This window comes from Ursus arctos, unplaced genomic scaffold (assembly GCF_023065955.2).
Source record: "Ursus arctos isolate Adak ecotype North America unplaced genomic scaffold, UrsArc2.0 scaffold_13, whole genome shotgun sequence".
Taxonomy (NCBI): domain Eukaryota; kingdom Metazoa; phylum Chordata; class Mammalia; order Carnivora; family Ursidae; genus Ursus; species Ursus arctos.
Genome location: NW_026622797.1, coordinates 32,674,977 through 32,747,065, shown reverse-complemented (window position 1 = coordinate 32,747,065; position 72,089 = coordinate 32,674,977). Strand labels below are relative to the sequence as shown.

Sequence of the window (72,089 nt, the reverse complement as noted above, 5' to 3'; positions counted from 1 at the left end):
GTAAAACAGGCTACATATACAATATATAACTATCACAGCATCCCTACAAAGTAGATAAATGACCTTCCTTGCAGCAGAATGCAAATACTTAATCCATTCTGCATCTTGAGTCTTATTACAGTCTCTGCTTCCATATAACTAAATTGCTGTTCGTTCTGTAGCTTTGTCCCTGTGTTTCTCAGTCAGTTTCATCTCTTCGGACTCAAAATCTTGGCACACCTTTACATGTTGGTTTCATAATTATGTCTTGACTTATTTGTAGGCTCCCCTCAGTTACCCCTCCCAGTTCAGGCTAGCCCTTTGCTGTATTTTTCCAAATCACAAGTAGTGTTTGTTCATTCAGTAAACTGGAGGACCAGTCCACCATCTGTTTAAGAAAAGTCAGATCTTCTCCTCCATTCCATGTGGCTAGGCAGCTGTCTCTCACCTATCCTGGAGAAAGATTGGAGGCTTGGTCCCTGGAGATAAGGTTTCTGGACTGGAGACACCCAGGCACAGCTAAGAAGAAGGGGTGATGGAGCCCCACGTCTGGCTCCACACTCAGCAGAGAGTCTGCTTGTCTCTCTCCCACTCCCTTAGTCCTCCACCCTACTAATCACAAGTAGTATTTGTAAACTGGTCCTCCTGTTTACTGAATTGGCCCTAAAACCAGGCCAATTAGAAGATATAAGCACACTGGATACCGAGACCTGGTTATTTTATTCTCCACTCCTAGAGTGCTGAAAGCCAGGCCTTTGTTCATAATGCAGGAGGTGCAATGGCCTCCTTCAGAAAAACTTCCTGGTTCCAGGAAAAGTCCTAAAAATACCATCACTGTAGGGTCCATCATTAAATGTCCCAGTCAGATCACATGACAGTGAAGCTCATCATTCATAAGCCCCACACATGGACCCAGAGCTTCTAATCATCCCTCTCTCACCAACACACACAGACATGCAAATGTTAACAAATCTGATATGAAAGATATGGACAAAAGAAAAAAGAAAAGAAAAAAGAAAAACAGAAGCCACCTAAGAGACACATACATTAAATAGGAAGAAAAAACCCTATCATTAATATCTTCAGCGGTAAATAACTTTTATGTAATTTTAATAACGTACAACACTGAATATCAATCCAAAAATATCAAGCCCAAATTATGATACAACTGTCTTGGGGCAGAAGGGGATAGCACAGGTGTATATATATAAGTAGGGAGTGGGGAAAGGAAAGAAAATTAAGTCCTCATCTCTTCCAGTGGGAAGTCAATAGGAAATGCCTAAAGCTGAAAAATATCAAAGAGTAGCAATACACCATATTATTTAGGAGATAAATACCTAAATAATCAGTTAAAATTGGTGGTGGTAGCTGCCTTTAGGGAAATGACGGAAGGGTGAATAGGGGATGGGTCTTGGCCTTTTAACAAACTTTGTGAAACCTTTTGTCACTTTCTGTACATGTATCACTTCAACATTTTTTAAAATTAAAAATAGATGGGAAAAGAGAATAAATAGGGGCCAAAAGTTACATATTAGTAAGAAAATGCTTTTAAAAGTCTGTGCAAAAGTGATGTAGGTTTAAATTAAGATCATGCTAGAGGACATTTCAGAAATGGACAGATGAGGGGTGCCTGGATGGTTTAGTTGGTTAAGCATCTATCTTCAGTTCAGGTCATGATCCTAGAGTCCTGGGATCAGGTCCCTGGTCAGGCTGCCTTCTCAGCCAGAGCCTGCTTCTTCCTCTCCCTCTGCCTCTCCCCTGCTTGTGCTCTCTCTCTCTTGCGCGTGCTCTCTCAAATAAATAAATCTTTTTTTTTAAATGGGCAGGTGAGTTATCAATTGATTTCTAAATTTTATACCATCGTAGTCAGAAAAGATGCTTAATTTAATTTTGACAGATAACTATTTCAAAGTCACAGCACCTGAAAATCAGTTAAATGTGGATATTTAGCTGGGGAGTAGGAAGCATCCAGGATGACTACTAGGGATCCGAATGAACAGCTGGGTGGCTGGAGGTACCATTTGCTGAATGAGAGGATCAAGGGGCAGAAGCAAATTTTAGGGAAGAAAAGAATGAGTTTTTTCCTTGAACTGTTTCATTTGCCTATATATTTTCAAAAAAAAAAGAAAAAGGTAGGGCTGGGAAGTTGTTGAATATGAAGTTCTCGAATTCAAGACCCATAATTAAGCTAGAAATAGAGGCAGGAAAATAACTGACAAAAATTGATAAACAAGGCCATGGATATATATTTTTTTTTCTTGACTACTATCTCTTTCCCTTCCTCCGAGGACACCTGTGAGGACACTCAGGTGTCGTGGCTCGGACTCACTCTGCCCTACTCCTACCACAGGGGTGGGATCTAGACTGACTGACTAAGTACCCCATCCCTCTGGCCACAGTGCTTGGTTCAGTGTGAGCGTGTACCGAGGTGAGTTTATTGGAACTCTCTTGGGAAGAGTGGGAATAGATACAAGAAGAATGTTGGTCTCTTCCCTTCTGGAATCCTGGGCCATGTAAGTCTGGAACTGCCAGTGACTCTCTTGGATGTTAAGCGAGAAAGACTGAGAATGAAGACATCATTGTGGAAAGTACTGCTAAAGAACAGTGAAAACAGGACAGCTTCTTACTTCACTAGTCACCCTCCTGGACAGAGCTAAGTTTTCATCCTTTGAAATCCCCAGGCATGTGAGCTGATAATTTCCCTTCCTAAGATGGCTTGGGTTGCCCCTGACAGTGTTTTGCCGTGGGAGCAGGAGTGGGTAAGGTTACCATGTGAGAATGCGAGGGGTAAGTAGAAGCAGTATCTAGAAGAGCACCCTGCAAACCTTGGAACTGAGTAGACGAGGAGCTGCCAGGGGCAACTGAATAGACCCTGCTGGGTAGATAGACAAAAAAAGGTAAGGCAATTCCATAAGAGTCATGAGAAGACAGTGCTTTGTTTTGTTTTTATTTTTTATTTTTTTTTTAAAGATTTTATTTATTTATTCAACAGAGATAGATACAGCCAGCAAGAGAGGGAACACAAGCAGGGGGAATGGGAGAGGAAGAAGCAGGCTCATAGCGGAGGAGCCTGATGTGGGGCTCGATCCCATAACGCCAGGATCACGCCCTGAGCCGAAGGCAGACGCTTAACAGCTGTGCCACCCAGGCGCCCCTGTTTTGTTTTTAAAGATTTCATCTATTTATCTGAGAGAGACAGAGCATGAGCAGGGGGAGGGGCTGAGGGAGAGGGAGAGAGACAAGCAGACTCCCTGCTGAGCATGGAGCCAGACGTGGGGCTCAATCCCAGGACCCCAAGATCATGACCAGAGCTGAAGTTAGACACTTAACTGACTGAGCCACCCAGGGACCCCAGAGAAGACAGTGTTTTAAGAAGCAGAGAGGGATCAACAGTATTAAATGCTGTCCAAAGTCAAAACAACACCTTGAAAAATTGGCTTTGGCACCACGGAGCTGACCTTGAAGACGTTGATAGGAGCAGTTTCGGTAACATGGAACCTGATGGAAATAGTTTGAGGAATGTGTGGGAGATGGAGAAATTGAGACAATGGATAGAGACAACTCATTCAAGAAGTAGTTTTGTAGAAGAGAGATAGCATAGGTGCTTGCAGGTGACAGGTCTAGGGAGTGTTTCTGTGGTTGTTTGTTCTTTTAAAAAAAGAGAAGCATGAATATAAATAGTGATGGGAAAGACCTAATGAAAAGAGAGAAATTGAAGTAAAGGGATCTAATGATTTACGAAGAGAAATCCATGAGACATCAGGAGAAGTGTGATTAGGAGCACAGGTAGAAGGGGGCACTTAGATAAGAAGTGAGAAGGCGGAGCATGGATGGGTACAATGAAGTTAATTTTATAGGTTTGGTTGAGAGAGTTCCTATCTTATGAATTTGTTTTCTCCGTGAAGTAAGGCAGGGTTAGCTGCTGAGAATAAGGGGGAGTAGAACATTTGATTGAGGCAGACAAGATCTAAAACAGTCACTGGGCTAACAAGAACAGTTGGTAGGATTATTGGGTGGGGTTGGGCCTAGATTGGTTGTGTCATGAATTTAAAGAAGTAGGCCCTGCCGTGTTGAAGGAGTTTCTCCAACAGTTGGGGGCAGCCAGGGTGCCAAGGTTGACATAGAATGGTAGTCACTGTTTCCTACAGTTTGGGGGAAGCAGAATGACTTCCTTGGGCATGGAATTTCCTTCTTTAGAAAACAACCCATCTATTTTTTTTATCTGAGGTTATGTCAGAAAGAATTGATAGAGCATGTTGGTTAAACAGTGGTCTAGAGAGTGGAAGGATAAATTTTATATCAGGAAAAATGAAAATAGGTATCTGCCAGCAAACAATTTATTTTATATATATACACACACACATTTATTTTATTATATATCAACTCATCTAATCTTTATAACAACTCCAGAAAGTAGTTTTATTGAACCTATTTTATGGCTGAAGAAACCAAGACTCAGAGAATTAGTAGCTTGCCCAATGTCTCTCAGCAGAAAAGTGGCAGACAGACTGTTGCCTCATAATAGAAAAGCACAATGTCTGGTATCAGAGACATATGTAAATCCAGTTACTTCAGGCTCTTTTCACCATGGAAGAGCTACACTCATCATTGCATTTGGTCCCAAACACTATGTGACTGATTAGTATACCCCTGGGGAAAGCCGCCTGACATAGGTCTTGGGGACACAGCCATGGCTGGAACATATATACCATGAACAGGTTTCCCAACCTTGGGCCTCACTCTTCAGAGGGCCCCTCATATCACAAACTTCTGTGAATGAGGGCATAGTCACCTCTGTCACTTGGGATCTGTGCAACACTCAGTTTTGACATGGCGGGTTGCAGAATCCTAAACACCAGCTCTGGGGATTGAGACTTCCATCCTGGATAAATACTTCACATCTCTTTTTTTATATCCTCTAGACAAATGCTGATGCCACTGAATGCCATCACGGTTTGTGCATTGTGTCGCTGACACTGCTCCCGAACGCAGCGAAGATTGGGATGCGGAAGCACTTAGGAAACAGAAAAGACAAATTAACCAGTTTGTTAAATCGTTCCTCCCAGATAAAAGAAGTGGTATCAAATATCCATGTTCTTCTTTTTCTAGTCTTCTACATTCATGGCATTCATCTGCAATTCATTGTTGCACATGGCATCAAGATAACATATTGCGGTAGTAATTACTCTTATATTCGTGAGTGTGTATGTCTATATCTACAAACACGTAAGTCCAGACATGAGTAAAGCATAGTCTAAATTTTCTAAATGTTGACTACATGGACATTAAATGCTGGAATTGCAAATAATTTTGTTTTTATAAAAGTATTTAATGAGAGTTTATTAATTTCCCCCCAAATAAAATAATCTCAGACTCATTTAAATAATTTACATTAAAATTTGTATTGTTATAATTTTGTTCTGCATTTTAATTTTTATATGCCATTCTGAACATTTTAGAACATAATATTTTTTTAAAGGTTTTATTTATGTATTTGAGAGACAGAGAGCACAGAGGGAAAGGGAGGGGGAAAGCTGACACCCCGCTGAGCAGAGAGCCCAATGTGGGGCTCGATCCCAGGACCCTGAGATCATGATCTGAGCTGAAGGCAGACACTTAACTGACTGAGCCACCCAGGCACCCCCATAACATAACATTTTTTTAAAGATTTTTATTTATTCATTTGAGAGAGAGAAAGAGAGCACAAGCTGGGGGAGGGGCAGAGAGAGGGGCAAAGGGAGGGGGAGATGCAGACTCCCCACTGAGCAGGGAGCCCAACACAGGTTTCAATCTCATCACTCTGAGATCTGGACCTGAACTGAAACCAAGAGTTGGACACTTAACCATCTGAGCCACCCAGCCACCCCCAGATAAACCAAGATTTTATTTTACATTTTTAATGAAAATACATTCAAATTAAGTTCACTTTGAATATAATTGCATTTTATTTCTTAATCCTTTAGGTTAGTGAGAATGAGCTCATGCTGAGATCATAAGAGAAATAAAAAATACCAAAGTAGAGCTCAGGGGAAAAAAGCTGAAAAGCATAAAGAAATAGAAAATGTTCAAAGAGACAGCTTGCTTAAGTTTTTAAAAACAGGAAACAAAAGTGAAATTTATATTGATCATGACCCACTTAAAATTTGCAAACAAGACATTATAAATTCTTTATTAGATTCAGATTTAATTACTGACCAAAACAATGCAAATGAACTAAAATTGTTTTTTTTTTAATTTTTTAAAAAATATTTTATTTATTTATTTGAGAGAGAGTGAGAGAGAGAGAGAGAGCACAAGCAGGCAGAGCCACAGGCAGAGGGAAAGGGAGAAGCAGACTCCCCACTGAGCAGGGAGACCAGCCCAGGACTGGATCGCAGGACCCTGGGACCATAACCTGAGCCAAAGGCAACCGCTTAACTGACTGAGCCACCCAGGTGCCCCTAAAATTATTTTTATTAGACAAACAACTTGAACAAACCAAATGAAATCCCTGCAATTTTATATAGGTTTCTGAAGATATTACTCTAAGAGAGAGTGAAAATCACTATGTAAGGGATAGACACTTATACAATGAAAATAAAATATTTCATAAAATTTTCTTAATAATGTTTAAATTTTGTAAAATTTTTGTTTCATTCCCAAATATATACATTGTACATTTTATTAATAACTTTGTTGGCTATTCCTCAGTTGAGCAGTTTCTAATTAAAAATAGTCTAAGAGCTACAGTGACCTGATATGGCATTTCTCTTAATAGAACCCAAATTATGAGAAAATCCTGATTTTAAAACCAAATTAGTATTTTTCCCTGAAATGAAGGCAATAAATAAATTATATGGAACACTTAATAATGATTTATGAATAATGAAGGGTCTTTATTTGGTTACTCACTCAAATATTACCAGCAATCAACAAAGCACCCAAATTTGTACCATAACAATAAAATTACATCTTCTCAAAAGCTTGCTCTCTTTCAGTTATATAAAAGTCATGGTTCACATATTTTTAAAAATTTTATTACTAAGATATTTTTGTCAAGATAGGGAATAAATATATCGTGCTTAACAGTTTGATAGCTTGATTTTAATGTTTAAATGTTTAGTTACATTGTGTATGGGTCTTCATTTGCACTATTTCCACAGATAGTTGAGTAGTTAGCCTTGGGCTGGAGACCGGGCCACAGTTATTAAATCAGAATCCATTAACTTAACCACATTAATTTAACCATCATTAACTTAACCAAGGGATTCAGGAGAACTACCTGATAACCACCCTTAATACCACACTGGGATCATTTGGAAACCAACAATGCAAGCAAATTAACCTCAGAGATTCAGCTAGGGTAAAAGAAATCAGAAAGGAAGGATGCATATAAGATGATCTCACAATCACTGGCTCCCATCAGAACCTTCATGAAGCATTGAATCAAGTTGACAGGACTCATTACAATTTTCACTTGGAAAAGGTTTGGGCAAATTATTTTTAGATCATATGCAAATCTGGAGTGGCAATAAGTTGCTTATTTATTTTTGTTATTATTTTCCCTAAAAAAAAAAAAAAAGAAATGAAATGAAAAGAAGAAAGAAAAGAGTGGTGCCAGTATGTGGAAGCAATTGCTCGAGAGCACGCTCGATGTGACTTAGTGGTATCATCTTCTCATTGAAAAATACCTCAACCTCATCCTACCTGTAATGGAAATAGAATATTTCTTTAGTGCCTATAATGGAAAAAAATTACAGCTGTCAGAAATGATAGTCTAGACTACTTCTATAAAGCATTTCCTTAAAGCTGTAAATCACCAGCGTTAGCACGATCTCATAAATTTTCTTCTCATTCCTTTTCTATTCTTCTCCCGGTTTACATCTCCCCTCCTCTTTATTTCTTTTTATTGTTCTTATGAGTGTTTATCCATGCTGTCATTTTGAGTAATACTTCTCATTAAAAATTTAAAAATATTCTTCACATTTTGAACACATTAGGCCTCAAAAATTTGGGGTCCTTGTGATATAGTAATTTCTGTTTGGATTTACAACATGTTCGGGGAAAGGATGCTTTTAGTTCTGATAGTCGAGAAAGTTTTTACTAGTATTAAAACATGTGTGATAATATTTATTAGGATTTTTATATCAACATGAAAAAATAAAAGCAAAGAAAACAAAAGAGCAGCATCAGTGGAGAGCATTGGTTTAGATTAAATAGACCTCAGTTTGTGTGACATTGGACATTGGCTTGACCTTCATAGGCCTGAATTTTCTCGTCTGCCAAGTGTGTGTAATAATGTTCCTATCTCGTAAAGATGTGAGAATTAAGGAAAATTATCTGTGTAAAGTACTTAGAACTGTGTGAGCTTCATCTGACCTTCTTTTATAAAATAAAGGAGTACCTACCCACAATAGAAAATGTAGACGGTAGAGAAGCATAAAATAGTTTTCTTTCCTTGCCTCCACGATGCCCCACTCCATTAATAGTTTCTCATGTGTTCTGCCCAAAAATTAGTTTGGGAACCAGTGTATACACAGCCCTTTCTAAAACTACACAGAGAGATCAGGCTTTAAACCCTATCTTGTACTTCCGTCACTTAATATTTTATCTTGAATGTCTCTCTCCATGCATACCTATACATCACCCTCGTTCTTTAAAATAACTGTGTCATGTTCCACTCAATAAATGTACCGTAAGTCCTATAACTGATCTCTTCTGCAGTTTTTGTTTTTGCAATTGTGTCTGTAAGGAAAAGTCCTAGCAGAATTTCTGAATTAGTCTATGTGTGTTTTTTACTTAAATGTATTTTGTTGAACTACCCTCCCCAAAAGTTTGCATTAATTTACTTATTGGTATTTTATGAATTTGGATATGGTCTTGAAAACACGTATGTAAACACATTGTTTGAAATAGATTTTTTTAAACTAAATGTACTGGGGATATGGTTTATGTTTTGTCAGGGTCCATAACCCTTTTTGATCATTTTGGAAAAATGTGGACTTCCATCCTCCGGATGATGTGCGTTAAAGAAAGTGGACATATACACACATGTTTAAAGGAAATCCATCTATTGTAGGCTGAACAGTAGTTCTCAAAGATGACCACATCCTCATCCTTGATTTTTACCTAATGAGACTTGTCTCTCTTGGACTTTTGACATCTCCGAAAAAGATACTGAATTTGTGTTGCGTTAAGCTGCTTTTTATGGTCAATTGTTACAGCAGCAATAGGAAACTAATACACCATACATGTATCCCAGATGAGGCTCCAGCCATGTGGGAACTTGCTCTATTGGAATATATGAGAGCATAGCTTTAGAAAACAAAATAAAACAAAATCCTTTAGTACAGAGTAGTAGAAACTTGAGCTGGCTGCTCCATTTCACCTGTCCTCCCACTGGCATAGCGCCTAAGCATCTCCGTGGAATCCTCAGTGTTCCAAGAAGCAGATTAAAAACTACTCCTTTAGAAAATTAAATAAGCTTTCCTCCATGATTTAAGAATGTATATATAAATCATATCTTTTAAAAAAACACGTATTTTTTCAATTAGTATTTATTGGCATGTATTTTAGAGTAGCTACTATGCTAGACTACAGGACCCAGCTCTAACCAAGACAGACTTACCCCTGCCCTCACAGGTTATAGTATAGTAATGAAGGTAACCAATTTCAATGTAATGTGACAAATGTTTTGATGGGGAAAGACGAGGGAACTGTGTGGATGCACAGAAGAGGTACTGTCAGCAGTCTGATATAAGGAAGCTGTAACATATGGGGAAGGGACAAACAAGCTAAGACCAAGCAGAGTTACTCAGGAAAGAATGAGCCTGTGTAGCTGCAGAGGAAGGCCTGGGGTAAATAAGAGGCATGGCATGTGGAAAATCATTCTGATAGAAGGTACAGCATTTCTAAAGATATAGAAGTGAGAGAGTAGGGTAAATTTGGGAAACCACAGGTAGCTCAGCATGGCTGAAGCACAGAATGCCATAGAAAAATGGAAGGAAATGAGGCCGAAGCTCGTGAGGGGCCTTCCTGGTCCCAGGAAGGTATTTCCACATCAATCTCTTGTTCAGGCAAAGCCACCCAACAGGTCTAGGGTGGAGATCCATTCAAATTTAGCAGACTTACCCCGGCTAGAATGTGGGGCGCTGAGGAGAAGGCAGAACATTGGAGGCTATAGCAGGCATCAGGGCCAGAGCCATAATGGTGGTGGACATTGACCTAGGGCAATGACCTGAGATATTTAGGTCACATGCTTGACAGGGTCTGATGACGAGTGGATATGTGGGGGGTGTGGCAAGAAGAGAAAGGATTGCAGAAAGATACCCAGATTCCTGGCTTGACAAGGAACTCCAGAGGCTTCCATCCTGTAAGGGCTGAATTTGAGAACCAGTTAGGTTTTCTCTTGGGGAGTCTAGTAAGTCGGTGCGTAAATAGATCTGGAGCCCCAGAAAGTAATTTGGGAGAGAGATACAGAGATTTATGAGTTATTAGTTTATACTTGGTAAGTGTTAAGCAAAGTGAAGGGAGTGAATAAAATCTCCCAGGGAGAGGGTATGGGATGGGAAGAAGGTTTAGGACAGGATCCAGAAGAAAACAAATCTTAAGGAAGGAATGAAGGAAGAGATGTCCACCAAGAGGCTGAAAAGGAGCTGCCGGGGAAGGAGAAAGAAAGGCAACCAAGTGTGAGGCAGTGGTCAGCTGTGTCAAAGCAATGCCATGCAGGGCTTAAGAGAAATTGTTGCTAAAAATGTCTCTTGATTGTTCTACTGAACAGGGTCTTGAGCTAGAATAGTTCAGTAGTGTGATGATTGCAATGGACTGAAAAGTGATTGGGAATTTGTACTGGTGGGATGAGATGAAATTCAGCACACCGGTGGAAGGAGGAACCTCAGATGAGAGAAGGAAACCTGTGCCGTTGTAAAGGAAAGGAGGAAAAGATGGATGAATTTGTGTTTTCATAAAGGGAAAATTTAGGCATGTCTTCAAATATTAGAGAATGATTTTCTGGTACCTAAATTAGAAGACAGAGCAATTAGAACTCTTGAGTTGTCTCCTAGGACAGAGACAGGATGAATGAGGAAACTAAGGAGGAACTTGCCAACAATTATAGATACTCAAAATAGAATGCTTGTATTAGTAAATTGTTAGTTCTCAGTCACCTGTATGATTGCAGTGGAAACAATAGCTACTGTAAGAAAGAGTAAAGAATAAAATGGAGTGTGAAGGGAGAGTAGGAAAGAATTAACCAAATGCTTTCTAATACTCTCTTCTGTCCTTGACATTCAACTCTGTAAACTACAGCAAGCCTATTATATATTGAGTATTGCCCCTCAATTCTTTTTTGCTCGAGTACTGTCCAGTTGCTGTTAGTGAAAATTTCATCCTGTAGGCTCAGCCTCCAGATCCAGAGGCAGTTCCAAATATATCAGATCTAGGAACTGCATTGCCTCCAGTGTGGAGAATGGAATGAGTTTCTTGACCTATGCCTAGTTTCCAATGTGTCTGAGTTAAGCCACGTAGGTTCCTAAATGACCATGACACTCCAGCCTTTCCTCTTAATCATCATATCTGCTCATTACAACTGACCATCTTCTCATTTGTTACCGAGCACTTGCTATGTTCCAGGCATTGTGTTAGGTGCTGAATATATAATGATGAATGTACATTCCATAAGGAGACAGCGTTTTGTCTGAAAACATTTCAGTGATATATTTCTAGTGCCTAAAACAGTGGCTGGCACAATGCAAGTCTCAATAAATACTTGTTCAATGAATGACAGACTCTGTTTTTAAGTTGCTTGAATCTAATGTACAAGACAAGCATACAATACTGACCATTTCAGGAGAATGTTGCAAGTACAATTATGGGAAATTGCACAGCAGGTAAGGAGCACCTTCCTTGGCCTGGAATAATGATTTGTTTTCTGGTTCCCAACCAGCACTGGAGTCTAGCCTGACCTCAAATCTGACCACTAACCTGTACATATTTGCCATTCTTCTCTACCTGTACAGCTGAACCATATCACTCTACCCCAAACCACTGGCTGGGACCCTTGTGCAATCAAGCCACTGCCACAATCATGACCATGAATGGATATTGCTCCTAGTCAGAGGTAGAAATTACATCTAGCAGGTCATAGTTCTTAGAGAGGTATGTCAGTCCCAATTGTACCTTATTAGACATTGTACCTTGAACAGTTAGACAAGCTTTTAGAGGCCAAGTCATGCTGCCAAGACAGTGTCTCTAGCACTGGCTACCCTCCTGCCCCCTGTGCTGGCTGCCTTAGAATCCCAGTATGACTCACAGGGTGTTCAAGCAAATGCTCTAGGAATTAACAACCCAGCTGCTAGCCTAGATCATTCCCTCTCCTAAATGAAATACTACAGTACAGAAATGTTACCACAGAGAGTCGGGGACAGATATGATGGAAAGAGTATGACTCTGAGCCCCAGACAGCTTCTGTGCTTTTTTTGTATGATTTTGGACAAATCATTTAAGTTCTCTGATTCTCCATCTCTCTTTCCTTTTTAAATTTTTCTCTATTTTTTGAAAGATAGTTATTTATTTATTTATTTATTTTTGTTATATTTGTCACCATACAGTACATCCCCAGTTTTTGATGCAATGTTCCATGATTCATTACTTGCATATAACACCCAGGGCTCCATGCAATATGTGCTCTCCTTAATACCCATCACCGGCCTATCCCAATCCCCCACCCCCCTCCCCTCTGAAGCCCTCAGCTTGTTTCCCAGAGTCCACAGTCTCTCATGGTTCATTCCCCCTTCTGAAAGATTTTATTTTTAAATCTCTACAACCAATATGGGGCTCAAACTCACAACCCCGAGATTAAGAGTCTCATGCTCTACTGATTAAGCCAGCCAGGTGCCCCATACTTTTCTCTATTTTGACATACCAGATTCACAGAAAAGTTGCAAAAACAGTACAAAGCATTTACATATACGCTTCATCTAGATTCCCCCAATGTTAGTGGTCTCTAGCTACTTTACCCTTTTCTCAATCTCTGTGTATATTTGTGTATGCACGTACCATACATATCAATTTTTTTCTGAAATGACTAAGAATAATTTGCAGATACAATGCCCTCTTTCCCATAAGTACTTTAGTGAATATTTTCTACAAACAGGGAATTCTTTTGTTCGTTTTCAAACAAGGAATTCTATAATTATAGTACAATGATCAAAATCAGGAAATTAACATTGAAACACCAGTATTTTATAATCTATGGACCTTATTGAGATTTTGTCAATTGTCCCAGTAATGTTCTTTATAACACAAGAAAATCCCACATCGTGTATTTTATTTATTTTTTAAAAATGAAGTATAATTGAGATATAACACGATAGTAATTTCAGGTATACAACATGATTTGACATTTATATGTATTGTGAAACATTCACCATGTTAACTCTATTTACCATCTGTCACCACACACATTTACAACATTTTTTCTTGTGATGAGAACTTTAAAGATTTATTTTCCTTGAAACTTCTGAATTTGTGATACAATATTATTGACTATAGTCACCATGTTGTACATTACATCTCCATGACTTACTTATTCTACAGTTGGAAGTTTGTACTTCTTGATGGCCTTCACCCATTTCCCCCACCCTTCAACTCTCCTTCCCTCTGGCAACGACCAGTCTGTTCTCTGTATGTATGTCGTTTTGTTTTGTTTGCTCATTTGTTTTGTTTTTTCACATTCTAAATATAAGTGAAATCATATGGTACTTACCTTTCTTTGACTTATTTCACTTAGCAGAGTAACCTCAAGTTCCTCCATGTTGTCACAAATGGAAAGATCTCATTCTTTTTTATAGCTGAGTAATATTTTATTGTATGTGTATACCATACCTTCTTTATCCATTCGTCTATCAATGGACACTCGGATTGTTTTCATATCTTGACTATTGTAAGAATACAGCAATAAATATAGAGCGCATAGATCTCAAATTACTGTTTTCGTTTTCTTCAGGTAAATACCCAGAAGTGGAATTGCTAGACTGTATGTTATTTCTATTCTTAATTTTTTGAGGAAACTCCATACTGTTTGCCACTGCCACATCAACTTACATTCCCATCAACAGTACATGAAGCTTCCCTTTTCTCTACATCCTCACCAACACTTGTTATTTCTTGTCTTTTTGATTATAGCTATTCCAGGTGTAAGGTGATATTTCCTTGTGGTTTTGATTTGCATTGCCCTAATGATTAGTAATGTTGAGTATTTTTTTTATGTATCTGTATATCTTCCCTGGGAAAATGTCTATTCAGATCCTCTGCCCATTTTTTAATCAGATTGCTGTTTAAAAATATATATTTTTAAAAGATTTTATTTATTTATTTGACAGAGAGAGAGACAGCCAGCGAGAGAGGGAACACAGGCAGGGGGAGTGGGAGAGGAAGAAGCAGGCTCCCAGCGGAGGAGCCTGATGTGGGGCTCGATCCCAGAACGCCGGGATCACGCCCTGAGCTGAAGGCAGACGCTTAACGACTGCGCCACAGGCGCCCCTGCTGTTTAAAAAAATATTAAGTTGTATGAGTTCTTTATATATTTTGGATATTAACCCCTTGTTGGATATATGATTTGCAGATATTTTTTCCCATTCAGTAGGTTGCCTTTTTATTTTGTTGATGGTTTCCTTCTCTGTGAAGAAACTTTAGTCTGATGCAGTCCCATTTGTTTATTCTTGCTTTTTCTGGAGCCAGATCCAACAAAATATCACGAAGACCCATGCCAAGGAGATCACCACCTATGTTTTTTTCTAGGAGGTTTATGCTTTCAGGTCTTACATTCAAGTCTTTAATCCATTTTGAGTTAATTTTTGTGTAAGGTGTTAGACAGTGGTCTAGTTGCATTCTTTTGCGTGTGGCTGTCTAATTTTCCCAAAACCATTTATTAAAGAGACCGTCCTTTCCCTGTTGTGTTCCTTTGTTGTAAATTAATTGACCATATATGCATGGGTTTATTTCTGGGCTCCCTATTCTATTTCATTAATTTTTGTATCTGATTTTATGCCAATACTATATTGTTTTGAATACTATAGCTTTTAGTATAGTTTTAGACCAGCGAGGGTGATGCCTCCAGCTTTGTTTTTTTTGTTTTGTTTTGTTTTGTTTGTTTGTTTCTTCCTCAGGATTGCTTTCACTATCTGGGATCTACTGTGGTTCCATACAAATTTTAGATTGTTACATTTCTGTGAGAAATACCATTGAAGTTTTAATAGGAATTGCATTAAATCTGTAGATTGCTTTGGGTAATATTAACATTTTAATGATATTAATTATTTCAAATCATGAGAATGGCATATCTTCCCATTTATTTGTGTCTTCAAATTCTGTCCTGTAGTGTACCGGTCTTTCAGTGTACAGGTCTTTCATCAACTTGGTTAAATTTATTGCTGGATATTTTATTCCTTTTGATGCAGTTATAAAGGGGATTTGTTTTCTTAATTTCTCCTTCTGATAGTTCATTGTTAGGATATAAAAATAAAATAGAGTTTTGAATACTTATTTTGTACCCTACAATTCACTGAATTCATTGATTAGTTCTAGCCAATTTTTGGTGAAGTCCTCAGGGTTTTCTAGATTAAAATCAAGTCTCTACAAATAATGATAATTTTACTTCTTCCTTTTCAATTTAGATCCCTTTTGTTTCTTTTCCCTGCCAAATTGCCTACATCATGTCTTTTAAATCTCCTTTAAACATTTCTGAGTGTTTCTTTGAATTTTATGAAATTAGCATTTTGAGAAATACAGTCCAGTTATTTTGTAGAATGTACCTAAACTTTGGGTTTGTCTCTTGTACTCTTAAGACCAGTTCCAGATTATTCACTTGTGGCAGGAATGCCACAGAAGTGATTCTGGGTTCTTCCTAGTGTATCACAAAGGAGGTACATGTTACTAATTAGTCCCATTACTAGTAATGTTAACTTGGATCATTTGTCTAAGGTGGTATCTGCAAGTTTTCTCTATTGTAATTATATTCTACCCTTTGCAATTAAAGAAAGATCTGGTGGGGATATCTATTTCACCTTAAACTAGATGAATCAATTATTTTTATGATGGCTGGCAAATGGCAATTTAAAAATCCATCAATCCTTCTAGATTTATGAGTTGGCTTTCTCCTGTAAGGAAAAGTTTAGCTTTTTCCCGTTTGCTTGCTTGTTTTTTTTTTGTTGTTGTTGTTGTTGTTGTTATTGTTTTTGTTGTTGATTTTACTCATGAAATCTCATTTTGTTAATAGTGCATAATCCTTACATTTACTATCTTTATTTTGATACTCAAATTGTCCTGGATTTTGACAGTGGGAGCCCCTTCGGGCTGGCTCCTGTGTCTTTTTGATGACCCCATCCTCTTTTGGCACCACAAAAGGTTTCAGACATATCTTACTCTTTCTCTGATCTAGCCCTTAAGCAACCATTTCTCCCAAGGAATACTGTTTTAGTGAAGAATGGTGTTTAGAAAACAAGATCTGGGGGGCTTCTGGATGCCTCAGTCAGTTAAGCTTCTGCCTTCAGCTCAGGTCATTATCTCAGGGTCCTGGAATCGAGCCCCACATTTGGCTCCTTGTTCAGTGGGAAGTCTGCTTCTCCCTCTCCACCCTGCTCCTGCTCTCTCTCTCTTTCACTCAAACAAAATAAATAAGATCTTCAAAAAAAAAAAAAAGAGAGAAGAAAACAAGATCTGGTGCTAAGTTTGCTCATTGCTATTGTAGTTTCATTGCTTCTAGTCATCTTAGAGGATAGAACTGGGAGATATACACGCATGTATCACACACATGCATGCTCAGCTTTGTATATCATATACACATACACTGTGCATTTATATGCACAAAGACACGCACATATACATATACAGACCCATACATAGCTATATCCATTCCTATCTGCCTATTCATGTCTTCATGAGTTCACACTGATACCTACAGTTCCAGTCCCACACATAAGGGGTTTTTCTCTCATTTCCCTTCTGTATTTATCATTATCTTCTACAACAGTGAGAAATCTGGTTTTCACTATCAAAAATATATGTATTTATTTATTTGTTTGTTCAATCCTATAAAAAGTAATTTCAGAATTACTAACCTATGTTTCTGGGGGAAAAAGAAGCAACTCTGGTCACTAATTGCATGCTTATTTTTATACATGAAATTTATTGATATACTTTATTGAGATTGAGTTTGATTTATGAATTTGCATAGGGGACTGACATTTTCATAATGGTGAGCCTTAACCAACCAAGAATAAGAATGTTTCTCCACTTGTTCCAGTTTGTATTTATGTCTTTCAGGAGTGTTTAAAGTTTGCTCATACAGGTTTTGAACATGTATAGTTAAATCTATTCCCAAGTATTTTATCTTCTTCGTTGCTAATGTAAATGAGGTTTTCCCTAATAGTATCTTCTCTACTTATCATTTTTATAAATAATTGCTATTGATTTTTTTTTAAAGATTTTATTTATTTATTTGACAGAGAGAGAGAGACAGCCAGCGAGAGAGGGAACACAAGCAGGGGGAGTGGGAGAGGAAGAAACAGGCTCATAGCGGAGGAGCCCGATGTGGGGCTCGATCCCAGACCGCCGGGATCATGCCCTGAGCCGAAGGCAGACGCTTAACCGCTGTGCCACCCAGGCACCCCCTGCTATTGATTTTTATGTGTTAATTTTATAGCCTGCTATATTACTAAATTCTTTGATTGAGATTATCTTTAGTTGTCTAGGGTTTTCTAGGTATAAGATTGTAACATCTGAAAATAGAGACAATTTTATTTCTTCTCCAATTCTTAAACCTCTGATTTCTCTCATCTAATTGCTTGACTGACATTGCTGGCACAATGTTGATGGCAGTGGAAACAGTAGCCAACTTCTCTTTGTTTCTCTTCTTTAGTGTTTCCCCTTAAGATGCTGGCTTTGGGACAAAGGAATGTGTATTTTGTAATCTTAAGAAGATATTTATCAAATCCTATTTTTTGACTATTTTTATCAGGAAAAGGTGTTAATGGTCTTCAAGAGCTTTTTTTTTAACATCTATGGAGATAATGATAAATTTTTCTTCTTAAAAATTTTGAATGGCGTATTATACTAATAAATTCTCTACTTTTGAAACAACCTTGTATTCCTGAGGTAAATTTTACTTGGTTGTCTTATATTTTTTTAAATGTGTCTTTGGATTCTTTTTGCTAATATCCGGAACTTGTGCATCAATATTCATAAGTCATATTGGGTTACAATTTTCTCTTTTTGTACAGTCCTTCTTAGGATTAAGTGTTAATGTTATACTTGTTTCATAAAAAATTAGGATGTTCTCCTTCATTTTCAAAGCCCTGTAACATGCAACAGTGGAGCATTGGGACTATGTGATCTCTGAAGGTTTGGTAGTGTTTTTCAGCTCTCTAGCACAAAATGAGATCCGTTATAATATTTCCTTTCAGAGAGTTATGAAATCAATTGTTTTGATGAACTTGGAAATGCTTTACAAATAGCACATCACTAGCCATATGTTAATTATTATAATATGAGTAAGAACAAAGTGTAATGCAGAATGGGTAATTGAATCTGCCTCAGCTGGGAAAGAGATACTTAAGAAGGTTTCATAGAAAGTATCCCTTCGTGTAATTTCGAACTAGAAAGAGGATTTTGTTGAACTAAGGAGTAAATATTCTAGGTAGAAGAAAGAGCATAAGTAAAGACATTGAGGCTTATGATTATAAAATTTACCAATTTTGTGATATGCAGTAGTGACATAACAGTTGACACTTTTACATATAGTTTCTTTGATTCTAAGTAGGAGGTAGGGTGGGTGTTATCTCAGTCTTAAGGTCATAGAGGGCAATGACTTTACGGGTAAGTGACAGAGCCTAGCACAGGTCCTGGCACAGAGTGGGTGTTTAATAAGTATTTGGGGGCATTTTCTGATGAACAAAACCACAATAGAATGTTGTGGGGATTTTTTTTGTACTTCCTTCTGTTCCTCTATTATTGTGCATTTGGTAATTAAACAATCATTACCAATGTGTAGTATTATGTTATAATACCATATTGCCCATTCATTGTTTCATTTGTGTTTATATTTACAACTACACTGTAGCTTCCTTTGGTAGGTAGGCTACACATTTGCTGTTTAAACTTCTTATTTACAGACACCTAATTTTTCATTCTTGTATTCTATTTCCATCAAGTAGCTCATGGGTTCCAAGGGAAGCTGACACTCTTCTTCAACTCCCCTATTCTCCCATGGTGAGCTCAGATTGTCTTATGCCAAACAATACATCCCATTGCTCTGGCCACAGTGATTGGTTCAGGACACAATGTGAGCCAATAAGACCAGAGACTTCTGGGAAAGAAACATCCTTGCTCTGTCCCACTGTGTCTAACAAGGAAAAAGAGTAACCAAATAGGAAACATGAGGTGAAACCTGCCAAGAAAGAGCCTCTACAAGGAAGCAGATTAGAAAATAAAACTAAGACGCAGCCCACGGAATGGGAGAATATGTTTGCAAATAACACTACAGATAAAAGACTGGTATCCAAGATCTACAAAGAACTTCTCAAACTCAATACATGAGAAACAAATAAGCAAGTCATAAAATGGGCAGAAGATATGAACAGACACTTTTCCAATGAAGACATATAAATGGCTAACAGACACATGAAAAAACGTTCAAAATCATTAGCCATCAGGGAAATTCAAATCAAAACCACCTTGAGATACCACCTTACGCCAGTTAGAATGGCAAAAATTGACAAGGCAAGAAACAACAATTGTTGGAGAGGATGTGGAGAAAGGGGATCCCTCCTACATTGTTGGTGGGAATGCAAGTTGGTACAGCCACTCTGGAAAACAGTGTGAAGGTCCCTTAAAAAGTTAAAAATTGAGATACCCTATGATCCAGCAATTGCACTACTGGGTATTTACCCCAAAGATACAGATGTAGTGAAGAGAAGGGCCATATGCACCCCAATGTTCATAGCAGCATTGTCCACAATAGCTAAGTCATGGAAGGAGCCAAGATGCCCTTCAACAGATGACTGGATTAAGAAGATGTGGTCCATATACACAATGGAATATTACTCAGCTATCAAAAAGAACGATTTCTCAACATTTGCTGCAACATGGACGGCACTGGAGGAGATTATGCTAAGTGAAATAAGTCAAGCAGAGAAAGACAATTATCATATGGTTTCACTCATCCATGGAACATAAGAAGTAGGAAGATCAGTAGGAGAAGAAAGGGGTAAAGAAATGGGGGGTAATCAGAAGGGGGAATGAAGCATGAGAGACTATGGACTCTGAGAAACAAACTGAGGGCTTCAGAGGGGAGGGGGTGGGGGAATGGGATAGGCTGGTGATGGGTAGTAAGGAGGGCATGTATTGTATGGTGCACTGGGTGTTATACACAACTAATGAATCATGGAACTTTCCATCAAAAACCCGGGATGTACTGTATGGTGACTAACATAATATAATAAAAAAATATTATTATTAAAAAAAAGAAAACAGAGACCAATAAACTAAATGTTTAAGCCTTACCTGAAGTCAGCTTAGTTCTAGATTTTTCAAACATGAGTCAATAAACTAAATGTTTAAGCCTTACCTGAAGTCAGCTTAGTTCTAGATTTTTCAAACATGAGTCAATAAATGATAATTTCCTTTGTGACTAGAAGAATTCATTTGTAGGGAAAATATCAGTTAATAACCATGAAAATGAATTCACATGACCAGTCCAAATGACAAAGCCAAAACTTTGTACCACTTCTCCAATCCTTTTCACTATATAAGTAGGAGCACAAAAAAGAAAAATGAACATTTTAATTTAAACTTTCATAAAATTATCAAATCAGATTCAGTTTGGATTTTATAAGTAATAGGAAAATACCCAAGTCTTTATACATCCTTATATTTCATTTATACAAATACATCCTGTAAAAATTGAAGTGTGTTTAACTCTGGCTTCATAGGACTAAACAACAAATTTGTCCTCATAGCCAAGAAGAATCACATTATGATGACTGAGCTTCACATGATGATGATGAATTTCACCTACGTTTATTTTAAACAATATGACATACAATCTATCTTGTTTGTGCCATTATATTTTGAAGCTACATTTGCAACAGAAATTCCTAAGGATTAGAATCTTCAGTAAGTTTATGACATTAGTAAGTTTTCAAATTATGACAGACCTCTGCGAATTGTCTTTTTATTATAATAGTTTGATCATTCATTATTAACTTTAGATTCACAAGCAACATAAGAAAAGCTCTTTGAAATAGGCTACCTGTGACTTAACTTCATATGCCCAGTCACCAAGTATTTCCATTTGAAAATCCTATTTTCATCAACCTCATAAATTTAGTCATTAAAGAACTTCAATTAAGCATGTGCAGTGTCTTGTGCAGGCTCTCAACATCATTCTCCATGGAGTACAATTAACAGGAAAATGGAGAGGACTAAGTGTTGGCCAGGATGTAGGGGCAGAGTCACTCATATGTTGCTAATGGAAGTGCAAATTGACTTTGATGTGCCATTTGGCCATGTCAAGTAAAATTGAAAATAGACTTTGATTATATCAAAGTTTTATTTTAGGCATTTTCTCATTTAGTAAGAAGTTATGTTTTATAACTATTTTAAATAAATTTTTCTTGATTTCTAATATTGTTGGACATCTTTTCATAGGCATAATGACTTTCTTTTCTTTTTCTTAATTTCCAGTTTATATTCTTTGTTCCCCTTTTTTGGGGGGTTACTTGTATTTTCTTCCTTTTTTTCTTTTCTTTTCTTTTTTCTTTTTCTTTCTTTCTTTCTTCTTTTTTTTTTTAAGTAGGCTCCATGCCCAGTGTGGAGCCCAATGAAGGCTTAAACTCACGACCCTGAGATCAAGACCTCAGCTGAGCTGAGGTCACAAGTCAGATACTTAACCAACTAAACCACCCAGATGCCCCTAAGTTGCTTGTATTTTCTTATTTAAATGTAAAAATGCTTTCTGTATTCAGGATACTATGTAAACTGCAAGTAACTTCACATTGCATTATTTATCTTACTAAACACGTCTCTGGAGACAAGGGAAACAAAAGCAAAAATGAACTATTGGGACCTCATGAAGATAAAAAGCTTCTGGGACATTTGGGCATTCAGTTGGTTAAGTGTCTGACTTTCGTTCAGGTCATGATCACGGGGTCCTGAGATTGAGCCCCTCATTGGGCTCCCTACTCAACGGAGAGCCTGCTTCTCCCTTTCCCTCTGCTGCTCCTCCTGATTGTGCTCTCTTCCCTGCGTGCTCTATCTCTCAAATAAATTAATAAAATATTTTTTAAAAGATAAAAATTTTCTGCACAACATAGGAAACAATCAACAAAACTAAAAGGCAACCCATGGAATGGGAGAAAATATTTGCAAATGACATATCAGATAAAGGGCTAGTACCCAAAATCTATAAAGAACTTATCAAACTCAACACCCCCAAAATAAAAAATCCAATTAAGAAATGCGCAGAAGACATGAACAGACATTTATCCAAAGAAGATATACAAATGGCTAACAGACACATGAAAAAATGCTCAACATCACTCATCATCAGGGAAATACAAATTAAAATCACACTAAGATACCACCTTACGCCAGTTAGAATGGCAAAAATTGACAAGGCAAGAAACAACAATTGCTGGAGAGGATGTGGAGAAAGGGGATCCCTCCTACATTGTTGGTGGGAATGCAAGTTGGTACAGCCACTCTGGAAAACACTATGGAGGTTCCTCAAGAAGTTAAATAGAACTACCCTATGACCCAGCAATTGCACTGCTAGGTATTTATCCAAAGGATAAAAAAATAGTGATTCGAAGGGCCACATGTACCCCAATGTTTATAGCAACACTATCCGCCATAACCAAAACATGAAAAAAGCCCAAATGTCTGTCAACTGATGAATGGGTAAAGAAGATGTGGTATATATACATACAATGGAACATTACTCAGCCATCAAAAAGAATGAAATCTTGCCATTTGCAGTAATGTGGATGGAGTTAGATGTATTATGCTGAATGAAATAAATCAGTTAGAGAAAGACAAAACAGATGAACATAGGGGAGGGGAAGGAAAAATAAAATAAGATAAAGACAAAAGGAGGCAAACTACAAGAGACTCTTAAACATAGGGAACAAACACAGTTGCTAGAGGGAAGGTGTGTGGGCGGAAAGGGGAATTTTAGTGCTTTTTTAATGCACGTCATACTTTTACAAATTTTACACATAATTGTTTGGTTTTATTCCTGATAACCTAAGATTTTATTATTATTTTATTTATTTGTTTATTTATTTATTTATTTAGAGGTTGGGGGAGGAGAATTAGGGGACTAGGGAGGAGGAGAATCTTAAGCAGGCTCCATGCCCAGCACAGAGCCCGATGTGGAGCTCTATCTCACAACCCTGAGATCACAACCTGAGCAGGAATCAAGAGTGGGATGCCTAACTGACTAAGCCACCCAGGTGCCCTGATTTTATTGCTACTTTAATTAAGATCTTTATTTGAGATATTTTCTAATTGGCTCTTGGATAGGAATACTATGAATTTTTTTTATGTTTATCTTGTTTCCCACAACTTTGCTATATTCTTTCCATGGTTCTAATGGAGCTCTGTGGCTCCTAAAAATGAAAAGTTTTCACTCACTTCAGGTTCTTGGGGGTATCACAAATGACACCCTGGGTAATTGGAATGGGGGAAGTAGATTATCCCTTTCATGGGACTGAGACAAGGAGGCAAGCCAAGGCCTTTAGGAGGTCCTGTACCTACAGAAACACCTATGATAACTGCCCATTCTAGGTAAAGTGAAGCTGTTGGTATGGAAGGCAACTGAATTTGTGTCACATCTACCCATGACATTTGCCAACCTAGATCGTCAAAGGCAGCTTGTGCAAAGCTCTGCACTTGGTGCTAACATCCTCCTTTATGACTGGAATTTTCCACGGTGGCTGAGATCTGCTGCTGGCTTTGGCACAAATCTTCCTGGCATTTGCCAAGACCAGAAGCAGGCATTAATCTGCTTGCAAAAGAATAATCTTGCCCAAAAACCTGGTACAGAAGGATGGAATAAAGAAGGGAAGAATAATAGTCAACTCATTGGATCAAATAAAGGTAACAATGCCACACTGGAAGGATGCTACCCGAAACATCAGAAAACCCACCTTCATCCTTGTGTCTGTCTATAAGCAAGTTCCTGTGTCAGTGCCTTGTCAACAATGATATGTTGTATGCAGTGCTTAACATAGCGTATCATACTGTAGTAATCAGAAAACCTCACCGTTTTTCAGAAGTTTTACAAGGGACCAAATACTAATTTTTCTGCCTAGTGCCAGCCCTCGTTCTACTAATATCTTGGTCATCTTATTACAGTACTTTTCTAGAAAGAGATGCCTATAATTTACAGCCAGGTACCACTGACACACTCATTACAAGACTTGCTGACTACTTTGGATTGCCCGAAAATAAAACCACAAGTCCAACTTGATAGCTCCTTTAGAAATCTTAATTTACTAAAATCTTTTTTAGTGTCAAATAAAAGACTGAAAATATCTAATCTAAAAAGACTATAAGAGCAGCAAATTAAGAAAATGTTATAAAACATTTTTGGGGAAAGCAAAAAGGGTAGTTATTACAACGGGATCAAATACATTTGACAGTCTCTTCTGGAAACAACCAGTTAAAACCTAAATTATTCTCAGAGCTAATTTAAGTTCTCAAACCATTCAAGATATAGAATGATGCACAGTGGTGAAAGCCACTGTGACCATAAAAATAGTTACGTAATATGGTATGCAATCCCTATGCAGTCCAATTCCTCGTCCAATTCCTATGCAGTTTTTTCCATGACTCCATTAATCCGATTGGAAGCTGATAGTTTTACTACTACTAAATTGCTCCTCATGGTCTGAAAACATGGTATTAGTTATCCAGGGGAAGATCAAGAGGCCTTTAAAAGGAAGGGAAAGGAGAGCTAAGTTTCTAGATTACAAATTTCTGATTTTTTTTTTTAAAGCATGGCCAGCACAGTTCCACATTTAAGAGTTGTTGATCCTAGACACTCATGAAAGGAAAAAAAAATTAAATTTCAGACATAGCTCCAAGATAAAAGTTACATTTTTTATATGAAAGAAGATAAAGGCACCAACACATTGTTTATTACTGAACAATGTACACACAGCCTTTGGGCATACTGGCCTGGATGACAATCTCTGGGTTTTCTGTACTTTTTCCTTTGGTTCATCCTGAGTTCCAGCAAACTGGGCTGGGCTCCATTCCTAGTCCCACTTAGGCTGTGCTCACTTTACAGTCCTCTGAAGAATGTAGCTCATGATGGAAAATGACTTTTCACAAGCCACTTCAAGATTTCTCGGCTGCTGCTGTGTTCATGCCAGGCCATGGCAGAGAACATATTCTCCCTGACACCAAGACAGTGTCCGGTTTGTACATCTCCATCTGTTACTGTGGAACTGATGGGTTTTTTAATCCTCTGATTTCCCAGTGCAATCAAACAATTGATTACCAGAGAATGGGGGACAGCAGATCTAGTGATGACCATGAAAGGAAGCATGTGCTTTACCTCTAATACATCTTTTTGTGAATGGATCTTTCTACTCTTTGTAATAGCTTAAAACTCAGCCTGATTGGGGTGCCTGGGTGGCTCAGCTGGTTAAGCATTGCTCTTGATTTTCGGCTCAGGTCATGATCTCAGGGTCTTGAGATCGATCCCCACGTGGGGCTCCACGTTCAGGGGGTGTCTGCTTCTCTCCCTCTCCCTCTGCCCTTCTCCTTGCTCACGCATGTGTGCGTGCTCTCTCTCTCTCTAATAAATAAATAAATCTTTTTTAAAAAAGAAAACAAAAAAACCTCAGCCTGATTGGCAGTTATAATATCTGCAGATGGTACTATTCTCCCCTTGTAAATGGGAAGGAGAGCCTTGAGATCTACATTGTCCAATACAGCAGCCACTAGTTTAAATTTAAAATAATTAAAATTAGGGGCACCTGGGTGGCACAGTCATTAAGCGTCTGCCTGCGGCTCAGGGCGTGATTCCAGCGTTCTGGGATCGAGCCCCACATCAGGCTCCTCTGCTAGGAGCCTGCTTCTTCCTCTTCCACTCCCCCTGCTTGTGTTCCCTCTCTCGCTGGCTGTCTCTGTCAAATAAATAATAAAATTAAAAAAAATTAATTAAAATTAAATTTAAAAAAATTCAGTGCCTAAATCACAGTAGGTATATTCGAGAGCTCAATAGCCACATGTAGCCAGTGGCTACTGTACAGGACAGCACTGATCTAGAATGTTCCACGAACATGGAAATGGAAATGTTTGTCGTAGCAGGAAGTTGTTGGAGAGAACTGTTCTGAAACATACACAGAGTATTTCCTTTTCAGCAGCAAAATTTGGCCCTAAGAAGAGATTTGATGTCTTTTGACAAGGTAAAGATTTTGCAAAGTCATTTGGGAGAGTTTAGGGTGATAACCTGTAGGGACATGTCAGGAGAACAAAGGATAGCTGTTCTTCAAGTAACAATAAGGATTTTATTTTGGTTACTCATATATATTCACTGTGGTCAGAACCTGACTGGCGTATAGGGCATTTTTAGAGGCTATGTGGAGAGAAGGTGAGGAAGAAAGAGAGACCTGGTCATTGGCAGCAGATAGGGAAGAGAGCCAGGATGTCTAATGAGGAGATGAGTAAGTGTGCTGCGATGAGAGAAATACAACCCTCTTCTTCATCCCCCCCCCCCAAAATCTTGTATAAAGTACACATTACTCTCCAATACCTTGGGAGTTGAAAATGTTTTTCTAAGTCTACTCTAACATGAGTATAGTGAAGGTGTAATGTATCCAATTATGTTCAGCTTAAACATTTTATTCCCTTGATACTAGGTATTCTCTTTCTCCAAGGGCAATCTGTGCATGTCTTTTCCTTTTGACACTAAAGTCTTTGGCTGGATTAGTACAACGATCAATCCCATCCCAGGTGTGCCAGTGTTGGACACGTTCCCAGAGTCTTCCAACACGCAACTAATTTGAAATGAACTTTTTTTCTTCCTCATTTAACAGATATGTTATGTGCACATGATATGTGTGATACATCCCAAATCCTATTCTAGGAGCTGGCTATATGACATTGAGCAAACCATATCCCTGTTATCAAATAGCTTAAATCTCCTCTTTTACGTCCTCTCATCTACCCAGCAGCAGTTAAAGACATAACAAGTACTAAGTATGTTGCTTTACCTGCATTGCATTTGATCATTTCTAGTGCCAAGCATGACAATCCCAGAACCTAGCAAAGTATTTGTGGGCAGATTAGATGAAAGGATAGATGGCTGTGTAACTGGTGTCCTATACACAGTAGGCATTTGATCTATATTTGTTGTTAAAGGCTACTTCAGAAGTAGGATGCAATTAAATTCCTCTAAATTAGAACTGGCTTACTGGCCATCTTAATTTAGGTCTCAATGACAGAAATCATTTTGTTGTAATAACAGGCATTCAAATGCATTGTAAAAATATCATTTTAATAGACACATACTAATGGTGTAAAAATGAAAATTTGGGGGTTGGAGGAGTATAGCAAAATAGGGACTATAGTAAAATAGGTACTGTGTAGGAGGCGTATAGTAAAATAGACACATATTAATAGTGTAAAAATGACAATTTTTGTGTTGGAGGAGTTAGTAAAATAGGGCTTTTGGTGGGAGAATAAATAGGTTCAAACTTTCTGAATGGCAATTTGGAAATATTTTTCAGTAATTCAAAGACATTTATACCATATGACCTAATAATTTCACTTCTAGTGACCTATTTAAAGAAATATCTGTGAATGCAAGTGAAGGTCTATCTATTTACTTAATTTGAGAAAGAATTATAAAGAACTTAAGCATCAATAATAAAGAAACGGCTGTTGGGGCACCTGGGTGGCTCAGTCAGTTAAGTGTCTGCCTTCAGCTCAGCTCATGATCCCAGCGTCCTAGGATCAAGCCCTGAGTGGGGCTCCCTGCTCAGCTGGAAGTCTGCTCCTCCCTCTCTCTCTGCCCCCCCACCCCCGGCTCATGCTCTCTCTCTGTCTTACTCAAATAAGTAAATAAAATTTTAAAAAAAGAAATGGCTATGTAAGTTTTTATTCACTTAGATTGCCACGCATACACATAAACACACAAATGCCAACTTGAGATTATGAATTAACTTTATTTTCTTTTTTAAACTTTTTATCTTTTCCTATTTTGAACAATAAATAATATATTACAGCGATAATTTCTAAGAGTGTTAATACATAAGAGATATACAGGAATAGTAAGAGATTTGAGCTCAGTTTTAAATAACTATGATACCAGCTAGATTAACAAACTGATATTTGGTGCAGGTTTAATTTAAGGTAATTATTGGAGTGATATTTTTAACTCCTTCCTGTTTGAATTATTGGTCATATGGGAGAGAGTGAATATCCTACTCTGTTTTTAAGGATGCTTTGGAACTCTTGTTACTGAAATACCAGAATATTTAGATAGAATAAAAGAAAATCTAAAAGAAATCAGTAAGGTAAGTAAAACGTGATACTCGGAAAAGTTGTAACTTTATTGTCTTCGATTAAAAATGTGAAACCTTCTCAAATTTTTACATCTTTTATGAAGCCTTTCTCTGCAGTGGAAAATTTCTGTAGAAGAATTACATTATCGTCATATGAACCAAATTGTATTTCTTCCCTTTTCTGAAATTTTTACCGCAACCATATCTATGGATACTCTTGTTATAGATTTATTACCTAGCAGTTCGGGTTTCCAAAGTTTATAGAGCCACAACTTTAGGAAATGCCTTTGTTTTTCCTTAGGATGTTTGTCATAAAATTCTCTATCTCATAGTATATTTGCTCACATTTTTTTTAAATAAAATTATTTATTTATTTATTTATTTATTTATTTAGAGAAGGAGAGGGGAAGAGGAGCAGGAGAGCAGAGGGAGAGAGAGAATCTTAAGCAGGCTCCATGGCCAGTGCAGAGCCTGACGTGGAGCTCAATCTCATGACCCTGAGATTATGACCCTGCACTCATGAACCTGAGCTGAAATCAAAAGTCAGATGTTTAACCTACTGAGCCACCCAGGTGCCCCTGTTCACATTTCTATAGAATAATCCCTACACTCTTTAGAGTGATAGCAAACACCTTTTGAAATGATCAATTCAGCTACTGGGTTACATTAGCTTAACAAAGACCATTAAATTGTAGATAGGAGTCTAATCTTTACACTAGACCTATGAAAATAGTCCTTACACGTATATTTTGGGATCATTGTCAGCAAAAGTAAAGATATTGTTCATTCATTTGGGAAATAATTCTTTTAAATAAAACATTGTTAAAGGAATATGCTAATTGATTAACATTATACCACAGTGGTATAATAACTAACTGTCAAGGATATTTCTGGAAAGGTTATGCATGACATAAAAGTATTACCTTTTAAAAAAATATGTAAGTAATTTCAGTCCTGCCTGAAAAATATGCATCAAAATACTGGGTAGGATTCCATCTTCTTATGATTCTGTGAGGGACGCTGGAAAAGTATGTTAAATGGGCATGACTCTTGGTCTTTGAGTTAATATACAGTTCAAAGCAATAAAAGCTAAAGTGAATATTTAGTTGCTACGTCTGATATACAATATATTTAAGCTAAAATATGTACTCTAATTGTACTTTTAATTTTTGTGTGTCAAGTGGTGTCATCAAATAGATAATGATAATCATTTTAATGAGTAAGAGAAGAAAATCACAGATTATTCTTGTGATCAGGAGGAAAAAAAAATAAAGAGAAGGATTCACACAATAGTAATTACCTGAGCAGATGGATTCCTAATCCTAGAAATAAACATGCTAATTAAGCTACACTACAGAATGAAAGATATTATGGTCTTTGGAGTCTGGAGAGATTGTTATTCTAATTTACTAGTGTAACTTAGTTCTCCATATATTAAAAAGTACTTAATCAACCAAATCTTTTTTTAATTATCAAATGTATTTAGGCAGTTTTAATGTTTCTGTAAATGTCTTCCATGTGTGAGTTTCTATAGGGTCAGACTTTCTCATCAGTGATTCACAGTTTCTTTGATACTTGTATTTTTCATAGAGCAGGACTGAGTTTTGTCATATATCTACCAAGACACTCTTTGCTGTATGCTGTCAGTGGGGTTTTAGTTGGAGAATCAAAGATCATAAAGCTGACCTGTTCATAGCTATCCTATGCTGCCTTCCTTTAAAGATGAAAGAAAGTCTTTATTCATAACAGGAATTTGCAATCCTTTGACTGATTTAGATGGGCTACATATTTTGCCATTCCTATGACTAAATATTTTGGAGGAAAGTAATGGGAAGATTGAGGATAATGGATGGAAGACAAAAGTTTGTGGAAATAAAAGAAAGAAGCAAGGAAGAAAGTATCACTTTCATACTTGCATGTGCATGAGAAGTTTGAATTATCTAACCAGTAACTGATCAACACAAAGTAGTTTCTGGAAGGTTACCTGAAATACATATAATTAGCATGACATTTCTTACTGTCTGGATGCAAATCTTTATGGAAGACATAGATTTTTTTTAAGATTTTATTTTTATGTAATCCCTACAACCAACGCGGGGCTCGAACCCACAACCCCAAGATCAAGAGTCACACACTCCACTGAATGAGACAGCCAGGCACCCCAAAAGAAATAGATTTTTAGAGTAAAAAGAGTCATCTAGGAAAAAATTTCAGAGCTGGTTTAATTAAGTTTCTAATTGTTTCCCAAAATGTTTGTGTGGGGGAATATACGGATGGAAGGGAAGAGGTGTATGTCACTTGCCTATCCCTTTTCTTATATTTATATTTTAGTTATAACCATGGTATGCACTTCTTTTATATCAAAAGATATTTTAACTACATTTAAAAGTGGTAAATATTTAAGACAATTATGTTAGTGTAACTGGCCTCATTTTAATCTAATTCAACAAACATTTATTGAATAAACATAGGACTGGCAGTACAGAGCTATATAACTTTAAAAAATATCTGGTCCCAACCACTTAGACCTTGTTACTCAAACTGTGGTCCATGGACCAGGAGCACAGGTATTTTCCAGGAATTGTTAGATACCTGGGTGGCTCAGTTGGTTAACCGCCCGGCTCTTGGTTTTGGCTCAGGTCATGGTCTCAGGATCCTGGGATCCAGCCCCGCACTGGGCTCCATGCTTAGCACGGAGTTGGCTTGAGGATTCTCTCCCTTTTCCTCTGCCCCTCCCCCGTGCTCTCTCTCTGTCTAAAATAAATAAATAAACCTTAAAAAAATATTTACAGAATTTTAGGCTCCATCCCAGCCTCTCTAAACCAAAATCTACATTGTTAACAAGTTTTCCAGGTGATTCAAATGCATACTAAATTTTGAGAAGCACTATGTTAGAAAGCATAGTCTAAGGAAAGAAATAGACATTAATATTTTTAAAAAGGCAATAATTATACAAGAAATATGCTACCACAGAAACAAATACTGTGGGCCAGTAATAGAATCTAATTCTGCTTATAGAGATTTGTAAGAGTTTTAACTCCACTCTCTGCTATGTTCTACTTTCCACGTGATACATCAGCATTTTCTAAAGTGTGTCCCTGGGTCAAATACATCTGAGAAATGGTGCGTAATCTATACCACTGCTTTGAGATGCCCTGTTCACAATAATATGTTAAAGATTCTGAGAAGTCCTGAAACACATGTCTGTTTTACATAAACCCAGGAATCCACAAATACACTTACACGTGCAACTTTTTTTCCTTGCGTGGTACTATTAACATATTACAGAACTCGTGTGCTGTGGAACACACTTTGGTAAACATTGCATTTTATGAGTTGGCAACATTTTGCTCATGAATACCTTACTAGGATTCTTCTGCTTCCCACTAACATCTCTTTTTCTTTTTATAGTTATAAAGTATCTAGAATAAATTCAACCTTGAATATAGGTGTGAACAAAAAAAATACAATTTAGCTCCGACACAATGTATATAATAATATAGAAAGTCTGAGGCAAATTAATTCAGCTGTTCTGTTAAAACTCACCCAGATCTGGATAGATAAAGTTGTCTTTGAACAAACAGTATGAGAAAGCCTAGCCTCCACATATCATTCAAATTAAGCCGGATCCTGTAAGTAATGAAAGTTTTGGTTAACTACCAATAATGAATAATTCATTGGTGAGATTATGAATAAGAACAATTGTCATGACTAAAATAATGTTCCTGAAACTGACATAGCATTTGAAATAGGGTAGTTTACAGATTCAGCTAAGAGACAGTAGGTATACATTCTGTGCTGATAAATTGTTGAAATTCAAAACTTCCTTCAGGGAATCGATGCGTGGTTCTGTCAAATTAATAGTAAGGAGCTCTTAAAACTCAGAAATTCAAAGGCAATGGAGTCAAAGCACATGCCAAGGATTTTACAATTCTCAATTCTTTCAGCTCTTCAGACTTGCCATTTGTTTGTATTGTTGCTATTTAAAAATATTTTATAAGGTATTTTCTCTCTAATTATAAAAGGGAGATATGCTCTCCTCGAACTTGGAAAATATTTTTTAGTATAGAAAAGATTTTGAAAACAGAAGTCTACCTACCTGAGCAATTTGGTTATATGAGAATGCCTTCAGCTCTGATTTCATTGGCCCAATGATTCTTGTTTGTTTTAAAATATTGCTCCAGCCTAACAGGGCTTTCATAAATCTGTTATTCCTTGTATGGCGGTAACAGTATGACTCCCATGAAAGGTAAAGGTCCCTGAGGGAAGAGCCCTTAGCGGATCAGAGGCTTGGCAGGCCTGCACAACTTCCTCAGAGATGCGCATATGGTACAAACCAGGAGATAGAATTTCCAAGATGCTTAGCCTCTATTCTTTTGTCTCTAAATTTTTTAACTCAAAGAAAATCAAAGAAGGTTACCTCAAACATCATTTGACAACTGTTCTCTGCGTAATCCAACCCTAGTTCTTAAAACTGAAATGGTGACCCAACTATTTTAGCAAATTCTATTGGCCATTCCAGTATGCCGACACTGACTCTCCTTGTCACCAAGGTAACTGAATTGCCTAGGGCTTAGTAAATTTTGTGGGATTGTGAAGAAAATCCAAGGGATAAGTTGTTTTTTTTCCACAGAGAGAAAAGATCATCTCTACTTATACTGATAGCACGTCTTTCAGGTATCTTCTTTCTGATTCACTAAAAATGTGCATTTTTTAAATGTTTTTTTTTATTATATTATGTTAGTCACCATACAGTACATCCCTGGTTTCTGATGTAAAGTTTGATGATTCATTAGTTGCGTATAACACCCAGTGCACCATGCAATAGCATTTTTTGAAAGTGTCATGCAAAATAAAATATCAGTACTTTCTACATGTGTTTTCTGTATGAACCAAACAATGTTGGAAAAGAGTACACACTAAGACTTAATGGATATGTAAGAGAAGTGGAAAATTAACCTGTAGTGAAGGGAGCTAATGAGTAATATAAATAATACTGATACTATAAACAGATAACTGGACTTTGGGGAAAACAAGATGGTAAAATGCTGCATTTCCATTTCTCATCATTAAGTATGACCATACTTAAATAAAAACCATTGCCAAATTTACTGAAAGGGGGAAATGTAAAAATATTTGTAGTCAATACCTAGCTTAAGCCAAAGGAAAAGCTTTAGAAAAGTCCACTTTAACTTGGCTAGTTTTCTTACTAGATGTATAATTGATGAATTCAGTTGCTCTATTTGTGGGAAGAAAAAAGTAAATGAAATGAAATCGTGCTACTGTAAAAATAGTAATGCCATTCATGTTGAAAGAGAACGAAAAGAATATATCACAAATATATATCCGGTGTTTTATTCCATGTAATTTTAGAATGATGAACCCTTTGAGCAGTCTTCTAGTCCAATCACCTGACCCACATAAAAAATATGTTGATGCCCCACTATATTTATAAATATGTATGTGGAACATAATACATACACATATGTGTATAATATATATAGGTATCATGCGTATATACCTAAAGCAGCCCACCAATGTGATGTCAGGGGGAACTCCAACATAAGTGAAAAAGAAAAAAAAAGAGTTTACTCATTTTTAAAATATGTGTTATTTTTTACACATGAAGAAATACTTCTGTTTGGTCAGATCATATCCACAAGACAAAGAGAAATTTTATTCACATTCATGAAATCAGGTCGTCCCAAAGCTGTACTTAGATCATAGTTGATGAGGTCATTTATTAAATCAGATGCCTGAAACTCGTCTTCTAGAAAAGATGTTAGGTTCTTGGGTCAGCTCACAGAATTGATTTGAGTGTTATATAACAGAGACGGTCCTAAGGCCATCCCGAATCCTCGATACCTGACTTTCTCTGGAGTTCTGAGCCGCTTCACTCTGAACTCATGTCTATTCAGCAGTATTTCTTAAGTACTTTCTATGTGTCATGTGTTAGATAATTACCTTGTAACTTTTCTGGGTCCAGAACCTATTGCTTATCTCAACCTTAAAGATTCAGCCACCCTATGCCCCAGAGCCCTTTTGCAAATATCCCATGGCTGTCTTCCATGTAAACTTAAGCCCCAAAGTAAAATAGAGAATTTGAAATATGCGGTTTAGTGGTTCTGAAAGTTACTAAGGAAGGGTGTGTCTGGGGACAAAGAGATTGATATACTAGCATTCTCTAATAACAGTGATGCTAGGATGTAACAATTCATTTGGAAATTGTGAATTCTTAAATTGGAGACTGATGAAGCCATTAATAGATCACAGCACTGAGAAAAAAATGAGTAATTTAAGTTGCTAATAAATACTAATAACTTTGAATTATAACTTGTGGTTGATTCCCACCCATCCTTTGACTAGTATCTTTTTTTAATAATGGAAGATGGGAAGGGAGAAATAATAGAAGAGTAAATTTTGAACGGATGGATGAAGGAATGGATGAAACTTTCATTTACTGAGTAATTATTATATGCTTAAACACTATGTCAGACAATTTCTCATTCTGGTTGAAATATCCCTAGATCTCCCTGCTCCATAAAGGAGGCAACTAATGTGAATGATGTTTTGATTTCCTTTAAGACTACACACCTCATAAAAAGGTAGGACTGAAATTTGAATCCATTTTCTGTTGACTCCAGAGATCACAGGTAGAAATAAAACCCCTTAGTTTAAGAATGCAGTATTCTTGGTAAAATAACTATTGTTGGGAAGTTTGCAAGCCTGCCGTGGTGGGTTTCCTCAGGGGCCAGTTCCCAGTCTGGTCAATTTCTGCCTCAAGGAAGGGTTTTGGAAGAAAAGTATTCTGAATGGAGGCAAACCCTGTACAAGCTGATGACACGCTGAACATTAGAGGAGAATAGGAAACATCAAATTTCAGTACAGTTTTGAATCAGAAGATTCAAAACCTCTCCCAGGAAGTGATAAAAGAACTTAGTGGTGGAGGAAAAATGAGGGGTGGGGGGAGAATCAGCACCATAAGTTTTTATGATTAAGCCATCAGAGGACAATACACATATAACAACGTTTTACTCTTGAGAAGCAATTTAGGTACAAACGCAGATTTAATATATTTTCTTTGTTTCCTTTATTTTAATTTGCTTACCAGTGGAAGTGATGACAACATGAAGAATAGTTACTGAAATAGCATAATCCCAGACCCATTCTTCTACAACCAGAGCGAAAAGCAATCCGCAAAGTAGGTGACCTGTGTTGAGACTAGAAGAACTGCAAATAGAATGAAGAATATAATTATTTGGAACTAGAAAAACTAAGAATTTTGGAACACAATTAGTAACAGGACCATTACAACTTACTCTGTGAAGAAATTTTGGTTAAGAATTTTCAAAATATCCCATGTCTTAACAGTCCTCAAATTTGGTTAAGAACTTTTTAACATATTCTGTCTCTTAATAATCCTTTGACTTATAGAAAAATAACAGTATATAATTTGTTTCACATTCTTTGTCCTTATGATTTTAAAGGTAAAATACAATAAAGAAAAGTTACCATGTAACCAATACATGCTGATCTGTAATTGGATTGCAACTGTCTGTTTAAGATGTAGTAAAAACTAATGAAAAATCAGTTCTGAGTTTTCAGAAATGAACAAAAGAAATATGAGTTATAACATTTCTTTGCTCCTAATTATTGCCTTACTTGGAAATGAGTTCCTTCATGTCTTTGTAATAAAATGGCATGTTCAGATCGTCATCTGGGACACATAACCAATAACCATGGATGAAAGGAAGCCTCCTAAATGATTTGTGTGGATGGAAGCACTCTTCTAAATGCCCCCAATTGTCTCAGAGGGGTCTCCCCAAACATGTATAAAGAGCTGGTTATTTATAGGTTAGGACTGCAAACCTCTAAGAGCCTTGAATGTGTGAAGGGTCAACTTTTTGCCTCTTGTCTTTGATACGGATGTTTAAGACTATAGTGGTTTCGAAGGAGAGATCCATCAAACATATGTGACAAATAAATGTGACATACCATCAAGGTCCTTTTGTAATGATATTACTTTCTGTAAACATTACCCTTCTTCTTTTTTTTTTCTTTGACAAAAACGTGACATATGATTACTATGTTCTTATAATTCAGGAATCAATGAATCTAGACAGGCAAACTTTCCATTTTTCAAAGCAAAAGGTAAAATAATCACATTATATCATATTGTGCAGAAGTAATTTATTCACTAGCAAGCCAGGGATTGTTTCATGCTGAGCAAGGCACTAACCAAGTGAGCAAGTCCCAAGTGCCATCCTTTTGAAAGGCCTTACACTCACTCCTCAATTTGATTTAATTTCACTTATCAGGTTTCGAAAAGTTGAAGGGAGAATTCATACCAACTCCTTTTTTATCATACGGGAACAAAGTTCAGTTCAGCATGTCCCGTTCCCTAAAATCGAGGCTGTGGAAGGAACTTCATTACTGTATCATACTGATACCACCTCTTCCCACATTTCCACTTCTACCTCTATCAGTGGCTCCCAGAGCTTCTAGATTATTATAGGGAAATAGAGATGCCTCTTTTATCAGCATTGACAGATTTTATAGGTTAACTTGCAGCTGCTTGGAGACATTGATTTTTAGTCTTGAACAAGCTGTATTTGCATATATTGATAAAAAAGGCTTATGCTTTGTTTATAATATGAAAGAAAGCATGATTTAAAAGAAGTAGTACAAAATTTAAAGTCAGGATACCAGTGTTATAGTCTTGCCTTAGAGCTTAGGAGTTATAAAACCTTGAGTACAATTTTAACCTCTGGGTCAGTCTTGTTTTTTTCTCTATAATTGGGAAATGGAGTGCTATCTTATCAACCTCAAGAAATTGTTAGGAGGATTTTAATTTAAAATGAAAGCAATTTGTAACCTATTTTCTGCTATGCAAAGGAAAGATATTAGTAATCAAAATGTTTTAACTAGACTTAAACATTCCAGTGTCCTTGCTAAACCTACTCTCCTGGGTGACAAAAATCATTGAAACAGACAAGAAATTTGACCCTAACTACATGCCCAAGGCTCTGAGATTACTCTTACACTTTATCTCTGAGATTAAAGTCTAAATTCTCAAAGTAACAACTTTGAAGAGTTATGGCAGTTATCTCCTCAAGCCCAAAATTAAAGATCTAATAGGCTAAGGTTTTATTGATATCTTCGTACAAATGTTAGTGTTTTGTGAGAGGAGAGAATGATATAAACTGTTCCAGGCATCCTGGGGATCTTCACTAATCTCCACTATGTAAAAACACAACCTTTCCAATAAGCTGTGTCATTCCTATCTTTCACTGACTGACCCAAAGGCAAGAATTAAATAGTAACAGTTGAGTTTTAAATCCCCTCCCCAAAACCACACATACAGCCTTTACTTAACTCTTTACTGTGACTATTTCTTTATTAATTGTGGACAGTTTTGATAGAAAATAAGTTAATTCTATCTTCAGTAGGAAAGCACATAAAGAGAAAGTGAAGATAGAATGTTAGACCTCTTGTGTCTCATTAGAATGAAAGTCTCTTTTTCCTAATGTAGTCTTTGTCTATCCAAAATTGAATCGATAATAGCACCAAAGAAGGTTACCCATTTGACAAGGTTGTTCTAAAGCTTTTTAATTTGAATTCAGTAATTTTAACTGACCAAGTTTCCTGTACAAGTCATATTCAAAAATCTGGTTTCTTTGGCTTCAGGCAATTGTTGTATATTTGTGTATTTGTTCCAAAAAAAAAAAGTCCAGTGGTTTTCCAAAGAATTGTAGTGTTAAAAAATTCCACAATTCATTAAAAAAAAAGAGTAGGAAGAAATTTAACAGACTATTAAGAATAATTATGTTTAGAAAGTAAGTTTGTGATCGAATTTCTTCTTTTTCTCCTCTCTACTTGTAGGTATTTTATAAGTTTTCATTAATTTATATGTATTGTTTTATAATGGAAATAACATTAAAATCTCATTTTTCGAAAGATGGGATGAACTCACCATGAATCCCCCCAAAACAAGTATGTTTGACATATATCCAATACAAGTGGCTATTATTATTAATATACATAAGGCTTATGAATGTAGTAGGTACTAATTAATAATTATTTTTTCAACCAAAATTATGAATTTAAAAGAGATAAATTTTTTCTTAGTATACTCTCTATATTACTTTCCTTTGGAACATTTTTTTCCCCCTATTTTGAAAGAAAAATCAAACTAAGCAGAAATGTACAAAGCAGAAAATGAAAGTTCTCTGTCATTCCAGCTGGGAGATAACAGTTTGTTGCATAATTCTCCAGATTTCTTACCACTGACACCATGTATTTTACTCTGTTCTACAAAAATGAATAATTACACTACACAAACACTATTGTCGTCTTTATTTTCCATGCCATAGCTCATGAGCATTTCTCTACATCAATATATTAAATCAGTCTTCTTCCTCTTCTTTGAAAAATATTTAATGTGCAAAAACTTGACCTACAAGATCACCAAATAAAAATTCCTCTAATAATTCTATTCGATTATTTCACTATTCCATCCTATTCCGTCTTTCAGGAATAGCCACTTCAAAATTTTGGGTGGCATTCTTCCACATTAATTTTTGAAGTCACATATAAAATACAGATGGCTGAGAGGAAGTCCTGATATGTTATAAATTTTTCTAAAACAAAAACTATTTTGTTTTTTGAGGCATTTAACTCGCTCATTAACAAAGATTGGAAATTAAAACCAATTACCTTTATAATTTGTGTTGAGCCGTGAGGGGTTTGTTTTGAAATCAAATGGTGCCAGGACATCCAACTCATACACCCTGAAGATGTTGCAAATGAAAATAGTTTACTACGGGGGAGGCGGTTCAAAACTTCGCACATCAAGGCTTTGAACATCCCTCTTCCCGCGATAAGTCATTCGCTTTACCCACATTGTGGCGCCTTTAGAAGCTCGCTGACTTGTATGGCAGCCAAATAATCTTTTCCACCACATTTTCTAATTTGTCCAGTGAAGTTCCCCTAGCGGACTTTGTTGTGTTTTAGCCCTTAGCTGTCATCCTGAAAGTCCTTTCCATCGAACATGAGAAGAGAACGTAACCTAATTCTGTGGCAAGCGCATAGGCGTGGAAATAAACCAGACCAAGGTTCTAAACCGGATGGATTGTGACACTGTGAATTTGGGCAAGTCAGTTCCATTTGGAGCTGAACTTCGGTGTCTTTTCTGTAAATTGAAAAGGTTAATCTCTGAGCTCTTTTCCTGTTGTAAAATCTGAGTCTATAAATACACACCTTCTACGGCGCCTGTTTGTAGTTGTGAACAGCTGGTCAACCCGTTAGCTGCCTCCTGGAGCTGTAAGGCCCAAGAACTTCAAATCCCTCTCCTCTGACTCCCATGAACTACAAATCCCTGAAATCAGGCTCAGAGAGCCCTGACGATTCTTCACTCTTCCCTGCTCCAGGCATGGCCTCGCCATCTCCAGTCCCAGAAACAGCTGAGACTGTGTGTGAGCAGCAAATGCTGCCTCAGTGGGCTTGCCTGCAAGCGTGCTGAATAACATTATTCCCATTGCAGAAGTTGCTGTAATTATTTTTGGTTACTCATTTGGATACTGAAATCAAAGGGTCCTAACTCCTTACTTGCACAATAAAATTAAGTTATATAAACACTCGACTTCTTGGAAATTATTTGTAAATCTACATAAAAATATTTCAAGGCAATCAATGTATTGGCAACCTAAATTTGTAGAGGCCAAAATTAAACCATAGCAAGACAAAAAAATTACCTGGAAAAAAAAATGGCTCACACTTGCATAGAAATATTACTGAAAATACACATTTTACTTTGTCCTCATAATAACCCTCTTTTGATCAATTACTTCCATTTGACAAATGAAGACAATTAAGAAAAGCTCTATGGCTTAGTTAAGATGTTTCCATAAGGTTAGTAAAAATCTGGGCCAGAAGTTAGGTCTCCTGACTTGGGTCCCAGAGATATTTCTAGTACATACCAGAAAATATTTAAATTTGATATGGATTATCTCTAAATTCCCTTCGAATTCAAATCTGCTCTGCTTCAATACCAGCCCAGGGAGTAAGAGCTTCATTTTCTTTCCATCACCATCTTCCAAAGAAGTAAGAGAACGATCCTGTCTGGTCCTATCTATCCACATCATTTCATGATTTTTGCTTTGATCATTTTCAAAGATGGCACATTTGCTCTCTTTCCTTTAAAAAGGTAAGAAATATACCATTTTTTAAACATTGCATCTTCTGTTCCATGTCAAGTATCAAATATAAACTCCTTTCACATTCACTCTTAGCTCTTTAATTCTGTTTGAAGGCAACTTACTTGAGCATCAGGCAGCACATGCCCAGAACTGCATAGTACACGGTGCAGAAGAGGATGACACATATAAGAAGATTCTGCAAAACAAGCTGCAGAGAACACAGGCGTGAGCTCCAAGAGCCTGGGTTTTTTCACATGGTTGTTGGTAATGAGTCTGACAAACAAAAGACGATGGATGACCCCTCGATAGTGTTGGCTAGCTTTGTTTTGCTTGGAGACCCACAGAGTGGGAAGAACTTCAAAGTCCACAATGGAAGTTTTTCTGACTGGAAAGGCTGGCATGGTCCACATTTGTACCAAGGATTAATGCCGTACAAAAATCCGTATCACTTACCTTCCATCTCCTACCACACACTTCCTACATGCTAACATTTACAGTTTAATTTGACAACGTGATTTTAAATTGCAGCTATCTTAATAGTCAAAATAGAAGAGCTGAGAAATTTTGAAAAGTGTGAACAAAAAGTACATAACACAGTAATAATTAAACCTGTGTGCAAGAATTTACAGAGCAATTGACTACAACACAATAGACAGTCCTAAAACGGCCTCTGCCACATATGAGATTTTTGAAGGAGGCATTGCAGATTAATGGGGACCAGATGGATTGCTCAACAAACAGTGTTGTGAAAATTGTCTAACTTCTAGACAGAAAAATCCCATTAGATTCCAGTCTTCTACCAGACACCAAAATAAACTCAAAATGGATTAAAGGCTTAAATGCCAAGAAGTAAAATGGGAGAAAATATTTGCAATATATATTATGAGCAAAGGATTGATATCCACAATGCATAAACACATACAGATAAAAAAAGACAAACAAACCAAGAGAAAAATGGACAAAGTATATAAATAGGCTGTTCACATGAATAAACATTTAAAAAGCCAATAAACAATTGAAAATGTCTGAACCTCACTATTAATCTCTCGAAATATATTCTTATGAATGTAATAAAAATGTCAGCATTTCACATAGAAATTTTCCAGTTTATTCTTTTCCCTTTTTATCTTTTTAAAAGTCTTCTTGTTTGGTCAACACTTTAACACTTTAGCATTATTCATTTTCTCTGAATGACCATTTTACCAAATTTACCAAATCTTTTAATTGGCCTGGGTACAGAGGAGCCCTCCACTAAACGCAAGAAGAGAAGAGAGCACAGAGCACACCACAACCATTTGGCTGAATGGACCAAGTTTATAGACTTACCAAGAACTTACTTCTTTCAACTATGTAAAAATGGGTGGATTGTCTGGCCTAAGAGAACCAGAGGGAATCAGGACTAAAGGGTTCTAGCACCTTCAGGATCCCAGCCCCCCACCCTGCCCACAGCCATGCCGTCCCTAGCCCCTCCTACTCTTTGCCTGTAGACTCCCCTTTACGAAGTCTCTTCTCTCTCTGCCCATTATTCTCATTCCCCTTTTGCCCTTCAGTATCTCCAACTCCTGGTTGCCCAATCTCCCCTCCCTCATGACCTTTAGTCTCTTCTTAGCCTCATTCATTTATTTATTCATTTGTTTTATTTTATTATTTTTAGTTGAAATATATTTGATGATTAATACTGTGTAAATTTAAGTATACAACATGGTGATTTGTTACAGTTATATACTGTAATATGAGTGCCATTGTAGTGATAGTTAACACTTCATCCTGTCTAATAATTATCATTTCTTTTTTGTGGTTGGAACAATTAAGATTTAGTCTGTTAGCAAATTTGATGCTTATAATACAAAACTGTTGTCTATTTTCTCTATCCTGTGCATTCGATATCTAGGACATACTACTAGCTGTGAGTTTGTAACCTTAATACCTCCATCTTTCTTTAAGACCTGCATAGTCTTGTCATTCATGATGGCTGACACAATCCTTTTTAAGGGAATAAGTAAAAGGATGAAACCTTCTCACAGCTCTCTTTCTTTTACTAGAGAATAAAAACCTTTCCTAGAAACCCCCATCAGATATCCCATTATGTCTTATTGACCACAAATTGAGGTCATGTGCTCACTTCCTTAATAATTGCTGACAAAGAGTAAAAGGGTCTAATGATGAGTTTAGAAAATTGGGACTTTGCTCCCAGGGCTCAGCACCTACTGCTGTAATAAAATAAAAATTATTAGCAATTACTAGCAAGGAAGGAAAAAGCGGTGTGGGGTCTGCTAAAAGGTAGGCAACTCACAGTGTCTTCCAATATGTGGTAGAATCACTATGTAAATAGTGATTTGTAGAGAAGATTATTTAGAGGTCAAGAGAACATGTGAAAGTTTTAGCTGAGTTGAAGGTCCAACTACTGTGCCCACATTTAAGTTGGTTGAATTTCTTCCCAACTGTGGGGATAAGAATCTGCTGATGGAAGCTGGGTATGTGATAGGGAACAACATTGGTGCTTCTGCAGCCTCAACATTTTCTTAAGGGTCATGAGTCTTTGGGATTGCTTTACTCTTAATCTATATGTTAATAACAATCTGTTTTTCGGGGCGCCTGGGTGGCACAGCGGTTAAGCGTCTGCCTTCGGCTCAGGACGTGATCCTGGCGTTATGGGATTGAGCCCCACATCAGGCTCCTCCGCTCTGAGCCTGCTTCTTCCTCTCCCACTCCCCCTGCTGTGTTCCCTCTCTCGCTGGCTGTCTCTATCTCTGTCGAATAAATAAATAAAATCTTTAAAAAAAAATAATAACAATTTGCTTTTCTTTTAATTTGAGCATTAATAAGCTCTAGTTGAAATATTTCTAGATGATTGCTTTATTTCAATTCAATCCAAAATAAGATAAATGAGATGTAGTCTCTATACTAATATACAAACATGAAACTATTTTTGTTTCTATGTTAATATCAAAATTTAAATAATTTTTAAATATAGTCACTTGCTATAAAATTTTATTTTTATAATCAAAACAGAGAATTGTGATACATCCTTAGAAAACACATAAATACTAATATGTGTAAGACATTTGGAGTTATTTTTTAAAAAATGAAATCATAATTTGTGGGAGAACATATTTATTGAGAAATTTTACATATGGGTATGTCTACTTTCCCCCCAAATTTACAAAACACTATATATAAATAGAATTACACATTTTAAAATTATTTTAAATGAAATATTTTGAAAAACAAAGCATACTTTTTGAAAATAATTACCTTCTTTTCCACCCAAATAATATATTTAGATTTTCAAATAATTCTTTTCCTATAAGCAAATTCAGTTGCTTCTAGTAACTTCCTCCTATAATCTATACTCTTCACAGCTTACAAAAGTTACTTTCTAAAAGGTAATCAGACCGAGACATTCTTCTGCTGGATATCCTCCGATGGCCCTACAGTCATCAGGATTCATTCATCCATTTTTTCATTTGACAAATAGTCACTGGGCTGAGTGGCAATGCAGAGTGAATTGGATGTGGTCCCAAGCATAAAAACTCAGTCTAGCAGTGTTTCTCAAATGTACAAGTATCAGACTCACCTTGAAGGCCTGTTAAAACACAGATTTCTGGGCCCCCAGTCCCAGAGTCTCTGATTCAGTGGGTCTGAGGTGAGACCCAGAAATTTGTGTTTCTGACAAGTTCCTGGGGGATGCTGGGTCTTCTGTTTCTATAACCACACTCTGAGGACCACTGATCTAAAGGCAAGAATGATGAGTAAACAAATAGCTACAATACATAGAGCGCTCTGGTTGGGGAGTGTATGGAGTGCTGTTTTAATAACATATTTTATTTAGTCCAGGATATCCAACATATTGTAATTTCAATGCTTACACAAGATGAAAAATTATTAATGAGATATTTTATGGTTTTTGTTCATACTACATCTTAGAAACCCAGAGTACTTACTTACAATACATCTCAATTTGGACCAGCCACCTTTCAAGTGCTCAGTAGCATTGTGTGGCTAACGGCCACTTTATTAGACAAGACAGTTCTAACCATGGCCATTGCTTTTCCTTCTGGCCTCATCCCCTCAACTCTGTCCCAAATGGTTGATAGTCTAACTCTATTTACTATTTATTGTTGGATTACTATCTATCAAGCATTATAACCATAATTTCTCAATCTTTCCACCCTTCCCCATACCCACCATTATGTGCACACATGAAAAACTTTCTGGGTATGGGTAACTATTCTCTGCATTTCACAGATTTGGAAACTGAGGTAAGAGGGGTTAAACTTAGCTCAGCTCAAGTGGCCTGTATGTGACAGGGCTCCAGTCCAGAGCTGCTGATTGTCAAAGCTCTTCTTTGCTGTGTACCGTCCGGCCTCCCACCTGCTAGGCTCTCGATAAAAGAATGTTGAATAGTCAATTCTAGTTCAACACTTTCTTTTTAAAAGGATGGAAACTGATTCTTGACTAGGTTCAGTGAAGGGCCCAAGGTCATACCTTTATTTAGTGGCAGAGACAGGAAAAAAAAAAGTGTATTCAATTACCAAAGGAAAGATAATGTTACCCAAATGACTGAATTGATAACTTTATTATGATTCAATTATTATTGTACTTTAGGAAAAACCAATATATAAGAATCAGAGTTTATAGAAGTCTAGATATTTAGCAACTGCCAAGATTTTTATTACTCCTTCAAAAAACATATTTGAGTCCTGAAGCAAGTAAAGTGTAAAAAAAATTTGACATATATGACATTTGGCTATTTGAACTTGACTGGATATTTGATGATATTAATATTTTAGGGTGTTATAATGATTGGAGATTTATCATATGCAAATGCAGATCATTATAAATGCGATTTCTTTATTAAAAAGCTCCCATGTTGTTTTATTTGTGCATAATAACAAAACTATTTTGAGAGTAGACTATACATACACAAGTCTGAAAAATGTGCAAATTTAGGATATGGTAAATACTTTATAAGTTGCTTTCAAAAACACTGTCTGCTATAAGTCGTCTTTACACTGTCATCTTTTTGATGCAAAATATTGTGAGGCCAGCTCTCCTTCCACTGCCCTAAACACAAAGCAATTTTTTAATGCATTGAAATTAAGGAGGGACTACACCTACTAAAAAAGAATAAAATTCTTTTAGTTTGAGGTCTCAGAATCCCCCAAACCACAACTACTATATGCAGGTGGTGTGTCCTAGGTTTCAGAGCTTTAGTGGACCCTGAGTGCCCCAGCTGCGTAACTCCTTCAACTCTCCTGCCAGTTTCCAAACTGGTTTGACTGGTGTAGGAGGGCTGACAATACTGACTCCATCTTTGGCTCTCCATCTTGTTCACGCTCACACAATGACCTCCCTCAGGGCTATGTGTACAGAGGCCCCATGGAGGTGAATGCATGCTCTGCCCAGAATGTGGAAAGGCTTGTTGGGATCTCCCCGCTGGTGCGCAAATGGCTCCACTTTAGATAACTACCGTTTGCTCTACAAAATCCATGGGTTAAAGTCTGGACTTGGTGGAGAATAGCAATGTAGCATCTGGATCATGATCCCCCTGATCCCCACGGTCACTGAGTTACCCTGAATAAAACTCTGTGTAAATGGTATAGAGTGGCGTGCTTCGTTTGTCGGTCTCAAAGTGCCTTCTTGGTCTGGAAGAGACTTTACTGTCCCTCCTCCTCCTTCTAACTCTGGGCTTAATTCAAAAAAGGAAAAGCTTGGCGCCCTTGGGTGGCTCAGTCAGTTAAGTGTCGACTTTTGGTTTCTTTTTTTTTTTTTTTTTTTTTTTTTTTTTTTTTTTTTTAATTAATAATGATTTTTTATTATATTATGTTAGTCACCATACAGTACATCCCCGGTTTTCGATGTAAGGCTCGATGATTCATTAGTTGTGTATAACACCCAGTGCACCATGCAATATGTGCCCTCCTTACTACCCATCACCGGTCTATCCCATTCCCCCACCCCCCTCCCCTCTGTAGCCCTCAGTTTGTTTCTCATAGTCCATAGTCTTTCATGTTTCATTCCCCCTTCTGATTACCCCCCCTTCCTTTATCCCTTTCTTCCCCTACTGATCATTCTAGTTCTTATGTTCCATAGATGAGAGAAATCATATGATAGTTGTCTTTCTCTGCTTGACTTATTTCACTAAGCATTATCTCCTCCAGTGCCGTCCATGTTGTAGCAAATGTTGAGAACTCATTCTTTCTGATTGCTGAGTAATATTCCATTGTATATATGGACCACAACTTCTTAATCCAGTCATCTGTTGCAGGGCATCTCGGCTCCTTCCACGATTTAGCTATTGTGGACATTGCTGCTATGAACATTGGGGTGCATATGGCCCTTCTCTTCACTACGTCTGTATCTTTGGGGTAAACACCCAGTAGCGCAATGGCTGGATCATAGGGTAGCTCAATTTTTAACTTTTTAAGGGACCTCCACACGGTTTTCCAGAGTGGCTGTACCAACTTGCATTCCCACCAACAATGTAGGAGGGATCCCCTTTCTCCACATCCTCTCCAACAATTGTTGTTTCTTGCCTTGTCTATTTTTGCCATTCTAACTGGCGTAAGGTGGTATCTCAGTGTGGTTTTGATTTGAATTTCCTTGATGGCTAATGATTTTGAACATTTTTTCATGTGTCTGTTAGCCATTTGTATGTCTTCATTGGAAAAGTGTCTGTTCATATCTTCTGCCCATTTTTTGATTTGTTTATTTGTTTCTCGTGTATTGAGTTTGAGAAGTTCTTTGTAGATCTTGGATACCAGTCCTTTATCTGTAGTGTCATTTGCAAATATATTCTCCCATTCCGTGGGCTGCCTCTTAGTTTTTCTGACTGTTTCCTTGGATGTGCAGAAACTTTTAATCTTGATGAAGTCCCATAAATTCATTTTATCTTTTGTTTCTCTTGCCTTTGGGGATGTGTCATGAAAAAGGTTGCTTTGGCTGATGTCGTAGAGGTTGCTGCCTATGTTCTCCTCTAGAATTTTGATGGATTCCTGTCTCACATCGAGGTCTTTCATCCATTTGGAGTTTATTTTTGTGTATGGTGTGAGATAGTGGTCAAGTTTCATTCTTTTGCATGTAGCTGTCCAATTTTCCCAGCACCATTTATTGAAGAGACTGTCTTTTTCCCACCAGATGTTTTTTCCTGCTTTATCAAATATTAGTTGCCCAAAGAGCTGAGGGTCCATTTCTGGGCTCTCTATTCTGTTCCATTGGTCTATGTGTCTGTTTTTGTGCCAGTACCATGCTGTCTTTGTGATCACAGCTTTGTAGTACAGCTCGAAGTCCGGCATTGTGATACCCCCAGCTTTGTTTTTCCTTTTCAACAGTTCCTTGGAGATTCGGGGTCTTTTCTGGTTCCATACAAATTTAAGGACTATTTGTTCCAGTTCTTTGAAAAACGTTCTCGGTATTTTGATCGGGATAGCATTGAAAGTGTAGATTGCTCTGGGTAGCATGGACATTTTAACTATGTTAATTCTTCCGATCCATGAGCATGGAATATCTTTCCATCTTTTTATGTCTTCCTCAATGTCTTTTAAGAGTGATTTATAGTTTCTAGAATAAAGGTCCTTTACGTCTCTGGTTAAGTTAATTCCAAGGTAACGTATGGTTTTTGGTGCTATTGTAAATGGGATGGATTCCCTGATTTCTCTTTCTTCGTTCTCGTTATTCGTGTACAGAAATGCAACTGATTTCTGAGCATTGATTTTGTATCCCGCCACGTTACTGAATTGCTCTATAACTTCTAATAGTTTGGGAGTGGCTTCTTTTGGGTTTTCCATATAGAGTATCATGTCGTCTGCGAAGAGAGACATTTTGACTTCTTCTTTGCCGATTTGAATACCTTTGATCCCTTTTTGTTGTCTGATTGCTGTTGCAAGGACTTCTAGTACTATGTTGAATAATAGTGGCGAGAGTGGGCATCCTTGTCGTGTTCCTGATCTTAAGGGAAAGGCTTCCAGCTTTTCCCCATTGAGAATAATATTTGCAGTAGGCTTTTCATAGATGGCTTTTATGAGATTGAGAAATGTACCTTCTATTCCTACACTCTGAAGGGTTTTAATCAGGAAAGGATGCTGTATTTTGTCAAATGCTTTTTCGGCATCGATTGAGAGGATCATATGGTTCTTGAGTCTTTTCTTGTTGATATGATGTATCACGCTGATTGATTTGCGAATATTGAACCACGCTTGCATCCCAGGTATGAATCCCACTTGATCGTGGTGGATAATCCTTTTAATGAACTGTTGGATTCTATTAGCAAGTATCTTGTTGAGGATTTTGGCGTCCATATTCATTAGGGAAATCGGTCTGTAATTCTCCTTTTTGAGGGGGTCTTTGCCTGGTTTGGGGATCAAGGTAATATTGGCCTCATAGAATGAGTTTGGTAGCTTTCCTTCTGTTTCTATTTTTTGAAATAGCTTTAGGAGAATAGGTATTATTTCCTCTTTGAATGTTTGGTAGAATTCCCCAGGAAAACCATCCGGGCCTGGAGTTTTGTTATTTGGAAGGTTGTTTATCACTGACTCAATTTCTTCATAATTAATTGGCCTGTTTAAGAAATCAATTTCTTCCTTTTTCAATCTTGGTAGTTTATAGGTTTCCAGGAAGGATTCCATCTCTTCCAGATTGCTTAGTTTATTGGCATATAGCTGTTGATAAAAATTTCTAATAATCCTTCCAATTTCAGTGGTGTTCGTCGTGACCTCTCCTTTTTCATTCATAATTTTAATAATCTGGGTCCTTTCTCTTTTCTTTTGGATAAGTCTTGCCAGTGGTCTGTCAATTTTATTGATTCTCTCCAAGAACCAGCTTCTAGTCCTGTTGATCTGCTCTACTGTACTTCTGGTTTCTGCTTGATTGATTTCAGCTCTAATTTTGGTCAACTGCTTCCTCGTGCGTGGATTAGGCCTGTCCCTCTGTTGCTGTTCCAGCTTCTTGAGGTGAGAATATAAAAACTGCATTTTAGATTTTTCTATTCTTTTGAGTGAGGCTTGGATGGCTATGTATTTCCCCCTTAGGACTGCCTTTGCAGTATCCCATAGGTTTTGGACTGTTGTATTTTCATTCTCATTGGTCTCCATAAATTGTTTAATTTGATTTTTGATTTCCTGGTTTATCGAGTCATTCCTGAGCAGGATGGTTCTTAGTCTCCAAGTGTTTGAGTTTCTTCCAAATTTTTCCTTGTGGTTGAGTTCCAATTTCAGAGCGTTGTGGTCTGAGAATATGCAGGGGATAATTTCAATCTTTTGGTATCGGCTGAGACCTGTTTTGTGTCCCAGAACATGGTCTATTCTTGAAAATGTTCCATGGGCATTAGAATAGAATGAGTATTCTTTGGTTCTGGGGTGTAGTGTTCTATATATATCTAAGAGGTCCAACTCGTCGAGTGTGGCATTCAAAGCCTTTGATTCTTTGCTTAGTTTTTGCCAGGGTGTTCTGTCTATTTCTGAGAGTGGAGTGTTGAGGTCCCCTACTATTAATGTATTTTTATCTATATGTCTCTTTATTCTGGTTAAGAGTTGGCTTGTGTATCTTGCTGCTCCCCTGTTGGGGGCATATATATTTATAATTGTCATATCCACTTGTTGAATACTTCCTTTAAGAATAATATAGTGCCCTTCTGCATCTCTAACTATAGTCTGTAGTTTAAAATCCAATTTATCTGATATGAGAATTGCTACCCCAGCTTTCTTTTGAGGTCCATTTGCGTGAAAGATGGTACTCCATCCCCTTACTCTCAGTCTGAATGCATCTTTGGGTTCGAAATGAGTCTCTTGAAGACAGCAAATGGATGGGTCATTTCTTTTTATCCAATCTGCAACCCTGTGGCGTTTGAAACCAGAATTCAAACCATTAATGTTCAGGCTGAGTACTGAGAGATATGCTTTTAATTCTGCCATGTTGTCAGTAAAGTCTTTGTTTGTATTGGCTGTGACTTTCTGTTTTGTATCACTCTTGGGGCCTTTTTACTTTTATAGAACCCCCCGTAATACCTCCTGTAGGGCTGGTTTCGTGGTTACGAAATTGGCTAGTGACTGTCGATTCTGAAATGTCTTTATTTCTCCATCAATTCTGAATGACAGCCTTGCTGGATAAAGGATCCTTGGCTGCATGTTTTTCTCTGAAAGAGCTTTAAAAATGCTCCCCCAACCCTTTCTCTCATTCCAGGTCTGTGTAGACAGGTCTGATGTAATTCTGATGCCTTTGCCTTGGTACGTGAGAAATTTCTTTGCCCTGGCCGCTTTCAATACTGTTTCTTTGGATCTCATATTTGCGAATTGCACTATGACGTGACGTGGTGTAGGTCTGTCATGGTTGAGCTTGGGAGGGGTCCTCTCTGCCTCTTGGACACGAATTTTTGTTTCCCTTGCTAGATTAGGGAAGTTTTCAGCTACAATTTGTTCAAATATCTCTTCTAGACCTCTGTTTTTCTCCACCCCCTCAGGGATGCCGATGATTCTAACATTGGATCGTTTCGTTGAGTCAGTAATCTCCCGTAGCCAACATTCGTGGGCGTGGATTTTTTTAAGACCATCTTCTAATTTTATTTTTTCCTCTATTAACCCATCCTCCAATTCACTAACCCTTTCCTCCGCTTCCGTGACCCTGGCCGTCAGAGCCTCTAGTTTTGCCTGCATTTGGCTCATAGAATTTTTAATTTCTGTCAAATTCGCTCTCATTTCCGCCCTTAGGGATTGTATATTCTCAGTAATATTTTCCTGAATACTTTTTTCAAGTCTACTCATTATCTTGACCATTGTTACTCTGAATTCCATTTCTGATAATTTGGTTACATCCATATCCGTTACTTCTGTGGCAGAGGCCCCTGACTCACTGTCTTTTCTTTGCTGGGGGGGGCTTCTCCTTCTTGTCATTCTGATGAAGAGAGGTTGCGGGGTTTCCAGAGCCCAAAATTATTGACTGGGTCCCAGGCCGTGCCTCTTGTTTTATAGGGATCTTAGAGATGTGGGCTTCTTCTTTAAAGATTTTATTTATTTACTTATCTGAGAGAGGGAGACAGACAGTCAGCAAGAACGAAACAGAAGCAGGGGAGTGAGAGAGGAAGAAGCAGGCTCCCAGCGGAGGAGCCCGATGAGGGACTCCTTTCCGGAACGCCGGGATCACGCCCTAAGCCGAAGACAGGCGCTCAATGACTGCGCCACCCAGGCGCCTGGGTTGTGGGCTTCTTGATTTTTCAGCCTGCCTTCTGTGTTCTGGGGGAGGGGCCTGCCGCGCCGATACTCAGGCAACCCTGTTTGGTTAGAGTCTCCGTGTCCCCTGCGAGGGAGGATGGGGATGGGCACTCTCTGAGCCGATATTTCCAGGCTTTTGTTCTCTGGCGGCTTTCCCTGGCGGCCGGCTATGCCTCTTCTGAGGGTCAGAGCAGCAGAGGCTGCATTGTCGCAGAACAGAGGGATTGCGGCCCGTTCTCCACTGATGTTCCGGCCACTTTAACTCTGTTACTGTTGGTGCTGCTCAACCCTGCGGCGTCCCGGGATGTGCGCACCAACTCGGCGACCCTGCCCTCACTTCCAGGGCCGGCGCGTCTCTGTCCTTTGTGTTTCTAATGCCGCCAGCCACCGGCCGCCCAGTCTCTGTCCTTTGTGTTTCTAATGCCGCCAGCCACCGGCCCGCGCGTCTCTGTCCTTTGTGTTTCTAATGCCGCCAGCCACCGGCCGCCCCGCGCGCTCCCGGGTCTCCCGGTCTCAGTCTATGCCCGGTGAGCACACCTCGATTCCGGAGTTTCGTGAGAAGCCTGGTGGCGCGCGCACCCGGTTCAGGGTCTCAGTTTGCTGTTTCTCGGGTGCCGACCGCGAGTCCGCCCGCTCCCCCGTGCAGGTGGCCCGCCAGCCGCCAGCCGCCAGCCGCCCCGCGCGCGCTCCGGGAGTTCCCGGTCTCAGTCTGGATCCCGTGAGCACACCGGGATTCCGGTGTTCCGGGAGATGCCTGGTGGCGCGCGCGCGTTCACGGCTCACCGGTCTCAGTCCGCTCTCTCGCGGGTGCCCTCTGTGTGTCCCCCGCTCCCCCGTGCAGGTGGCTGCCGCTTCCCGGCGCCCAAACGCGGCGGCTCCCTCCCCCTTCCGTTTATCTTCCGATATCCGTGCACGGTTTACAGCTCCCCTCTTCGTACCTCAATACTCAGCGCTGGAGATGTTCATTTGTAGAGATCCAGATGCATCATCCTGCGTCTCAGGCTGATTCCGTGGTTATTTAGGCTGGTCTGGTACCTATCCAGCTCGACTCAGGGGACCGGCTGAAAAAGGGGTCCCCTACTCCTCCGCCATCTTAACTCCCTCCGACTTTTGGTTTCTGCTCGGGTCATGACTCACGGCAGTGGGATCGAGCCCCACAGCCAGCTCTGTGCTCAGTGCAGAGTCTGCTTCAGATTCTCTCTCTCTCACTCACTCTCTCTCAAATAAGTAAATAAAATCTTTAAAGAAAAAAAAAGGAAAAGCTCACATTCATTCCATTCTTCTGGAATCAATAGCTACCTTTCATTCTTCTCTTCATTTATCTTTTGAATTTTTCCCGTTGTATCATTTCGTAACACCCCAGAGGGATGTCTTCCACATATTTTATAGTATTTCTTTGAGTAATTGGCTAAAAGATATGGGGTCTAATTGTTCTATGATACTTACCCCATTTTATCTAGAGGAGAAATGGGGCGTGTCCTTGATGCTCACTAATGTATACATAGTGCCTGGTCCGGTTCCTGGCACACAGTAGGTTCTCAGTGAATGTGACTTAACTGATTCACTACAGTTTTAAGGATTGAGAGAAGCATGGCTGGTTTTCAGCCTACACATGGGTTAAGGAGTATCCATTATGACAGATCAGAGCCCAGGCCACACAGAACACCACCTCCTATGAGAGCAATCTTTGCTGAACAATAAGAGAGTAATCAATCACCAGATAGTTATCGAGTGTTGACATCGTGCAAAGTTATCACACAGTAAACAATTAGACCAAATAAATATATCCAATGTTTACATGACCGTTTAATGTATACCTGTAAAGTTTAGCTCACCCTTCAAAATAAACAGATTGAGCTAGGATAATCATCACCTCTTCTCAGATGAAGAAACAGAGATTCAGAGAAATGAAGTGATATTCACAAAGCTGATCAATGGAAAAGTTGCAATTTTATACCAAGTTTATTAACTTTAAGTCAGAAAGTAAATTTGGTGGTTCTGACCATGAGGGCAAAACTACTTCACAGAAGGGAGATAACCTTGGTTTCACAATGACATTGAGCTGTTAGTAAGAATCATAATGGTCCACATTCTTCATATTTAAATCAGATCACATGACCTGTATGTAAATGGTTCTCAAATTCTCTTATTCTTAAGAAATACCAAATGTTTGCATGCGAAAAGTGCAAATTCCTCACACTGCATATCTGGATATTAGGATTCTGTAGATACTGGGTAGAGGCCAAGTATCTGCATTTTAACGACCCGCTCAGAGGATTCCAATGCAAAGATCTGCTGAGGGTGTAGGAACAAGTCCAGGTGATAAACAGAACGTGGGTTTCTCCTATCGTTTCCTCCTCGGGTAGACTTTCTAAATGGGAATTGGATGAAGAGCTGGGAGAACTGGATTCCTGAGCAAAATGGGCAAGATGGAGGAGAGATAGATTTTCAACTGGAATGAACAAATATAATCTTTTACTTCACTGATAATAAGGAAATGCACACTGAAACAACAATAAGACACTATTGTTCTCCTGTAGGCAAGATATTTTTTTTTTAAAGAATCACTTGTTCTGGTGAATATAATAAACATTATTCTAGACTGCCGGTGTGAGTAGAGTTTAGTACAAGTCTAATAGGAAGCAATATATAAATATGTAGTTTTCAAAAGTGTGATTCTGAACCTAAATACATATTTCTGGTAGGAAATAGAAAAGTCTTAAGGGGGTCCGTCTTTACATGGTGAAATCATTGGTGATTTCTCCCCCTTTTTTTCTGTATTTTATAAATTTTTAATGAAAAAAGAGACCTAGTTTCTAGCAATCACAACGTATATGATTGTAGGCAAGTTACATTGAGTAATATTTTTATCTGTAAAATAAGGCAATGGTGTTTTTGACCCTTAGGGGCTCATTATTTTGTGGAATGTCTAATGTAAACTACGGACTACGCAGAAAAATAGATAGGCTCACAAATACACAAGATGTTGTGTGCAATTTCAATGTTTTCACAGAACCTCTGAAGTCTGTGCATGGATCCTAGGTTAAGCATCTGTAATCTTGATGGATAATTCCAAGTCTAACCAAGGGCACTTCAAATCCTGTGGGGGAGAGAGTATCTCCATCCCCATTAGAAGAACTAAAGAGACCATCAGGCTAGCCCTCATGTCTACAGCTATGGCAGATGCTGCAAACTATACAAATATTATTTGCAGGATTAGTACTCTAAATTATATTTCAAATTTCAATATGTTCATTAGGCTCCTTCTCTAGTTGAAGGGAACAGAAAAGCTCACTCTCTTAATCGTGATAATTGAAACCATGTTGGAATCAATTAAGGAAACTGTCTCAGCAGCTGTTCAGCTGTATTTTGCCACCCACCATTCAGGAGCCATAATAACTCAGTAGTGAGGTACATGGTGGGACTGGAGACCCAACACCACGGCACCAATATTCCTTGTTAGGACTAACCTCTTCCCATCTCTGTTCCTCTCTTTGTTTCTCTTTTCAACTCTTCCCCCAATTAACTAACTCCTTCTTATATGCAAATACACAAAAAGAGAACCTGATTAGATAAACCAATCACTATCTGATACATGGCACCCAGGTTGGATAGAGCCCAATTAACAGGGGCTAATAGACCACTGATTGGACCGTGTGTGGCTGTCTTTGAGTCAAATGAACTTCTCTAAAGCACCAGGGATGTCCAAATAGAGAATTCACCTCACACAAAGCATGGTGACCTTTGCAAAAGGCATCCCACAAATAGGGTTAAGGTAAGGGTCAATATCCAAAAAACCTTCTCAGAGAGAGAAGGCTGCTGGCTTATTTCCTGCTATTAAACTATTAATAAGATAAACATGTGGCAAACAAGTTCGGATATAGGCTCTATTAAAACTAATACCATAGCATTGGTTAAGAGGATTGGGGTAGTCCTGGGGGTTAGGGGAAAATGAAACAAGTTCTCTTGTTTTCAGGTCCTGGTTAACGGTTTTTAGTCAGTTCAGGTCTCAATACTTCTCCAGTCTCTAAAGTTGTAAAGGATCTAAAATACTCTAGGACCCCAGTTGCCTTTTTGATTTTCTAAATTCCAGCTATTATTAAAATAATATACATTCATTAATTCAGTTCCCAAAGTATTCAGTGCAAAAGATAAAAGTATAAACAAATCTGACTTTGAACCTAATAGTCATTGTGGAAATTTTGGAAAACATAAAAACATGAAGCACAAAAAAGTGAAAATCACCCATAATCCATTATTCAAACAAATCTAAGTTAAATTGCTTTTCAGAGCTGTCAGGTTCTTTTTGTCAACATCCGTAGCTTCCAGAAGATTAGAAGTAAGTGGAGGCTTTTACATTTCCCTCCCATACCCCCCGGTTCAGCATCTAAAAACTATAAATCTGATAGGCAATATAAATGTCTTAAGAGGGGCTGTCTTTAGATGCTGAAATCATGGATATTCCCTTCTTCCTTTTCTGTATTTTATAAGTTTCTAACGAAAAAGAAGAGACCAGGGTTCTACATTGTATGCTGCAATCATAGCAAGTCATTCTTAAAATGGTGCCCAATCTATACAAATTTATGAGCAGATAAACCCCAGGCTATTTATACAACCTGGTTTTGAAAACTTAGGGAGTTCCCACTCTCTGTCTCTCAGCACTTTGACAAATACTTCATGTTTGTCAGGTTTACTCGGAGGCTCTCACCATGATATCCTGAAGTCATGGTCAGCCATGTTGGCCAAATCAGTTGACCGATTTCTTCATGAAGTCTGTGTGTGTTGGGGGGAGTGGTGGGGATGGGGTGGAATGGTGGGGGGGCAGCAAAGAATATGGGCTCTAGACCTGGGGTGCTCCTGTGGCCGAGGTGGCCGAGCTTCCCAGATTCTGATCTCTCCTTCATGTAAGGATAGTGAGGCATGTTCAATTCTGCATATTTTGAACAATGCTCATTTCATCAGTAAAAAAAATACTTCTTTCTTATGCTCATTGACGAAGTCTCTGGTCTAGGTTTCACTAATAACTTTTCTACTGCCTGAGAAGCTCTTCGAGTGTGGACTCCTGATAGGGATATTTCAGATGCTAACCAACAGCTCCTGGAATATAGTTGGGCATTAATCTATGCACACATCTCTCACACTGCGTTATAGCAAAGTATTTTATACAACATGTATGTTTTCGAAATAGATCTTCTTATGTTAATATCCACATTTTTGCCCCTTTAAATGGCTTCAAATTTAACTACATCTTTGCAAAAAAGATGAGTAGGTATTCTATGAAAATGTTATGTGAAATTGTAACACATTTATTTCTCAAGGGCAGAAAGTGAAAACAAAATATTCAATGACCTTAGGTATTTTTTCCTTTAACTCTCAAAAGAGCAAGGACCTTTCCTATATAATTACAAAGCTATTACCATATGCAAGAAATTTTACACTGATACACAATATTATTTACACGGAGTTCATATTCAAATTTCCTCAATTGTCCTCAAAATCTAGAATCAATTAAATTTTCACATTACATTCAATTGTCATACTCTTTAGTGTCATACACTAGATTTGTCTGATGGTTTCCTCATGATTAGAATCTCTGGGGAAGAATTCTAAATGGTACTCTTGCGTATTTCCCATTGTCTCTCATGAGGAGACACATAGTATCATTTTGTCTCATTATCGGTGACGGTTAGTTTGATCACTGGGTAAAGGTGATGCCTGCTATCTCTCTATTTTAATTGTAGTCTTTATCCTTTGTGATTAATAAGTAATCTGTAGGGTGACACTTGAGGTTATGTGAATGTCCTGTTCCCCCAAAACTCTGCTACTTGCTGGCTTCAGCGTCCATTGATACATCTTGTCTGAAATAAATTATTTACACTGATGTTATAAAATGGTGATTTTCTTAAATTGTTTTTTCTTCTACATATTAGTATACATTCTTTCACAGAGAGATTTCCCTTCTTACCTTGAACTTGTGTGTTTATTATTTATTCATCTATTTTCGGTAACTCGTGGTGTTTCTTTATTTTCCACGTGTCCACACTAATGTCATGCTTCTTATTGATGATGCTAAAATTGTCCCAAAGTTGACCAACTTGAGCACCTACAATATACTTCCTGTGCTCTTTTCACACACCCGCATCATTTTCTTTGTATGCCTTGCCTTTGTATGTCCTCTGTCTGACGTTCCAATGGGATACCGCCTTTTTAATGACTATATTTCTATATGCATTTTTGGCTATTTGTGAGCTTTCTATTTTCTTCCATTGATTTCTCTTTCTATCTACTCACAGATCAGTATCACACTGTTTTAATTACAAAAGCTTTATAGTATGTTTTAATATAGGCACCCCCACTGTTCTTTGTTAGGGATACTAGAGCTATGTTTTATGTTTATGTTTGTTTCCAAACAAACTGCAAAATCTACTTGAACAGCTCCATAAAACAACTTTATGTTATTTTTATTGGAATAATATTTAATTTATTATTAAGCTGGGAATAAATAATAGCTTTATAACATTGACTCCTGCTATCCAAAAAACAAAACAAACAAGATCCCCAAATTTATTCAAATTAATTTTTGTATCTTTCAAAAATATTTTAATTTTTCCTCACACACCTTTTGCACACTTCCTGTTAAGTTTATTCTTAAATCAATCCTGCTTTTGCTAATAGTGTACCAGGATTTATCTCGTGGCATCATCTAACTAGCAATTGTTTATGCACATAAAGACTTCTGGCTTTTGTTTTTAATTTAACATTCTATCACTTTACAGAATCTTTTTTTTATTATGTTAGTGTTTTTATTGATTCTCTTGGATTGCCCAAACACAGTACAGTATAATCTATAAATATAGTTTCACCACTTCTACTCCAAGTCTTACGGCTCCACAGTTTATTGTAATCTGATTCCAGTGGCTAGCACCTCTAAACCATAAGACACTCTTAATCAGAGGAAACAATCTGAGGGTTGCTGGAGGGGAGGGGGGCCCAAGGATGGGGTAACTGGGTGATGGACATTAAGGAGGGCATGTGATGTAATGAGCACTGGGTATTATATAAGACTGATGAATCACAGGCCTGAACCTCTGAAACCAATAATACATTATATGTTAATTAATTGAATTTAAATGAAAAAATGTTTTAAAAATAATAATTTATTTTCAAATAGTAGTGGCATTAGTGAGTATTCTTGCCTCATTCTTGGCCTTACTGTGAATGCTTCTAACACCCTCCATCAAGAAATATACTGGCTTTGGGACTGTGATGTGTGTGTTTGTGTGTATGTTGTCATAGATATATAGTATTACCAGAGAAGAAATAATCAGTTCCTATTTTATTCAGTGTTTTAATCAGGAATGGTTGTTAACTTTTGTCAAAGACCATTTCAGCATCTATGAAGATAATTTTACAATTTTTTTAAAGATTTTATTTATTTATTTGACAGAGAGAGACAGCCAACGAGAGAGGGAACACAAGCAGAGGGAGTGGGAGAGGAAGAAGCAGGATCGCAGCGGAGGAGCCTGACGTGGGGCTCGATCTCAGGACTCTGGGATCATGCCCTGAGCTGAAGGCAGATGCTTAACAACGGTGCCACCCAGGCGCCCCATAATTTTACAATTTTCTACTTAGAATTACAAACATGGTAAATTATGTGAGTGGATTACCTGATGGTGAACCACCATTACATTTTTGGAATAAATGTTACTTGCTCATAATACATGTTATTTAGATTTTTACTTTTATAGTCCTAAGTAAGATTGAGCTGTAGTTTATTTTTTGTACTATCTTTATAAGGTTTAGATGACAATGTAATTCTCGTTTTTTAAAAATATCTGTGGCTTTTCTTTTCTTTTTTTTTTTTTTTCTATACTCAGAAATAATTTAAGTAGCATTAGGAGCGTATGATCTTTGGAGTTACAGAATTCCCCTATGGGAATTCTGGGTCTAGTCCTTTTATAATAACTGTCTCTATTCATTCTATGAAAACTGGGAATCCTTATGTGATTTTGCAGAGTGGAATGCTCCCATTAAGTAGAAGAGCTTTACCCTTCACTACATAGCAGAAATATGTATATTCTTCAAGGTCTAGCTCATATATCCTATCACCACTCCATCCCCTATTGTAGGACAGAATCAATCCTTTCTTATTTCTTCTGCATCCATAGCATTGTGCATATCTCTTACAGGTCTGATCACATAGTTTGTAGCATACCTATCTATAGAGGTTCCCTTTCCTCTAGAGTCTCAAAGAGAGAGACACAGATTTAATCACGTTTAATTCCAGCCTCAAAGCTATTGCTTAGTTCTTGGTAAGCAGGCAATAAATATATTCCAAATAATGATGAGTGAAGAGAAGTAAAAGTAATAATGAAATTTCACTTCAGTATGAACCTATTCGCAAAACAGGTAGACTCCAGGGTCACATACACTTGGGTTTCTTTCCCAGTTTCTCACTGGCAAGTCCATGACATTGGTCAATTACTCTGTGTTTTGTTTTACTCATCTGTAAAATATAGGTAAAATCTCATGGGTTTTTTAAATTCAGAACTTGTGTAAAACTCCTAGCAGTAAGTACTGTATGTACTCAGCAGATAATAACTTGCCCCATTACTCCCCACGTGAAGGCTTGCTTTTTAGTTCTTTGGGCAATTCCAGAGAAAACATGAAATATGGCTCTCTCACCTGTAGGACCACAGTGCACGATCCAGCCTTCTGATAGTGGTTCCCTCTGAAAGTGTCTGTATGGATGAAATTCTCTAGTTTATGTCAACAGCCACGTGCAGGAACGCCGTGTGTCTCCGCCATTTTTAAATTCAACATTTGCTTTACGATTGTAACTTTGCATTAGTTCAATATAGTTATGAAATGTGTATCCTACTGGAGTTCTGAACAACAATACATTGTATTCGGAACAACAATTTAGCAGTCCTCATACCTGGGCTTTCTTCCCAGTTCCTGTGCTATTTCCCCAGACAGCAAATTAATTAAATGGCCTTTGGCCATGGCTCTTTCCCTTGAGTCAGCTTTTCTCTCATTTAAAGTACAGAGACAGGGGGATTTAATTAGCCCAATTCCTGGCACATTGCATACACTCAATAAATGTTTGTTAAGTCTTGGAATTCTCTTTGGATAAAGGTCACTTTTGCTATTACTATTAATTTATGAGCATCTGAATAGTTCCTGTGATGACGATATTGACAACGAACAAGGACTTAAGGAAAGTTAACTCATAACAGGGATGCGTCATGAGACCAGATTTTCAACAACTCGCCTATTTTGAACGTATTCACTGTTGGTAATGTCCTATAGCTGTGAATCCACACAAAAAGCTCTGGGATTCTAAAAAAGTGAAGATCTGCAGCAATTACCTGAATATTTACACTGGAAGAGGTGTGTGTGTGTGTGTGTGTGTGTGTGTGTGTGTAAGCCCAAACTAAATATAGAGTCCCCATTCTTTATGTAAGCTACTTAAGGAAAAGGATATTATCTTTTAATTTTTTTCTCTCCAGTAAAAGTTATTATTGCTCATTCAATCCCCAAACTATATATAAATTATGAATAGTTTAAAATGCTGTTAAAAATAAGTTTTTAAAAAATATTTTCCCTGAAATAATGTTTTCACTGACCTAGAAAATTTTTCTTAGCTGTTGCCATACTTAACATTTCTAACTGCTGATGTATGTTGTGATGATGGCAGTGAGCAGAAAAAGCTTGAGGAAACACACACAGTGCTGATATTTTACTAAAACGAATGGAGCACTAATTCATAAAACATAATTTAATTTTTAAGTAAAAATCTGACTTTCCAGAGTGTCATTCCCTGAAGGCTGGATCTTTATAGGCCCAAAGCCTGTGTGAATTTACACAGCTGCTTTGAGGCTTTGCATGGTTCCCTGTTTTAGGTGCTTTGATTTTTTTTAAAGGGGTATTTTTATACTGAAATAAAACACAACTATTAACACTAGCCTCAAGGGAAAAAGAAACTAACAAACGAACAGCTTAAAATGTTTCAATACTTTCCCTTTAAAATCTTGCACATCTTTTAGAAGTCGGACAAATTAAAGCCAACCCCTGCCCGAAAAAAGAGGAAGGACACGCTGGCACGAGTTCGGGACTCGAGCGCAGAGGTGCAGGTGTTAATAATACTGGGTTTGCCCGTGAGTAAAACGGTCTCTCCTGAACGACCATCATCTGAATGCTTCCGAATCTTTTCTCGGGCACGGGTGTCTCTAGATGGCCGTCCTCACCCCAGGACGCAAGCAGTGCTGCAGAATGTTTTCTGCATTCGTTCCCAGCCAAAAGTGAAACAAGTTGCCTACTGACAGGCCATTTATAGAACACATTTGCTTACACCAGTGCGAGGCAGTAATGAAAGCCAACGCGAAGAAGTCATTCCTCTTTACCTTGCTCGGGGCCACTCTCGTCCGGAGAGCCATGGGCGCATCCGCGGTCAGCGAGGTGCTGAAAGGCACACACTACCTACCGACGACATCTGGAAGAGACAATCGCCGCCGTGAGCTTTTCAATTACTCCCGAAGACGAAGTGTGAGACGCAGCCCGTGCAGGATGATTGGATTACACAAAATGAGACAGAAGCCATCTGTGAGCCACACGTAAGCTGCTGAGTGCCAGGACGAGCACCCTTCGTAGACGACCGAGTTCTCATTCCATTCGGAGTTTGGTCAAGTTTGAAAGATGAGTTGATTGTTTTTAGACAGCGCTGCAAATAGGCAGGGATTTGAAATTCTCCCTGGCTGTATGAGTCATGACTGTCTCCTACTTAAATTAGAAACATGGATTTTCAGTTAGGAGGTCCCGAGATGGTCTCCAAAGGCTGCTGCTGGCTTTCGTGTTGCAGCATGGCCTGTTCTCTGGTTCACCCGCGGGGGCCTTGGCCTGCTGAGGCGAGAAATCATTCGTCCTTCCACAGCAGGGCAAAGCGATATAAGAGTTCTGGTTTGGAGTTGGGAAACAGAGTGACCCTCATGCTCTAAGATAAAGGCCTGTACACAGTCAGTGCAATGTGTTCAAGAATTGCCGGGATACGTGCAGACCCGGAGCTCCGTGTCTGTCTGCACCTGAGGCTCCAGAACCAGTCCCTCACTTACACGTTTCATCGCCACCTCTTTTGACTGGCATCCGCTTCCAGCTTGTAGATGGGAATTTACTTGTTTGGGGGGTCTTTTTCCAAAGATAGCACCTTAACCTCTTCTCGATCAATCACATTCTGTAATATCTACCCCGACAGAAGAGCATGGCTCGGGTAAAAGGGAAAAGATTGTCTTAGCAAGCCCAGGGTTTGGTATCTTTCTTATGGAAATGTTAAATTTGACTTTCATAATGCATATTACTAATGTTATCAATGCCCTTGTATTAATGGGCCTTTGATAATTGCTTTAGTCCGTGGTCACCCTGCATGTCTGTTTGCGTTGTGAGCTCTTGCAGAGGAAAGGCCCTTTCGCCTAAGCCAGTAGCTTTGCAACAGCTCCCAGGGTCTGCTTTCAGGTTTTGGCACATGGGGAACCCTCAGTCAATGTTTGACTATTCCAATCCTGTGCTCTGCCCTGTTTGTGACAGCAATGAGCCAGCCTTTCTCCCAAAAAAGCCCAGGGAGGTCTTCCTGGGAGTCACAGCCCAGCGCAGAGCAAAGGACCTGTGCCCCCAACACTTTCAGAGTGTTTTGTATACAGCTCCTATTCCATCAGAATTATTCAGTTCAGTAGTAATCGCACCAAACCTATCCTCTCACAGAGTTGGCATCGTACAGTGGGAGCCAACACGAATTTCAGTAATAACCACTCCACTAGATAAAATATTGACGAGTACTAATCTTCTACAATGACACTAGAAAAAATAGGTGCCCATTAAAACACATTGTGTGGAGATGGTGTGTATGTGTATGTAGTTACATCTACAACAATAAATATCTTTTATTTGAACGACTACTATGATCTCTTGTGAGCAGAGTATGGTACAGACACTCACACGCACACACACTCACACTCAATAGTGCTAACGCTGTTTTCTAAGCTTGCCATTAGATGGATAAAATATATCTACATGTACATATTGTAAGTATGTGTGTGTGTGAAATCCTTTCCATTCAGCACATCCACACGGAATTTAAGGAATAAAAGGTGGAAATCGCTTTACATTCTTGCATTCTGACTTGTGCCCCTTGGCATCTTATCATGTTTTTAAGTATTTGCAACTTGTATTCCCAGTTCTTTGTTGAAACCAGACTTGGCGATTTCCTTCATAGTAAAGACATTCAGAAACGTCAAGGTATTAAGTAGATATTTTCAAAACAAGAAGACATAATTGAGACTGCTTTCTGACAAAGTTAGATGAGAAAATATGTTCAGGTCCACGATACTAAATTTTCCGGGCCAGATCTGTTTCCAAATTCAGAAAATTTTACATTTTAAACAGATAATAGGATCCATATAGTATATTACGTCATATGCCCAAGGGGTCTGGAACTTCATTCTGTGTTCAAACACATTGGTTGAGCAGCTCAGTGTATGAATATTCAACCCACGTGGGATAAACAAAAACTGTAAATAATTTTATGTCGGTTTACATCAGCTCTTGACACCAAATTAGTATAGGCCAGGTAATATTCTACCACTCTAAGAGTTCTAAAAATAGTTTTAAGAGATTTTTAGATTTAGAGTTCATAGATAACAAATTGTGGGCAAGTACCAATTTAATCCTAAGAATTGGAAGACTGAGGGGCGCCTGGCTGGCTCAGTCGGTAGACAATGTGACTCTTGATCTCAGGGTCATGAGTTCAAGCCCCACATTGGGTGTAGAGATTATTTAAAACTAAAATCTTCAACAAAAAAAAAAAAATCCAAAGACCACTGTTGATGACAGAACTCCACATACGATTTTAAATGCTATGATGAAGCTGAAAATGCTTCTGTAACACCGTCCCATTATCCGTAAGAAGTAAAAAAGTACCATTCCTTTGCTCCCAATGCCAGAATTAAAAGAAACCGGTTCCTACTAATGTTTCCTGCTCCTTCTATTATAGCCGGCTTGGCTTTGGAAGCCTGGTGCTGTGTATTTTTAGTTTGACTGATTTTCTCTAACCCATTTCTCCCTTTCACGGCCTTCTACCACATCTGTTGTTCAGTGCGTTTTTGAAATTAAAATAAAGTGCTCTACAGGATATCACTAAATCATAAAAACATATTAAGAACAAACAGGCTCTATTTTATTTCAGGGAGCCGTGGAAATACCAATCAGAGCTGAGGTGAATTTCTTTCTGTTTATAGCCTTCGTGGAGTTTCCTTTAGGTTTGGGCCCATGTTAAAGAGAGGATATATGATACACGCATAAGTACACACTGATTTCATGGTTTCAGATTTACTAGGTAATAAGCTGTGTCTTGAAAGTAAAGTCACAATAAGGGACAGCACCTCTAAACAGTTATGGCACAGAATCCAAAAACAGTTGGCATGAGCAAGTAGTTATGTATGTCCAAACCCTGTGTGGACAGTAATGTCCATACTCCCTCCCATAGACCTAAGCCAGGGCTACGAGTAATGGTAAACGTGGACACGAGTTTCAGTATCTCACTTCCTGTACTTTTAAGCCAGTTGACCACAGATCTGGGCCTAAGAGGACATTATAGAGTGGAAGAACATTGGGAGGATGAAGGGAAAACATCTGGAGGGAAGATACATTGTATCGACTTGAAATAATGGCTGGGAAAGAGACCTACAACTTAGGGCAAATGCAATACAGTGATCACCTAATTAAAATAAATATTGAATGACAAACTTAAGGTCCTGAGTCAAAGAATGTGAATTGGATTTTCAGTAGAAAGGGGCTGTGGAGCAGAGAGAAGGAGAGGGAGGGCATTTCAAACAAGAGAAACGGAAAATGCAGAGGAAGTGAAAGCAAGCCCATGACAGTGGCTTTGCTTGAAAGGGACCAAGCCTGAGGCCACCGAGGAAGGCTGATTGCTGGAGGCCTCAAAGGCCGGGCCAAAGAATTGTATTTTAGTTCAAAATAAAAGCAGCGCTCTGGAGCAGGGGTATGGCAGATAAAATCGGCATAGGAGGAAAATTATTCTAGTAGCAGGTTGGAATCAAAGACTTACAGAGAGCACAATGGTTGGTTTATTGGAAAAGGCCTGGGATTTGAGTTTTTGTGGACCTAGCATAGGTGAGGAGAATTCGATTTCTAAACACACCTTGGTGACAAAAGGGACTGTCTTGGTGAGAGGGGCCAAAGAAGAAGGCAACACGAAGAAAAAGAAAAATGGCTTCGGGGTTTTGACAACAAAGGAAGGTGGTTACGATGCTGTTGGGAAGAATGGTGAGGTTAAGGTGATAGGAAATTAGAAGCAGCCTGGTGGAGTCAACGTGTGAAGTTTCGGGGCCTGGCCCTGCTCCGGGGCGAGTCAGAGTCACCTGAAGGGCTGGTTGAAGGACAGAGGCAGGAAGCCGCCCTCAGGGTTGCCCGTTCACTAGGTCTGGGGTGGACCCAGCGCTTGCATTTCTGGGTACCACGTTTTGGGAACCATTACTTTAATTCGCGTACTCAGGGGCGCCTGGGTGGCTCAGTCGGTTCAGCATCCAGCTCTTGCTTTCGGCTCAGGTCGTGATCTCTGAGTCCTGAGATGGGGCCCAACGTGGGGCTCCGCACGCAGCGAGGAGTCTGCTGGAGATGCTCTCCCTCTCTCTCGGGCCCTCCCCCTGCTGTGTGCTCTCTAGCGCTCTAAAATAAATACATCTTAAAAATCAGTCAATCAATCACGTACTCAAAGGCAGCGATGGTGGAGGCGGGAATGGAGGGCTGGGGCCGACCATGCAAATGTGGGAAGTATCCACACCCAGGTCACTGGTGAAACTATGTTGTGGGGATTTCTGATTGACAGCACCTTCCATCATTTTTATACTCTCTATCATCTGTTTCCTTAATTATACTGCGAGCATTAAAGTGAAATAAGTGTTCGGTCTCTGGCAGCTGGAATAAAAGGGACTGAAAGTTTAAGAAATAAAAACACTCCTTCTGAAAATAGGCAAGGAGTGCAGAAGGGAAGATCCGAGCTGTTGAAGGCTGCAACAGAAAGAGATTCGGGAGCAAATTGCAATCAGGCATTTTGTGGGGGTAGGAAAAAGGACTTCTAGGTGCTTGACAGTCGACTGGAGAAATGCCCTCTCACTCTCTGTGAAGAAGCAAAAAGGCAGAGAAAGTTTGAAAGTGAGTAAGTCTACTTTGTATTTTAATTATTGTCAAGTACCCAGGTGCTTCAGTGAAGAGTTTCATGTACATATAAATTACTTCTGTGCCCTAGCATATTTGCAGAAATCTAAATGAGATGTTGTTCCATTTAAAATTTAAATAACTCCCTTGAGAAAATGCCAACCAGATTGCTTCAACTAGAAGCCAATGCATAAACATGTATTTGTTATTTACTTGTTAATGTGTTCGGCATCTTTACGTATTTTAGTCTTTTTTGCAGAAATCTGAAGTCCTCTGTAATGTGATTTGATGACCCCAAAATGATGTATAAAGAACTAAACAAACAATATTATGGCAGATGCAGGGGACTGTAGAGAGCCCCCCTCCCCTGCGTTTCAGAGGTGATGATTACGAAGTGTGATTCTCCATTGTTCCAAAAGAGTTCAGATGTGCATCAGCTCGTACCACTTGCAAAATGGCAGACTGGGTTCCATAAGGGCAACTTCTTTTAATGGTGACTCAGCGCAGGGAAGTTCGCCTGAGACCTGAGCACGCTGAGGGTGATTAAGGGGCGCCCTTGGCTTTGTTCAGCGGGCTCAGGCTGACTCAGCCTCGGTCCTGGCAAGGAGGCTGCTGGCAGAAATGTGCAGGCATTTCACATGCTCCGTCTTCTGCCTGGAACTTACCTCTTACAGGAATAATTTGAAGTTAAAATGAGGGTGGGAGGAAGTTCAAATTCAATGCTTAATACTTGAAAATGCACAACTTCCATCCTCCAACTGGGGAAAAATTGGCCTAAAGACAGATTATATTAAAAAAATGCCCCTAGGGTTTCTTGGATATAAAATTGTTTTTTGAAAACAACAATATGATGAGTTAAGAGTGAATGAATCAGAAACATACGGATTAAATTTTCCCTGAATTTGCATGGATTTGGAAGTCATGGAGAAAAGGGCACTTGGCAAGAGGCGTTTGAGATTTTACCCAACCGAAAACATTTGAGAAATACTGTGAGGTGCTTTGGTGGACCCAAAACTGTGCCAAATTCTTTCATTTTTATAAACTGCACTACCAAGAAAAAAAAAAGAGGAATAAAAATGACCTAATTGTAATTTAATGAAGACCTGGAAGACTGTTCGTAAAGCGGTGAGCGAGTTCTACAGATTAGCACCAGCTTTCCAAGGGGTTAGGCTCAGGGTGTTCAACAGCAAATCTCAATCAAACGGGGACAGTAGTTCTGCCGACTTCAAATGCTCTCTGCCCACAGATACGGGGGGAGGACCCCTGAGGCTGTTGAGAATGTTCTATTTGCTGGCCATTTTTCTCCTTCACCTACCTGAAATTAAAATCAACGACGACAACAACTAAAGCATGATTTTAAGAAAAACACATGGTAGTGCTTATCTGTATGCATTACTAGCTTTTTTTGTTTTCCTTTTTTTGTTTTTCTTTTCTTTTCTTTTTTTCCTTTTTTTTGTACACAGCATGTCAATAAACTGACACTCTTGGGCTGAGACTGCTGTAGAGGCCTTCTGGTACATCTAATATCAGGTAAGAAAGCCAGATTTATACAAACTTTGGCATTTTAGCAAGTCAAAATAAGCTTCAAGTTGCTTTATAAGCATTTACAAAGTCATTTACAAATGATTTATGAGAAAAATATGTTTTAAAAAAAGACTCAGTTCTATTGTCTTCATTGTGCTAAATATGTTTCAGTCTTAGAAGAGTTCTCAGTGTAAGATTTTTTTTTCCCACTGCCTTTTTCTGGTGGATCAAACAATAACATAACAGTCATATAAGATCCTATTCAGTAACGACTTTCATGTAAGAGCTTAGAAAGTGGCTATGTAGATAAAGAGACATTTTCCAAATAGTCGCTGTTTAGCTGAAAAAAGAGGTAAAGACAAGGAACAGAGCACACAGTGAGAGCGTCTGTAGAGATAGAGACCAGAAAGTATGATTATCTTTGTAGTATTTAATCCACAGACCTAAAATTTAAACTTATACCATGGACACAAGCAAGGATATTTGAAACATGGACTTAACGCCAGATTTGCTCCTGACCCCGGGTAAATGGGTTCACAAATTCCTTACTTTGCAGATGGGCTCTAGCTCCCTAGAAGGAAGGTTTCTATGATCAAAAGATCTATCATAAGCGCTTCACTTCCTGACGAATAAGCTAGTAGTAATAAGGGCAATTTTTAAGTGAAATCCAAGATAGACTGGGAAGTCATTCATAGAGCAGATCTTGCTTGCTGTGTGTGTTATTACTTGAGTAAACTACACTGGTTGTATTAATAATATTTGAAATAGGTAAGAGTCCATCCCTCTGGCTTCTTAACTTGGGCAATATCACACGCAGGGAAGGGGAACCTTAAAAGGGCTAACAACAACGCAAAAATGGGTGGATTTACTAAGGAGATGTTAAGAGAGACCCAAGACGAAAATGTCGGGTTTGTGTAAGTCTTTCTGTACAGAAAATACCATATCCCTCCAGAGGGGATAGGGACATTTATGTTTCCAGAGAGGAGGTCCTGAACCCTTTGTGAATGTTCAAATTTGTGAATTCCACCATAATATACTATTTTCCCACAAAACAAAATAAAACCACAAGTGAACATCTATGTACCTCTTCAGACACATGATTTCTCTTTCTCACTTAATGAGCACATTTTTACTATTTCTGGTACTTTCTGAATCAGTTTTACAATTTGCTTTTACTTGTTTCCACATAGAACCCACAGGGAAACTCAGTTGCCTCACAGAACTAAGCCACTGTGAACCCCAATATACCACTTTTTAAAAAAGATTTTATTTATTTATTTGAACTAGAGAGAGACAGTGAGAGAGGGAACACAAGCAGGGGGAGTGGGAGAGGGAGAAGCAGGCTCCCCGCTGAGCAGAGCCCGATGTGGGGCTTGATCCCAGAGCACTGGGATCATGACCTGAGCGAAAGGCAGATGCTTAACGACTGAGCCACCCAGGCGCCCCAACCACTTTTCAATATGTCAGAGATTTCTATTTTTCTGGCTCGAAGTCATTAATTTCTCATACCAACTTACTTCATTTTCATTTTCATCATTGGCCTTCACAATTGACCCCTCCCACCAGCTGGGGCCATTTTAAAAAAATAGACACAATTTCTGTCTTTTTACCAGACTTCCTGCATCTGCCACGTTAGAGAAAGAAAAGATGTTACATGAGGTGTGGCTGTTGCACGAATGGCTGGTTGACACCTTAGCAAGGTGGCCAGCGCTTACAAACGAGCTCCAGAGCATCTGCAACTTAAACTGGGCCCTCAGCCTGGAGCTCGCCTCCTCCAGGGAGGTTTCCAAGCCCTACCCCAAGTTACCCAGCTTCTTAGTACTTCTGTGTGTGTGTTTCTATGGCACCCCGAACATTGCCCGTGATAGCTCTTGTCACTTTCCATTGTGATTACCTGGTTATTTATTTTTATACCCATTAGATTATAAGCCCTAGGAAGGCAAGTACTGTGTCTGACCTACTTTGTTTATTTCAATAACCAAGGCACATAGAATAGTTCCCAGGACATAACAGGAACTCAATATGTCCACATTACATATTGACTTCCATTCAGATTTGTACAGTCCTTCAATACAATGTGATATTTGCTAAAGGACTATGTACATTTGAAAGCATGAATAATATCAAGAATGTGCAAAAGTTGAAGAGACTTAAACATGATACAAAGGTTTCCAGACTAAAGATATTTAAAAAAAAAAAAAACACTTTAAAGTGTACCTTTTCTTTTGGAAACAATTTTCAACAATACAATAATCTATTTTACACAACTTTTCATTTTCTTCTGTTCCCCAACATTGAATACCCTGTTGGTCCCTTTAGATGTCATTGACAAACCAATGGACACTAAAACCTGTTGCTTTCCACATGCCTAATGATATCCATCTTTGTCTTAAGGCATCCCATTCAAGAGACCCATCCTTTTTATCGCTGATACCAACATTGGCACTATTCCCATTGGTATTGTTTTATAAAATAATAAGGGGTAGGCCAGTGACGATGAAAATGACTATTCCCACAGTGCTGGACAGGCCAGAAGACTGCCAGTGCTAGAATGGCTAAGGTTTGGCAGGCAGCGAGAGCCCCCACCTGCAGCGGTCAGCAAGAACGTGCCTTGCACGTAGCAACTTCCCTCCCTGTCCGTGACCACCTCCGTAGCCGGCTGCCACCACCCCTCCCTCTCCTACTGTACCAATCTCCTAACAACTCCCTGCTCTTACTTTTGCCCCAGACAGTACCCCAGTTTTCACAGAGCAGCAGGAAGGATCCTTTAGAAATAGAAGTCAAATCACTGGTTTAAAATCATCCTTGGCTTCTCGTCGCTTTTAGAAAAAGATTCTGATTTCTTATTCTAGTGCACAAAGGCCTTCCCAACTGGGCTGGTCTATCTCTCTGACCCCAGCTTGTACCACCCTGTGGACTCTTCCCTGCCCACTGGCCTTCATTTCATCTTCAATACACCAAGCTCTTCTCCACCTTGTGGCCTTTATACTCTGCTCCTTCTACCTGTGTTTCCTTTCATTTGTGCCTTTTTTTTAGATCTCAGGCTGTCTGTCCTTTAAAGCAGCCGTCTAAAATAAAATTAAATAAAATAAATTAATAAAGCAGACATCGGACCACGCTGGCATCTCATCCTATTTTGCATCTCTGTGTAGAAGTCACTGCTCTGTCGTAATTTTCTTTCTTTTGTTTTCTTTTTCGGTGATTATCAGTTTCCTCTCAAGAATGAAGCTCTTTGAGAGCAGGAGCCTATGTCTCCTGGGGAAGCCGAAACTATTGGTTAATGGGTAGTTCTCAGATTTTCTTTCCACACACCAAAAGCCGATTACATCTTTAAAAAGAAAATCATGTCAGGAAGATTCTAAATGCTAACAAACTCCTTTTGTCCCTGAGATGACTTTCTTCCC

The 72,089-nt window shown here is 38.4% G+C and overlaps 1 protein-coding gene across 1 annotated transcript; it reads right to left on the bottom strand.

Moving 5' to 3' along the window:
• Positions 1-32,089: 32,089 nt before the first annotated feature.
• Positions 32,090-62,643, bottom strand: TMEM244 (transmembrane protein 244). Its single transcript, XM_057311053.1, is given in 6 exon segments — positions 32,090-32,165; positions 35,644-35,736; positions 35,739-35,765; positions 39,252-39,325; positions 40,855-40,940; positions 62,343-62,643. Coding segments are annotated over 6 exon segments (330 nt in total). The 5' UTR covers positions 62,376-62,643; the 3' UTR covers positions 32,090-32,148.
• Between the last annotated feature and the right edge of the window lie 9,446 nt (positions 62,644-72,089).